Source organism: Aplidium turbinatum, chromosome 6, assembly GCF_918807975.1.
Source record: "Aplidium turbinatum chromosome 6, kaAplTurb1.1, whole genome shotgun sequence".
Classification (NCBI taxonomy): Eukaryota; Metazoa; Chordata; class Ascidiacea; order Aplousobranchia; family Polyclinidae; genus Aplidium; species Aplidium turbinatum.
In genome coordinates, this window is record NC_137477.1 from 1,305,196 (window position 1) to 1,358,605 (window position 53,410).

At 38.2% G+C, this 53,410-nt stretch overlaps 2 protein-coding genes and 1 non-coding gene across 3 annotated transcripts; all 3 read right to left on the reverse strand.

Annotated features, from left to right (window-relative positions):
• Positions 1–14,146: 14,146 nt before the first annotated feature.
• Positions 14,147–14,248, reverse strand: LOC145773084 (U6 spliceosomal RNA). The gene has a single exon (XR_014289495.1). It is a non-coding gene; the product is annotated as a U6 spliceosomal RNA (small nuclear RNA).
• A 6,762-nt stretch (positions 14,249–21,010) lies between these two features.
• Positions 21,011–24,187, reverse strand: LOC145772194 (HUWE1-associated protein modifying stress responses-like). Its single transcript, XM_082584042.1, has 7 exons — positions 23,928–24,187; positions 23,494–23,608; positions 23,180–23,254; positions 22,815–22,923; positions 22,536–22,669; positions 22,280–22,366; positions 21,011–22,086 (listed from the first exon to the last, which is right to left on the reverse strand). The coding sequence occupies exons 1-7, from the start codon at positions 24,027–24,029 to the stop codon at positions 21,971–21,973; spliced, it is 738 nt and encodes a 245-aa protein (XP_082440168.1). The 5' UTR covers positions 24,030–24,187; the 3' UTR covers positions 21,011–21,970.
• A 65-nt stretch (positions 24,188–24,252) lies between these two features.
• LOC145772193 (gamma-tubulin complex component 2-like) lies at positions 24,253–28,413 on the reverse strand. The gene has a single exon (XM_082584041.1). It carries the CDS (start codon positions 28,411–28,413, stop codon positions 25,678–25,680), a length of 2,736 nt encoding a protein of 911 aa, XP_082440167.1. The 3' UTR covers positions 24,253–25,677.
• Positions 28,414–53,410: the final 24,997 nt, after the last annotated feature.

Sequence of the window (53,410 nt, forward strand, 5' to 3'; positions counted from 1 at the left end):
AGAGGTATAGAAAAAGGTAGAAGCGACAAAACGCGGAGGTTATAGCGTGTATGATAGCAAAGCTGGACAATCAGTTTAAAATATGGCACGGTCGTAACATTTCAAAATTTTATAAATTTAGAATTTTTTTTACTCATTTTAATTGTTAAAGAAAAAAAACTCACTAGCCTTTTCTTCTCTTTGTTTTAACTTCATAAAAATTTTGTTAAGGTGTTACGACGACGCCACGGCTCGGTTACGACCGTGCCATATTTCAAACTGATTGTCCTGCTTTGGTATCATGCACGCTATAACCTCCGCGTTTTGTCGCTTCTACCTTTTTCTAGACCTCTGCTATGTTTGTCATATGCTGGTTTTTGTTGTGATGGTCACAACTAAATATGGCCACAAAAATGCGTAGCCTAACGATTGAGTCACTTCGGGTTAGAATTTAGTTTAAAAAAAAATCACCACTGGTGGTATCGAACTCACATCCTAGTGAGTGCGAGCCAGACAAAGATAGCACGCGCCACAGATTCACTTGGCACAAACAGTTTAATTTAGAACTCATAATATATTCACTTCTATTCATTTGTTCTTCTGTGTTTCGGCGCGCAGACACAGCAACAGCGCGCGTGCGCAGTAGGGTGGATAAAAAAAAACGAATTTTTTAGTTCAGCTTAGTGCATCTGCCAAAAAAGGGTCTGCTACTATTCGGCGAGTCCGATTCGGCGAGTCCGATTCGACTAGTCCGATTCGGCGAGTTCCCTATTCGACGAGAGCCCTTTTCGGCAAGTGCCCTATTCGGCGAGTTTTTGAATTTTTTGAAAGGAAATTATCGGGTACGTAGCCTAATTATAATTGCCGTTTTTACATCGTTTTAACATCGCTAAACGTTGAAATCGTGCAGAAAGCAATAAAAATAAAATGTTTGAACTATTAAATTAAAATTCGTCATGTCAGTTCAGTTGTTTTTATTTCTGACCATCATATGAAAAACAATACACGTCAACATAGCAAAGGTAGAAGCGACAAAACGCGAACGTTAAAACGTGCTTGAATTCGTCATGTCAGTTCAGTTGTTTTTCTTTCTGATCATGATATCAAAAACAATACACGTCAACATAGCAAAGGTGTAGAAAAAGGTAGAAGCGACAAAACGCGAACGTTAAAACGTGCTTGTGACCGAAGTAAATTATTCAGTTGAAAGAAATTTGGCACGGTCGCAACACTTTCAGAAAAATTTAAGATATGAAGGAAAAATAAAACAAAGAAAATGTTACAAAAAAAAAGAAAAAAAGATCATGTTTATGTCTATAAGTTAGTACTTTTGAATAGTTAAAATGATTAGTTTGGACCAACAAATGTGTGGCCTACAGCTTGGATTGAAAGAAAATTATCGGGTACCGTAGCCTAGTTATCCCAACCAGCAAAAAATTTTCCAAGAACACAGTTCATTTTTACATTGTAGTAACAGAATGAAAAGGCTAAACAAATGTGTGGCCTATCGTGTTAACGTCGCTAAACGTTGAAATCGTGTAGAAAAGGGAGCTTTTGCTGACTAGGATACTTTGAAACAGAGAAACATTCACAGAAGCCCTACGATTTGTTCCAAGAACCCATTTAGCATAACACTTCATTTGTACATTGATTCAACGTCTGAATACATTATCTTAAAAATGCAACGTATCGTAAGGCTTCTGTGAATGTTTCTCGGTTTCAACGTATCCTAGTCAGCAAAAGCACCCTTTTCTACACGATTTCAACGTTTAGCGACGTTAAAACGATAGGCCACACATTTGGTTAGCCTTTTCATTCTGTTACTACGATGTAAAAATGAGCTGTTAGGCTAACTGGGTTCTTGGAACAAATTTTTGCTGGTCGGGATAACTAGGCTACGGTAGCCTACCCGATAATTTCCTTTCAATCTAAGCTGTAGGACACACATTTGTTGATCCAAACTAATCATTTCAACCATAGGCGCCTAAGCCGTGGGGGCCAGGCCCCCACGCATATTTCCGCGTGGGAGCAACTTTTTATGCTGCATTGATACATAAAACAATAGATGAACTAGCGATCGCCAGCAGGAAAACATTTTTAAATGCAAACCGCAACAGCTTCGCAGTAAATAATCACTAGAACGAGTAGCGATGCTACAATCCCACCCCAGACAAAAAAAATCTGTCATTTTTACGTTGATTTAACGTCTGCAGACGTTGAATCAATGTAAAAATGACTGATTTTGCTGCCTGTGACATAGCAAAAATCTACCATTTTGCGTCGATTCAATGTCATCAGATGTTGAATGCACCCAAAAACAACATAATTTGCTACGTTGACGCAGCGTGCGTTTAACTTAATGCGCTTGCAAACAGCCTCGATTTCGCTTTCAAAAGTTGAAACCTCTGCAGAGAATTGTCGCGGCAGTGAATCGGTTGCTGTGAAAATGAACTTGAAGTCTCGGCCCGAGGTTACCACAAACCAACGTAACAAGGGCTGGTACAAACCGCACTGCCCACAGTCGCACAAGCGGCATAATCAACACAACAACGGCCTCGCGCAAACTGCATGGCGCACACACGTCCGTTGCCATAGAAACCCGATCAAAGGCGGGGAATATGCACATCTTTTGTTTCATCTGCAACACGAAAACGGGCGTATTACAGCGAATTGAAACTTGAAAGCTGGTCAGCCATAGGGTTGCCAAAGGTTAATATAAAAAAAAGCCCAAGCTTATGCAAAAAGTAGCCCAAAAGTAGCCCAATTTTTTTAGGGGTTCTAAAATAGAGCCCAAATTGGAGCCCAAGCAAAGAAATAGGCTATTATACAAAATTCTTCAAGAACGCTTGATCATCAGTCCCAAATTATAAGTGTTTTTCCAGTTCTTCACATCTTTCAGACAGATTGGCAACCATGCATTCACTCAACTGTTTGTTAAAATAACTACAAACAAGTACCGGTTCCACACCAAGCAACACAAAAAATGATTTAATTGCTTTTCGTGATGAGCTAACGCATCAAGAGTGTTCCCCTCAAGACCATCAACAGTTTTGATAACCACCTTGGTCAATTAACGTAGAAACTACTTTTTTTTTACTCATATAAATTGTTAAAAAAAATTTCACTAGCCTTTCTTTTCTCATCTTTCTACATTTGTAAAAACTTTATTAAGGTGTTGCGACCATGCCATAACTGATTGTCCTGCTTTGGCGTCATGCACGTTATAGCGTCCGTGTTTTGTTGCTTCTACCTTTTTCTAGACCCTTGCTATGTTTGAAATATATTGTTTTTTGTTGTGATCGTCAGAAATAAAAACAAGCTGAACTGATGTCCACTGCATTTTCATGATATTAAAGCCCATTGCCAGTATATTAAAGCCTAAACATGCACATTTTTGAAAATTAGCATTTTTATACGTACCAAATTGGTAACCCTGCCTGACCGAGGCCTCCAAAAACGCTACTCCTCAATGAAATAATTATGAATTAGGTAAAAATCTTAAACATGATACAATTTTTACATAAAAAGTTATATTATATTTGTAAAAAAAGTAGCCCAATTGGGCGCCAACCAAAAAAGCGCGCCCAACGCGAATTTTTGGCGCCTGGAGAAATCAAAAGTAGCCCAATTGGGCATAAAAGCGCCCAATCTGGCAACCCTAGTCAGCCATAAGTTGCGATATTGTAGTGAAAAGGGAGCAATGTCAAGTCGAAAACTTAATCAAACGTCTCTCTGTAACTATTTTTCAAGGGCTGTTTACGGATGTCAGCAACTTTTAAATTTATTAAAGGTGACGTGCTGTTGAATTGCTGTAAACATGAATGATTTGGCTTTCAACAGGTATATTTTCAAGCATATGATCAAGTTAGTATTTTCATTCCATTTACAGTATACCTTTTCGTCTCTTGTTTCATGCTAATAAATCTAGTTCGTTGCTAAACTTTATGTTGCGCTTAGCTTACAGAGTCGCAGTCCATCAACCGCTAGCCAACGCAGACGCATAGCATGTGTTTTGGTCGAGCTTTGTTTATAATAATTAACGGTAGGTCGAACGTAGCGATAACTCCGAGTGTGGCAATAAAAGCAATCCTAGTGTGGCGACATAATTACGTCATCCATCTGCGTGACATTTCGCTGAATTTACGTTGATTGATTGATTGAATCACTATCCTCGGACTGGGAAAGCTTATTGCAAAGCTTAATTCTGGCAGTTTCGCATACTTGTAGAGGCTTTGAATCACTGACCCAGGCCCGGTCACTGAGATTGACAGAGTGAAGTTTCCGATTGTTGAAGTCTTGTTGCCGGGGAACTATTCCATCCAAGTCGGCAGGAGTGGCCGAGTGGTTAGCGCGTTGGGCTCGCAGTCGAGACTCGAGAGCCTGCGTGTTCGACTCCAGCCACCCGCACTTGCTGTTGTTTCTCTGGGCAAGAAACTTTACGATAATTGCCTCTACCCAGTGATCAATTTCGAGTAATGGGTAGTACCAAATTTAAGCCATAAATAGAGTAGACAACCGGAAACAGACATTGCAGTCGGCTGCAGCGTGGGTCAGGTGTACGTCGGAAGGCGTACACCGATGCATAGCGCTCAAGTCCGCTTTCCCGCAATGCAGGATAAAGATAATAAAACAAAAAAACAAACAAAGATGCAGCTGAATGGAGAGCAGTCCTTAACGTGCGTTGCTCAAGCGCACACCCCGAGAGTCGAACCAGCGCCGCTTGATCTTGAAGCTTCTCCGTTCCAGAAGTGACGCGCTAACCAATTGAGCTATCGGGGCGGATGAAACTATTGCTGCTGATGAAACACGCTTTCGCTCCCACGGCCAAAAAAATAGTTAGGCGCCTATGATTTTAACTATTCAAAAGTACTAACTTATAGACATAAACATTATTTTTTTTGTAACATTTTCTTTGTTTTATTTTTCCTTCATATCTTAAATTTTTCTGAAGGTGATGCAACCTTGCCAAATTTCTTTCAACTCAATAACTAACTTCGGCTACAAGCACGTTTTAACGTTCGCGTTTTGTCGCTTTTACCTTTTTCTACACCTTTGCTATGTTGACATGAATTGTTTTTGATATCATGATCAGAAAGATAAACAACTGAACTGACATGACGAATTCAAGCACGTTTTAACGTTTGCGTTTTGTCGCTTCTACCTTTGCTATGTTGACGTGTATTGTTTTTAATATGATGGTCAAAAATAAAAATAACTGAACTGACATGACGAATTCAAGCACGTTTTAACGTTCGCGTTTTGTCGCTTCTACCTTTGCTATGTTGACGTGTATTGTTTTTGATATGATGGTCAAAAATAAAAATAACTGAACTGACATGACGAATTTTAATTTAATAGTTCAAACATTTTATTTTTATTCCTTTCTGCACGATTTCAACGTTTAGCGACGTTAAAACGATGTAAAAACGGCAATTGCAATTAGGCTACGGTACCCGATAATTTCCTTTTAAAAATTTCAAAAACTCGCCGAATAGGGCACTCGCCGAAAAAGGCTCTCGCCGAATCGGACTCGCCGAAACGGGCCATTTCGGCCAAAAGATGCAGTTTGGGCTATCTTTAACATTGGTACTTGAAAAAACATTTTTTGACCCCGTTTGACCCCTATCCAAGAGCGCTCTAGTGGCCGCCAAGGCAAAATTCCTTAAATTAGCCATAATACTTTTTCTAGTGGGTGTAGGCTAATGATTTTGGTGTCTAACCCCACTAAATCAAGTCTTAGGAAGTCACTTCTGCAGTCTAAAATGATGCATGGGCAGCCAAAATTGCATAATGACATTTTTGCTCTAAAAAAGGCATTTTATGGTCCGAAAGAAATGGCATTTTTAGATATTTCGGGCAGTTGAAGTCTAGTCCAATGAAGTGGTCGAGGTGATATGAGGTCCAATAGACTACAGAAGCATACGATAGTGCAGCTGCTACGATAGTGCTATCTATTGTACAGTAAGGCGATGTGAAAATCAAAAAATTTTGAAAAATCAAAAATCGAATTATCACACAGGGTGACTATTGCTATGTAGAGTATTTCTGTAAAATTTCACGCAAAAATATTCAGTAACCTTAAACATGTAGTCGATTTTGTCCTTGGCATTTGTTGCCAGCACAGAGTTGCCAGGTACAAATTTTTTGAAGAAAAAACTTTGTTTATTTTTTTTAAATTGTAAAAATTTCCAACTTTAACAACCACAACAACAATTACATATGATGTCACTGCTAGTTGCCCTTTTAGGTAAAGGCTGGCGGTGTACGGTAAGATATTAAACAATCACCTGGCAACCCTATTTTTGCTTGGTCAGCAAAAACTGATGATATTAAAGCCTTTTTCACTTCTATGGCAAGAGTAGGAATGCACTGTGCATAAGATAACACTTTGGTTTTGTTGTAGTAATATGTATTACATAATCACACAACGCACTGCATTAATATTCGATTGTTTTCGCCGATTTACATTTGTTTTTTGACAGATATAGTAACTGCAACTCTCCAATGGTAGCTTACACATCAACCAACCAACTTTATATGTGCTTGTAAAACGTGCACAAACGTATGAAGAATACAGCCAATGAACAAGAAACAATGGTGAATATCAAAACATTATAAGTCAGATTTCGTGTCTGCTTTCGGCAAGACCCTACGCGAAGCAATTCTCGCCCGAATGAAACCATCCAGTCGTTGAAGGCCAGCAACACTTCCACAGTCGTTAGTGACTTCCCAAATGAGACGCTGCACAGCCTGAGTATGGGCAGGAAAATGAGGGCATTCAAATTTTGTGTTTATCAAACCCTTTAGTTCATCTATGGTCAAGTGTGAAGCAAGGCTAGACTCAGTAAGCGTGGCATGGTCCCAATCAAAGAGCACAGTGAGTTGGCATCCAAATTTAATTTTGGTTGGGTAAAAATGCGGACAGAAACATCACAAGAGTTACTGCCTTTGCGAATATTTTCTAACATGTTCACAGAAACAGATCACAGAGCAGGATCATCACTGGATACCGGGGCATTGTCACATTCAGATGTACCAGGTGCAGCTGGTTCGAAAGGAGTCAATTTCTTCATCAATTGCTGCAGAAAACTGCTGTTTTTCTCCAGTTCTCTTCCTCTATCACTTGTGACTTCTTTGCTGCAGCAAAATCATCTCCTCGCTGTTGTTTGAGGCTCTTGAAAAACAAGTTTTTTGTGTGAATGATAAATGTAAAGAACACAAAATAATCCATGTAAATCAGTTCAGTTTGTTTTTATTTCTGACTGTCACAACGAAAAACAATATATGCCAAACATAACAGATAATACTCTTTCGGACAAATGGCAGTAAAAAACAGTGATACGGTAGTCAAGAAAAATCTTCTCGCCATAGCACGACTAGCTTTAGTGAAAGCACAAGCCTGCCTTTACAGACATAGAAATCAGAACATCTGAATCACTTTCCCACGAGGAAATGCTTTAGGAAAATGAAAAATCCTTAAACCACCTACTATCTAGAGTTGGTTGCACTACATCTGCAATGGTGAAGTGGGGTTGTAGAATGGGCAGTAACCCATTCTCCTTCTCATATGGCTCCATTCAACAAATGTTGTTAGAAGAGCCATGTCAATGACAACAACTGACCAACCCCAGTACACAGCATGGGACATGTCTATGCATGACCCTGTTATCAAAGAATATACTTATAAAGCCTTAGCCTACACTTCATAGAAAATTACTAGCCAAAAAAGTTTGTAACTATACCGTATGTAAGAACTTACCTTTTTGTTAACTCTCCTTTGAAGCGTTTGCGTTGTCCTTTTGTCAAGAAGCCCAATTTGGTATAACGGTGCTTCTACTCCACGATAACGTTGGGAGAGGAGAAACCTCAATTGTTTTAGGAATGCGATCTTCATTTGAAAAGAGAATAGTTAGCTTTTTTTCCAGCTTCCTGAAAAATTAATTCCTTGTGAGTGCTCTGTCTCTGTAAACGTGCAATTAATTATTTCAACACATTAAAGTTTTGAAGTGTCTGCTAGTTGGTTATTGTAGCCTACGTGTACTGTTCATTCATGCAAGCTACGGTATATGTTAGTATTTTTAACAACTACCCTTCATCCATACAAAGGTATACGAGTTGGTCTATATTTTATGTCACTACCAAGCTTAGTTAAAACCTGTCAGAGAAAAAGTTGCAGTAATAAAGTACTTGAGTATCACCTTTAACAAAGTAGGCTGCAGAATGCAAGAACATATCGTAGTGTTGGTAAATCAGCAGTGGGAAGCTCCTTGGAGGGTCCAATGACAGAAGAGCTTTCCAAGCTTCTTACTCTCTTTTTAGAACTTTTAGGCATGATTTAACAGTAAACAATGCTACTCACAACAAGGTTAGCTTTATGAACTAAAGATAATATGTGAAGAGATTATTGTATTTTTTGAAAAAAAACATAGCCCACTTACAGTACACAGAACTAAGAATTTAAGTGCTGAAAACTTAGTTGTCTGAGCCTTCCGTAATACTATGAACTTTATTAGTGTTATTCTCAAAGCTACATATAAAAAATGCAGAACCACAAACAGCAACTTCACCTGAATAAGCAGTTCTTATTCCAGAAGACCTGATAATTACAGACACTGCCTCTTAGGCCTACTTTACACAATTTGGAAAACCTAGCCTAAACTGACTTTGAACCGAAGCCTGAATGATTTAACAACCAAGTATAAAATCATAGCAAACATTTCGGCTGAACACAACTTCTTATCTGAATTTTGCAGCCTTATCTTCAATAATATATAATCAGCAATTCAGCATCTCAAGTTATAAATCTCTCAGCAGCAGACAGCAATCGCTCGCGCTCGCGTGTGTGCGGCACACAACGCGTTTTCCCTAACTAGCCATTCAGAGCGCGCCATCTGGATCACGTGGATTGATGCGTTGTGATAGTATGTTTTGTGGAATCACCTTGCAAGAATTAGAAAATACTAACCTTAAAACGCTTACATGTTTACGGATACTGGATTTTATTGCATAAAACTTCACAAAAATACTCTACACAACAGTAGTCACCCTGTGTGATAATTCGATTTTGTCCATTCAAATTTCACATCGCCTTATTGTACAGGGAATTAAAAGAATACGCTTGTCTATACGAGTTGTCTGTGAATTCACATTTTTTAGGCGTTGGAATAGCTAAAAATAAAACTCCAGTGAGCGGAAGTGGTCTAAAATTCTAATTTCGCACTGGAAATAGATCAAATACACATAGAAGTTAACAATAGGCTAGTAAGTTTGCTACATGAAAGCCTGGTATTGAACCTGTATATACAGTAACTGTAAACTTTTACTAACACATTTTGTCACAGAAAGCAATGTGGTCGACTAGTCTAATCTCTGCAAGAGGATATTAGTTTTTTCTCTTTCTCAAATTAGTTGTGTCTTTTCTGTTTGCTTCCACTGTTTGTAAAGTGTTTTGATAGTGTTCCTTGTTTCTGGCACTATGTAGGTAATCGGTGCTCAGTTCAACTCCATGTTCAGCCACATTGCAAACAGCTTTCTGGTACGAGTCTAATTCAGATCATTTCTCTACTGATAAAGGAAGAAAATCATCATATATATATATATCTCTAAAACGAAGAAAAAGAACCGAGAGTCCCTTGTGATAAAATCTGTCAGTTTTGATTCCAGATTGATTTCTGATGGAAAACGTGGTTTCCTGTAGCTAGCCAGTGCCAAACCGATCTGCTGGTGTAAAAACAGGATCTGTCGGTTTTACATGTATAAGTTCATCAGCCATCTGATGTTTTCCTCTTCCTGAACTTCAGAGCTGAACAGTGCCAGTGGTAGCCTACCATCTCAGCAGAGAGATACCAAAATTAACGTTTGAAGCTACATTCAGCAGCATCTGATATCAACTTATGCACTGCTCCATATCTGAGAATGTTCTTGTACATAGTCAAACAGTTCCAAGGAGCATCTACAGCAACACTACACCGAAACCAATATATATATAGTATACAGTAGATGAGTGAAATAAAGTTCATGAGATCTTTTAGTTTAGCCACTTGTGAAACTGATGTGATAGTTCCCTTAGGTAACTTAGCTTTTTGATTTTCCAGTAGCACCAATTAATAGGAATGAATCAATTTGGCTATCCATCTGGCCTTGTGTGTGGCCCCAGAACGGTAGAATTTCACATTTTGTAGACCAGGACTGATATAGCCTAAGCAATGCACAAGTTCATAAGTTATTTATAGTCGCCTCAAATGAACTTGTATTTGCTTTGTGCAAGTTGAGCAACGTCATCTTTGAGGTTCTGAATGAGATCGTGTGTTTTTACTGGAAAGCTGTTGATATCCAGTGTACTTAGAAGTTGGCCACTTTGGAATAGGATCCCAGTTCTTGCGGAGTCTCATGAAGATGCTCATTTCTGGTTATTTTGAAACCTCTAGCTTTAAATCTTTAAAGATATGTGACACAACGATTTCACCGATGTGATGTAAACAAGCTGACCAGAGAAGTTCCTTATCTTAAGAGCTACAGTAGAAGCAGTTTTTGTGGTTTTTTTTAGAGTATTTTTGTCATTTTTCTGCACTAAGAATCTTACTTTCTTTCCTTCTGACTCGTGCGAATGAAATAGAGTCAAATCCGGCTATTGTGGCTGTCCTGTCTGTCATCATTCATTTTAAGAAAGATAAGTCTGCAGGATTTGATATACTAAGCTCCTCAACAAAACACTAACATACTGATTTCGCCTGAACCCGTTGTCATGCATTTTGTGTCCATTACTGTAATGCTATGGATAATTGGATGCACAAATTAAAGGCAGCATTGTTGCAATTAACTTCATATGGTAGTTGTTTGCTTTTATATGTTTGCTTAACAGTGTATTAACAGCAAGTTGGCCGCTTCAATGCTTGCTTAACACGCTGGGGCATAAAGGACTCTGCTGCTTATCAGTGCGGTGCGATGGAGCAAACAGCTAACCACATCATCTTTGGGTGTTCCATCTATTTCCCTCCCAATGGAATAACAGGCCTCCGCACACTTAACAATCTGACGAAAAGTTGGCTCCAAGTCCTTCCATTTGGCTGACCACAAACTTTCTGCTTCATACGAACGACGAACGACAGCAATACCTTTAGAAGCATTATGAATTTGTTTTTCTTTGCCCTTTTTAAGAAAAAAAAACAATTTTTTCAAGCATTTTTGCTGAATAAAGGCTCTGATGTCATTTTGCTAGCCCATAGATGATTTTAGACTGCAGAAATGACTTCCCAAGACTTGATTTAGTGGGGATAGACACCAAAACCACAAGCATGCACCCACTAGAAAAAAATTATAGCCAATTTAAGGAATTTTGCCTCGGCGGTCACTAGAGAGCTCTTGGATAGGGGTCAAACTGGATCGAAAATTTCTTTTTTTAAGTATCTATACCAATGTAAAAGATAGCCCAAACTGCAACTTTTGGCAGATGCACTAAGCTGAACCTAAAACTTCGATTTTTTTTTTATCTACCCTAGTGCGCCGTAAAGATTAAAAAAAAAGGCATGAAACGGTTGTATTTATGGCGCCGTAAATGTAGCCACTTCCATATTTGAATATTTTACTGATTTTGTGGTACGTAGCGACCACTAAATTTTACCTCATTTTTAATGTCAGTTTAGTTTCCGCTTGGTTTGTCAATCTTATTAGGAATTGTAGACTAGTCCTAATATAATTAATTAGTCTGTAAGTCTGAAGCATAATATACAATACCGATACGCCTACGATATACCGTGGGCTCAGGGCCGTAACTAGGGGGGCGCAGGGGGGGTGAAGCCCCCCCAGCAAAAATGTTGGCACCCCCTGGAAAAAATTATGTTAATTAGCTCTGTTCGCTGACTTTTCAGTTTTATACTCAATTTTCTTGTGTTATTTAATTGTAAACATTGTGTGTTTAAGTATGTGGTAGAATGTTGTCTCTAAAACAAAGTTTGCCTAATTTTAAACGAAACTGCATTAAAAGAGCGAGTTTTGCCAATACCAAACATTGAAATATCTCAGCCAGGAATTAGCAACAAGAAAACATAGAGACTTAGCTTTATCACCGAAAAATGCCCTAGAAAACATGATCTTATCCTTGTGCTATGCCATCGGACAGCACCATTTTACAGGAATATTTATACCCACATGTTTGTTGACAATGCTTTCTGAATGCACCAAATTCAAAGTAATTTTTCAAAATTTTCTGGGGGAGGCCCCCCAGACCCGCCGCTGCTGGGTGTCGCCTTTGGCAAAGACGCCGTCGGTCTTTGCCCGTCGGCCGTCAACTCCCACCCCCTTTCAAAATTCCTGGCTACGCCACTGACTGGTTCTATGATAAACTAGTCTAATGTAAACGTTGTATTAGGCCTACGATTAATGTTCTTGCGTAAATATACCCACATTGTGTACAAACGTCGTTTTCGTACATGATACGGAAAGTAAAAGTTGGGCCCCCTCTAGAATACTTTTTGCCCCCCCTGCTGCTCCAAGCTAGTTACGGGCCTGCGTAGGCTACTACATTATTGTCTGCCCTGTTAGCTCAAGTCAGTGGTTAAGCGCTCGACTCAAGATCAAGTGGCACTGGTTCGACTCTCGGAGTGTGCCCTTGAGTAATGCATTTCAGGACTGCTCTTCAATCAACAGCACCTTGTAAATGAACTAATTACCCAGCAACATTTCAACAAAATTTTGGAAACTTCACTCAGCCAACCTCAGTAACCAGGCTTTGTGTCAAAGCTCTAGTATAAATATGGGAAACTACCAAGAATGGGTGCAACCTAGTTTGTACCCTGAACAGTTCGTACCCTCAGTTCGTACCCTGAAAAGATCGAGAGAAAAAATTAAAAAAGCCGAAGTCGCTGATCTCAGTTTAATAGCACAAGCCGAACTCGCTGATCGGAGTTTTCGCAAACAAACTTGAGGGCAAGGGTTAGCAGAAACTGCGAAAAAATGAAACTGCGGAAAAATATTTGCGGAAACTGCGATCAGCGAGGGTTAGAGCATAGATTACTTTTGTTTGTTTTATCTTTATCCTGCATTGCGGGAAAGCGGACTTGAGCGCTATGCATCGGTGTACGCCTTCCGACGTAGCCTACACCTGACCCACGCTGCAGCCGACGACAATGTCTGTTTCCGGTTGTCTACTCTACTTATGACTTAAATTTGGTACTACCCATTACTCGAAATCGATCACAGGGTAGAGGCAATTATCGTGAAGTTTCTTGCCCAGAGAAACAACAGCAAGTGCGGGTGGCTGGAGTCGAACATGCAGGCTCTCGACTGCGAGCCCAACGCGCTAACCACTCGGCCACTGCTGCGGAGTGGTTAGCGCGTTGGGCTACTCTTTGGTTAGGGTAAAGGTTAGCGGAAACTGCGGAAAAATGTTTGCTGAAACTGCGATCAGCGAGGGTTAGGGTTAGAGAGCATAGATTACTCGATTGTTAGAGATAGGAAAAGCGGAAACTGCGGAAAAATTTTTGCGGAAACTGCGATCAGCGAGGGTTGGGGTTAGAGCATAGATTATACTCTATTGGTTAGGGTAAGGGTTAGCGGAAACTGCGGTTAGCGGAAACTACGGAAAAATGTTTGCGGAAACTGCGATCAGCGAAGGTTAGGGTTAGAGCAGGGGTCACCAAATGGCGGGCCGCATGCGACCCGCCACGCTGTATCACTGCGGCCCGCGGAAGGTATTAGCGTACAAGTATAACCAAAAATACTTTTCTTGAGGGAGTTAAAGAGCACGAAGGCAAAAAATACTTTCCGGGAAGCATATTTTCGCATTGCATACGATTCCACCGACCTACCAATCAGATTATAGTTCTAGGTGGGGGTTGCTTAAAGTTATTCCAATGCGATGTCCAGCCACACTTTCCGAGTGGTTGATTAAAACGTCTGTTTTCAAATTTCGAAATTGTCTGTGAGCATAGGGTTGCTTATTTTAAGTTTGCAAATGTCATGTAGCCTAAACACTAGTGCGAGTTTCACCGTTATTGTGTTTCACGAGCAGTGTTCTCTTTATGCAAGTTTTTGTTGGCAAAATGGGTCGGTGTACCAACTCAATTTATAATAAATTGGCAATATATTACATAAATATTTAGAGACTTTTTCTGATTAAATGATGAAAATATTTAGCTTAGTAGGCCTACTACAAAACGTTTTTTTTTTAAGAAATATGGAACGCTTCACGATTTTGCGTGTCATCCTTGCGCAGGAGCCATGCTAATCTGTATCGTTCCAATTATAGTATATGTACTGCCGAAGCAAGTACTGCAAAATGTTGTTAATCAACAAATTCTTGCCACGCTGATGAGTACCGTAAGTGACAGTTGTCTATAATAAAAGAAAGACGGTTTTATAGATTCTCACAAAAAGGATGAAAAACCAACTCATTGCTTTTTTAGAGGGAAGACTGTTCATAAATTACGATTTGTTTCGGTGATTTCCACAAGCGTTTGTTTCATGGTAGGGGAAGACCGGGACCTGTGCACAGGGGTGACCTGCAAACCACCCCCGTAATTTTTTTTATACAAATATTCAGTGCCAAATGTGGATATTGTTGGCTTTGACACGCTTCGTTAAGTTTTCCTAGGAAGTAACGTCATTTTTTGAGCTGATTTGTGGACAGGAGACCTCATTGCTGATTTTGACATAATTTTGTAAATTTTTGAGGTCTTACAACATGTTTTCTAGTTTTTTAACTTGAGTGATGTCTTGGCTTTCAGTGATAAGTGGTTAATGTACGATAAATTAGTATTGTTTTTTAGCAATGTTGAGTGAGACTAAAAGTTCAGGTTTTAGGCTGGGAGCAAAAAAGTTATCGGTCATGTGGTGCGTGACCTGTGAACCTCCCTGTTGGAGCGACCTGCAAGCCACCTTGCTCTGGGTCAACAACACGATCCAAAGAAATTAATTGATAGGCTACCTGTTGACTTCTCTGTGTACAATTTTGAATAAACAAGTATGAAGTACAGTCATGTTTGTCCAATTTGGGAATTGCGAATTAAACTTGGTGCACGGACTATTTTGTGCTGATAGTAAGATCATCTGTGAGACCAGGGAGATCAATCAGAGAGATTTTCCGATGGGTAGGCACTTTAACATTACCCACTGGTCGAAGAGGTACGCAATCATGCGTGACATGTTCAATCAATATTTGTGTTTTAGTCACAATTTCGACTTGTTAAAGTGGCTACCATTAAGATCCTTCTTGCACTCAGTTCAGTTGCAGAAGAAAAAATAGTATTAGCAGAGGGTGGGAATCGAACCCACGAAATCGAAATTACTATACTTCTCTGCCCTAACCATTAAGCAACGGTGGTTGTGGTGAAGCATTCAGTTAAATTTCTTTGTATCAAAATTTTTCAATCAGAATATCACGTCACGAGTCACATGACTGAAATCAGCTGAAACGCGAATGAACATGTCACGGATGATTGCGTACCTCTTCGACCAGTGGGTAATGTTAAAGTGCCTACCTTTCCGATGAACGCATACATTCAGTGTTTCCCATTTGACATTTCTTGCAGCAGCATGACAACAGCACAACACTGTTAAATAAATGGAAAATCGAAAATACTGCATGTTTTTTTCAAGCGGCTTAGAGGACCGTCCACATATGGTCGTAGGACCCTCACTTGCGGGTCCTATGAACCACTTTGAAGGACGCTACATTTTGCGCTCTGGGGACTTCCGCTTCCACCGGAACATGCTTAAAATCCATGAAAGTATGGAGACTGTAGGTAGGAAAAGATACGTAAACTTTGAGACGAATCTTAGACACAAAACAAAAAATATATGAGATTTTGTAAAAATCGGCTCGTAGGTCCCGCCCTTCCCCTACCTGGTGTGATGATGTCTAGTTTAGCGTTAGTGGTGCCTTCAACATTTAGTTGCAGAATGGTCACTCTTTGACCTACAACAGCTGGTGCTGTTTGCCCTGACAAGGGCGCTGTGCTTGGTCTGGGAGTGCCATTCTGATGATTGTTCTTCCGCATAACTTTGTAGCAACAGTTGTAGGCTAGCAAGTTTAGCTTCCCAAAGTTGGTACTTGCGGGGGCGGCCACGTGGAGGTACTTGCTTTTGTCGGCAGAGAGTGCTGCTTGTGAGTGTGGTGAAATGCAGACGGCAGCACACATTATCAAGGATTGCCGGCTATACAGAACTCCTCATGGTATGGAAGGCCTAGTTTCCATCGATGACGACACCAGGCAGTGGTTAACCAACGGATGCCCTCTGACATATAGCCAGGGTTGGAAGTAACGACTAGTTGTCACTATTTGATAGCGTTATTCGTTGCTTTCTGAATATCGAATGCTTATAGGGGAAGGTGGGGTAAAGTGGAATACCTAAGGGTTAATTCAGTACAGTTCACTGATTTTGCCAAAAAATTTAACTTTTTTTATTTGAGCGTTAACTCTAACATATTTCGACAATTTTTAAAGTGCACTATTGATGACTGCCAGCTTTTTTATATACATTTTTCTAATTTTAAAATTACCTCCAAAAGTCCACTTTACCCCGCATATGAGGGGTAAACTGGACCGTTCTAAGTTTTGAGCAAATTCCGTAATTTTTTTCCACGCAATCAAATTATTTACAACTAGCATCATTAGCGAAGAAATTATGAAACTTCAAAACTGCAGCTCATAAGTCCATTACGAATCAAACTTTGAAGAACCATTTTAAAAACACAGTTCACATAAAGTTGCCATCCTCTTCATTGCAACCAGCGCAGGCTTCATGCGCCCACCGCAAACATATGGAGCACTGGATCCACCCATCATTCTCTGATGATTTTGAATACATTTCGTTGCAGTAAAAACATTCAGCATCAGTGTTACTTCCACTTTCATTGGTAGTGTCTTGCTTCTGATGCGTTGGTGATCCGGAAAGCTGGTCTGGAAGCTGCTCTGCCACCACTGGTCCACTTTACCCCAGCTCTACATTACTACTAATTTAACTGTTGACCAAATATAGGCTAGTCAGCAACATGAGTGAATCTACGTAATGCGTACGTGATATAGTGAGGCTCATTTTTATCATTCAAAACAACTTCTACGTTATGTACATAAGATACAGTTTAAGTTACCATACATCCCTTTCAATAGATCAGATGGTGCAAAAAGTAATTTCCGTGCTTTTTTGTGTCTTCTAAACCCATGAAACCTTGAAGAATCGCGTGTGCATCTACTTTTCGTCATGCTTTACTAAACTTAATGGTATCCGCACAGTAGTGAAACTTTAATAGAAAAAAAAGGCGGGGTTCCACTTTACCCCGTTGGTCCGCTTTACCCCACCTTCCCCTACCCATTCCTTTTAAAAATAAATATCGAATGCGCGTTATTCACTGCTTTTTTATGCAAGCAACGAAATCATTATTCGTTTTTCACTAATCGATATTTAGGAGAACTGCTGAATCATCTTTTGTTGTTCACTTACTTTATCGTCAAAACGAATTCACGAGATTTAATTTTCCGATTAGGCTACTATCCGACCTAGTTCCCTTCCGGTTTTCGAACTTTAAAGGATTAAGAAAAATTTTGCGGCAACACAGTTCAGAAAAACCATGCCAGTGAGAGTCGTTAACAGTGTTGCCAACTTTGCGGTTTTCCCGCAAATTTGGGCTTGTTTTTTTCGAGTTTTCGTATTTTTTTGAGTTTGCTGGTTACTTTTTTTTGGGCTTGTTTTTTGGCCAGTCAATTTTTAGTAGCCTAATTGCTATTCATTGCTTTTTTTAAGTATCGATAGCGGAAAGTCATTGCTTTTTTGGGCACTATCGAATAATGAAATAGTCATTGCTTTTTGACTAACGACTTCCAACCCTGCATATAGCGACAACACGAGAGAAGAGAAGAGAAGATGGTACCTGGTTTCTTTTTCCCTGTTATTGGAGCCTATTTTTCGCTGATATGTTTGCAGGTCACTATTGTTGCCTGTATTGCGATGTGTCAAACATTTCCTTGTTTATTGAAACTGTTAATTGCAAGATATCTTTTGCGAAGCGAAGTAACAACACCACTCTTGCTTGGCGATGAATATTCTGATGAAACCGCTCGCCTCGCTATAAGTGCACAAAACAAGTGGCCTCTATTTATTAGGCATTGTTAAAAAAGTCAAAAGTGTTGTAAAAGGAGCTTGGCCTGGCAGTAGCGTTGTTCGATTAATTTTGTTGCTACGGTATTCTAACATAAATATGAACAACATGTAACGCTGGATACTGGGTACAAAATGCGTTCTTTTCTAGCATAAGAGTCAACCTACCTAACATTTTTATTAGTGCGGCCCGCCACAGCTCTCCTAAGTGCCAAAGTGGCCCGCATGCAAAAAAGGTTGGTGACCCCTGGGTTAGAGTAGGCTATAGATTAGTGTTTGGTTAGGGTTAGCGGAAACTGCGGGAAAATGTTTGCGGAAACTGCGATGAGCGAGGGTTTAGGGTAAGGGTTAGCCTACGGTTAGCGGAAACTGCGATCAGCGACTTCGGCTTTGTGCTATATTTCTCTCGATCTTTTCAAGAGGGAAATTTTAAAATGTTTGCGGAAACTGCAATCAGCGACTTCCGCTTTTTTTTAATTTTTTCTCTCGATTTTTTTTAGGGTACGAATTGAGGGTACGAACTGTTTAGGGTACGAACTAGGTTGCATCCTGAAACTCCCTAAATTGCTCATTTTCCTAAGTTTGTCCCTAAGTTGGCCTAAAATTTCCAATCTAGGGACAAATTCCCTAAAAATAAGAACACTGCTACGCTACGACGTCGGTGCACGGTGCACCTTTCATCATTCTTTTTACTTAAATTTCACACATCACACTTTTCATTTTTCTCATCTTCGCCAAAGTTACATATGACGTCATGGATTTGTATCGACCTAAAAACAAAATAGAGTGTATGAATTTATTTTTTGGAGTTTAATCTTTATCCTCGGACTGAAAAATCTTAATCCTGGCAGTTTCGCGCACTTGTAGAGGATTTAGAACCACTGATGCAGGCCTGGTCACCTGTCACCGAGTTCGACAGAGTGAAGCTTTCGACCGTTGTTGAAGAATTGTTGCTAGGAAATACTGCATCCACTATAGGTGCTGCTGACTGTAGAGCAGTCCTGAGATGTGTTGCTCAAGCGCATACTCCGAGAGTCCAGTTTTGAATTTTTATCCTGGACTGACAAACCTTTACTTACGGTAAGAGGTTATCCAAGGCAGTTTCGCACACTTGTAGAAGCATTTTGACACTGGGCGGTTATCGAGATCGACAGAGTGAAGGTTTCATAATTGTTTAAGTCTTGTTGTCTTTTGATATATTCATCCATTATGTAGCGCTGAATGCAAAACAGTTTCGAAATGCGTCGTTCAAGCGCGAACCCCAAGAGCCGAATCAGAGCCGCTTAATCTTGAGTCGTGCGCTTAAACAACTGATCTCTTCAACCAAATGCATCTCAAAGAGAGAGAGATATATATATAGGCTACAGTATGTTTATTGGCAGCTGCGAAAAAAAATATACAATAAATCGAAACACAATGTAGCCTACATAGTAAAACTGTTGAAATGTTTAGGCTACAATTAAAAAAGAAAATGATGAAAGCATCACAACAGCGGGAGGCTGCGAAGTGACCATTCAAGGTCTTCAAGTCAAGCAGCCACCCCTTAACTCATCAATGATAATTATAATTGGGTAATTGAGAAAAAAAAATAATAATAAATAAATAACAGTGAATTAGCTGTCCAAGATGATAAGAAATTAAAAATATTCGGGTAGGCCAACGTAGCCTATGTTACAATTGCAAGTCTGATTAGTAATTTAGCATTTGCCTAATATGTGTCAATAATTTTTTTTGTACATTCTTTTAAAAGTTGTGAAGGAGGATTTGCGAATTTTATCTGGTATCTTATTTCAAATTTTTGCGCCAGAGTATTTTATTGAGCGTTGTAGTTTTGTGGTTGTGTATCGATAATAATAGTAATCTAGGTTGGTCGAGTTTCGAGTAGTAAAGTTGTGAATTTTGTTGCATTTTTTAAAGTACGGTAGTTTTGAAAAGTGCCGGGTAATGAGTTAAAACTAAACTGGTGCATAAATTTAGCAATATCAAAGTTGTACAGATCTTTTAACTTTAGGATATTGAGTTGTTTATGAAAGGGTGTGACTTGATCAGCCCATTTGCCTTTCGCAACAGCTTTGACTGCCTTATTTTGCAAAACACCAAGCTTTCCAATATGTGTTTTGTATGACGACCCCCAAATTGTCAGGTCCCAAAAAGGATAACAACTTTCTCTGGTGATGAGATAGGCTGCATTTCACCGAGTTCCATCATTTTCCTACGACTTATAGTCCGCTCCGATGGTAAAGCGTCCGACGAATTACGGTACGAAAAAACTTCAAGCGGCGCTGGTTCCACTCATTTCCGTTCTTTTCATTTTCGAGCCAGCAATGAAAAATTATTATTGAAAAGGATAGCAATTTTAGCCCAATAATTGTCGTTTAAAATCACGAATCGATGCAAGTGAACCATTCTCCACACGTTCGCCTTGACTAAATTATTTGTCATTTACTTCACATCGCAATCAGTGAGTGAAGTTTTTGTTTTGCAGCAGTGATCTTGCTCAGGTTGAGGTGAAAACTTTCACATCACGTTAGGCTATTTGATTTTAAGATTGAATTGGAATGAAGCCTTTATTCTCGGTCTGACAAAGCCTATGATAGTTTTTTTCTGGTAGTTTCATATAGGCCTACTTGTAGAGACTTTAAACCACTGTCGCAATGCCGGAAACGAGTTTGGCAAAGTATAGTCTCCGACTGTTAAACTGTTGCTGTTTATAAAATTGTTTCATCGTTGCTTAAGCGAAACCAGCGCTGCCTGATCTTGCGGCTTCCTTGTGCACAGAGTTGGGCCGCTTATCCAATTGAGCTATTGAGACAACAGTATGTAGCACAGCACGCGATACGGGGCAACACAACATTTCGTGCGTTGTTTGATGCCTCAGAATTTTGCATTGAATTTTTGTATTAAAAACCAGATGCGGGCAGCAATTGAAAAAAAAAAAAAACGGCGTAACAAATCATTCAGCGTGGAACTGGAACGCCATGCGGAGCCAGAATTCTGCGGGTTTGGAACCATATCATCGGCTCAGGAAGATGAAAGCCCTAAAATCTTCATCAACCTCTCCGGTGAGAGAGCAGTGGAAGAATTGTTGACTTTCAAACATCAAATGACATTTCACAAACGAAACACTTTTTTAAATGCTAATGTTGGGTTCAATTATAAGGATAATGTGTGGTGCTCTCAAACATACAGTTTCAGCGCAGCCAAGAACAAATCTATTAGAAAATGTTGAATGGGTTGAGACTGTACGGCCAACGTATCAATCGGTAAAGATGAATCCAGCACCTGATCCATGAGAAGATAAGGTTCTCATTGTAGGCTACTTTCATCAATCGGTGGTCGATCTCTTCCACACAAAAGACCAACAAGCGATCGCGTGCAGTGTCACAGAATCGCGATCATTTCAAACGTTAACTCTGAAGAATATGTCGAGCAACAAAACTGGGTTGATGGAGATAAAATTTGAGAAGTTGAGAATATATTTCATATTTGTTTTCACACACCTTCGCAATATCACCGTAATGTTACATTAGAATAACGTCATATCTACGGTGCACACGGAACTCGGCAGTTGTCCATGGAACATAAAAAGTGCAAACATTATTTCAACAAAACTTGTCATAATTCATCTAGCCTACAACTTTGACATTTTTAACATAAAATATATATTTTTTTTATATAAATGGAAACACGAGTGGTTCCGATAGATGGCGTCAAAGGGCAATGCGTCGCTTCAAATCGATTTCTGTTGAATAATCACAGAAAACTTCCGTTCAAACCTCATTTCAACATTAAATATGAAAAAAGGACATTGTTTTCCAATATATCTGCAAAGACGCCAAGACGAATGATGGAAGATGATTGCTATGGCAACACTGGGCCGCAATCCAGGAAGAAATCTCTACCTCCTCCTCTTTGGAGAGGAAGGGTTGTGAGAGGAAGCGTGTCGTTTGAGAGAAGAAGATGGAACTGAATCGCCTCGTCGCATCATTTCATCCGGGAGGAAGCTGGGAAGATCTGAGGAATCATCAAGATGACGTCAGACGCAATTGCTGCATCACAATGGTGATGGTTTTTTCATCATAACCACAATGGTGATGGTTTTTCATCATAATCATGACCACATCGTCCTCACGATTCATGTTTTAATAGAATTTAAAAAAATTCTTAAAATCACAGGAACTAACGCCCTCTGCTGGACATTACTCACTTTGCTGGAAGTTTCTAGCAGGAGGTGTCGCCCTCTGTGGAGCCGCATCTCCCCCCAAGCTGGTCCCATCCACTGGACCACTCAGACCTGAAATACATCATAACAATACATCAACCACGCCTCACCTCAATTTCTTAGTGGCTTGCTGCGACTCCAGTAGAGCTTTACATTTTGAAGATTACAGAATCAGATGATTCAACCTTGACACGGAGTGTTGGAAAGCGCGAATGAAAACTAATGATTGGCAATAACTCACCGCTCATTGGTGCACACTCATGGAAAGACGACCGCCGGTGGTCGGGGGAGTCAGGACCGCGAGCCGACGAGGGGCTCCTTGATAGACGACGGGGAGGGGAACGCCCACAGAGATAGCCAATCAAATCCTCCCGCCTGTGAGACAGAACGACGACATTAATGCAATCGTGGGAAGAAACAACTTCAATATATCGACATCGACGAAGCAAGGCTCAAAACGCGACTACAATCCTTTGAAGTTGTTGTCGATAAATCAGATGAAACTTCAAGTTACAAGTACCTGAGGTGTCTCTTTCTCTTCTTGGCCCAGGAGAGTAGTTCCTTGTTTCGTCTGTGGTACCCGCATTGCACTGCAAGTTCCGAGACGCTTCTGGTGCCGTCCACGCTCGCTGTAGATCAGACGATTGTTAGAACAAGGTTCTAGGCACAAGTGCATCGTCGTTCAACTTCGTAGCGTCACAAACGTACGACAATGCTGGACGAGGCTTGACAAAATCGTAGTTATAACATCTAACGTTGACTGTTGTCGGTGTCCGTTGAGCAAGCAAGAGGAAACCAGCCTTTAAGAAGGTTCCTAAATGCAATCTATGCAAACACAACGTAGCATTGTTGCCAGACAGACACGTCACAATCGACGCACATCACCTCTATACAGGTTGGTGGCTATCTCAGCGGCGGTCTGGAAGGCGACCCACATCTCTTCGTTGTCGTGATCTCGGCCTGCGGAAAAGACAACAACCTTTCTACATCAGCACCACGCCAAGACATCAATCACAACAACTTTAATTAAAAATAGAAGCGGCGATTATGAGCCATGCTGAAGGTGTAATGATGAAAAGTAAGACCCCTATACAAGTAACCACATAGACTGTTGGATCATAGCGCAGTAAACGACCATTCGATCACAAACTTTTGACGTATTGCATCCAACGTAACCTGACACGTAGGACTTAGGCTACCTCTGCACAACTGCGCAATGGCGGAGGCCGTGCTCTGGAAGGAAAGCCACAACTTCTGTTCCACGTTCTGCCGCTCAGCTGAAAACAATGCCTCAGCTGAAGATTCACTTTCAACCTGAAAAGGTTATTTTCGTTTATTTCAGGCATCGGGAAATGAAATACTTCTTATTAAATTAACCAGACAAGCATTGCTAACTAGTAAAGTTTGAGATCAATACATCTGACACCCAGCGCCCTATATACAGGTCGCCATATATGACACTGGAGCCACAGTCGTGGGCGCAATTACGACATCAACAAGTTGTCAAGAAACTCGCACTTTTGTTGCAAGGATCATTTTGCCTCAGAACCACCCTGGTGTGGGGTGAGCTAGGGTTGCTGGTTCAGGGTAACCAACAACCAGTGAGGCATGACGCGATAAGAAGCTGCCCCACCTCTTGGACGCATAGATCTTCCCAGCTGCCTCCCCGTTTCGTGGGGTCCTGTGCATCCTTGCCGGGTGGGGCTTCCCTTCGTCGGTTGCTGGAGTCGTCCATTGTTTGCCGAATCTCATCAATCGTGGAGAAACATTACACTTCCGACCATTTGAGTCAAGTGCGGTTGGCGCACACAGAATTCGCAGCGGTTCAATTACAACAGCAAGTGACACAATCAGCCTACACTTTGTAACGACAGAACATAAATTTCTAAGATTTAACCAAAACCTACAAAAATTTCGAATAATAATATTATTGCTAAACATTTATCTCATAGATCAAAAGCATGCCGAGCAACGATAAACTGGTGATCAGCTATTCTGCAAGTAAACGTTATGACTAGCACACTACAAACTTTGAAATCTGTGTCCACAAGCACTTACGATAGTATGAAGAAATTTGGTTGGTGTGCGAACTTACTATATCATTTTATTGCTTATTACTTAGCCGTACAGTAAGCATTAGTCAAGTTACAGACCCTTACCAAAGATACATCAACTGGTGAAAGTGTTCATAAAACTTGTCTCAGTTTTAGTGTAAATAAAACCAAAAACGGGTCTCCTTTAAAAACAAAAGTTAAGGATAAGAGAAAATTTAAAGAATCTGATCCAAGGTAATATCACGAGAATTCAGACATCAAATTTAAAAAAAAGTGAATAGCGAAATTTATGACAATGACAGAAGTAGACATTAAACAGTTTGCAAACAGTTCAAAAATAAAAATCTATTCTATCAAACAAAGGTTACACGCTAGACACACTAAAATGAAAGTATTTTGGTTGGTCCATGGTCACGAACAAGGGGAGTTATTACAAAAGTAACCAGCAAAAACTTTTTCTAATACTTTGAATAAAAAATACCATAAAGATTCAGAACCTAGCTACACCTGCTGTGCAACTTTTTTTTTTAAGTTTACAACCTGATCGAGAAAAGAATGTTTTATGACGCAATGACGCGATAAATGATTGTTTGAAGGTAGCGATGTTGAAAGATAACACTTACATTGCTGGAACAGTAAAATGAAATCTCGAACTCTTCATACATACTAGGCGTCACATCACAAAACATGTTCAAATGACCAAGGGCGGAGTTAAGGAGGTTCATACGATACGTTCATAAGCACCTTATGATTCCCTATGTGAAAAACAACTCATTTCAACCAAATAGTGTCAGCAAAGTAGTTTTCTCAATGAAGTTTCTTCTTCTTTCGGTTGCGACTAGATCAAATTTCAGGGCAGGTGGTGGAAAGCCAGGTGAGTGTAGCTTCGTCCAGCGTTGCTATGCGTTCCATTTGGTGCCTTGTAGATGGGACATTTGAGAATGACATGGTCAGCAGTTTGTTCCTCCGCGCCGCATTCACAGGCCGATGAGGGAGCCAGACCCGACTTGTGCATGTTGGAATGGAAGCGACCGACTCCGGTTCGGAGACTCATGTTGTCAACCTTCTCGTGGTGAGTCCTGGTAACTGCACAAAACAGGCTAATGACAACAAACAGAGACACATCAGGGCGTCTCTGGGGTGGTAAAAAGATAAACCCTCGGCCCCAGAGAACGAAGAAAGAATAAACGGTAATGCCAATTGACAAGTTAGTTGTTTTCAAACTGATCTTAGATCATGCATGAATGCGATGGCACAGCTTTACACTTGAGAACCGCAGCAAGAAAAGTCAGTTGACAAATCTACAGAAATGTTACATTTGTAGATTCCTTATATCTGTGAAGGGAACATCGGCATTTTATGATGACGTGCAATAAGTTCCGTCGCTGTTTCAATGTCAAAATTTTTTGAATCAGTTTCTGAGTTGGTCATTCGGGAGCGATAAAAGCCATTATAGTCAAGCTTATGAAGGATGTTGAACAAACAATGCTGGCCTTGCTCTCGACTGATAAACGTCACTCGGTTAAGCAGCGTCATCAAAGTATTAGAAAAGTTTTTCTCAAATGTTTGCACGGTGTTGATATGCTCAGTAGAATTTGCAAGGTCATTTAAATGGATCCTCGATTCTCTAACTGCAGTCTCTATTCGCTCAGACTCTGACATCTTTTCTTGTAATGTGGGAGGACCAGACAAAGTTGAATGCTCAAGAGATTCTTTCAGCATTGGGTCATCGACTTGCCTGTTAAGTCCCCTCATGAAATTGCTGAACGATACACACAACATAAGGAGCTTACTCAATATCTTCAACATATCTGTGTTTGTGAGAAGACAGTCCTGTAGACATTGCCTCAGAAAGTCTGTGTGATAGTCCAACACCTCATCCACATTGCTGGCTAGCTTCAAATTGCTTTCCAATGTAATCCAGTTTGGTTCAAGCACTTCAAACATCATATAATATTCAAAATTTTGAATAAAATGCAACATCTTTTGCAAAATCGTCATAGCTTGGACAAACCAATGCTTTGAATCCAGAAAGTCTCGTTTCAAACTTTTAAACTGGAGCCAGACTGCACAAAGGTGCCGCTCGACATGCTTGCAGTAAAACAAATGACGAAATAGCATTTGATACTTTGTCAGTGCCTTGCGTGAGATAACAAGGGATAGTGGCCAAGGTACGGTGTAGTCGAGAGCAAACGATTCCAGGCCACTGAGATTGAGTTCAGTTGGATCCAATGATTTAACAAAGGTTTCTTCAACTGTGTCTATGGTTAATATTCGCACCAACTGGGTAATAAGATCATAGTTTAACAGAACAACTTTGAGATTATCTTTGTAGGGGTCATGTTCAGACATGCTTGTTCGCAAGGCAAGTTCTAGCAGGGCTTCCAATCTGTTTGGAATGATATCAACCATGGGCATTCTCATCTCATTCTCAGTCAGGTCCATAAAATGCAACAGGAAGTCACCGTCATTAAGAAGAAAGTAACTTTTCACTGATCGTAGTCGTGCTGCCAAGTTGTGTTCTTGCATAAGCAAATCCAGCAGCAGCTGACTGGCATAACTATGCGCATCTTCAATCTGCTGAACATATTCACGCTGTGTATGGCTGTACACTATCTCTCTTGCTCCTGGACAACAAACCTTCTGACCACATTCGTGTACCACATTGAGGTACTTTCCAGTGCTCAGAATTTTATCTGCCATCTGTTCCAAGTAAACAGGAATGCGTTCTCGACAGAGAGTGTACCGGGATTCCCAGTACTGGTCATTGTATTCCTTGAGAAGTTTTTCTTTGCTGAACTTTTCACGTTCTTCCACAAGAAATTCTCCGTAGTTGTCCAATATCTCACCTTTATAAATCCACTTTTCAAGCATTTCCAAATATGGTACATTAGCAAGTTCAGCAAGATAAGTGTATACCTTTTCCGCTTTCTTGTCACCTACGCTTGATAAGATGCGCTCATGGAGCAGGGATAACACGGAACCACCAACGCAATTCCCACGATCTATGTCAGTGGCTACAGAAGATAGAACGCGTAGCTGTTGCACAACAGGTTGAAGTACAAAAATTAGCCGTTGAAGAGATAAAATACCTTGACGTCTTTGGTCATCCAATTGAGCGAGACTGATTTGATATTCCCGGATGATGTTTTTCATGGCATAACATAAAGCATGGTTGACTTGCCCATATTCAAATGCACTTCTCTCTTCAATGAAGTTGACAATGATAGAGTAGCAACTGGCTATGGGAACAATTTTGTGAATCATTTCTGTTAAAGAAATGTCAAGTGAAGGGTCTATGATAAACTTTCGTGGAGAATGCTTGTCTTCACCTTGTCGTACAAGAATGTAGACTCCTTCAACCCCAGAAAGAATTGCCAACAAATCTTTCACGATTTCTTGTTCTTGGTGCTGTGATGAAAAGTTACCAATAGGATTAGTGGGTAGTTGAGTTCTGGTGTCAAACAAAAAATCGTATGTGAGATTTGGTCTCCGCATTGCACCAGACAGCCACTCAGGTTGTACTGGAATTGAAAAGTTTGACTTTCTGGCCTGGTATCGCTCTTGAAGCATCTTGCGATGAGTATCTGCAGTTGTGTTGCTGTTTGTTAGTGTTGCTTCCTCAAGACTAGTTCGAAGCTCAAGCAATTGCTGAGGTGTAAGCTTGGTGCCAGATGGAGGAAGACTGACAAGAGATGATCCAAGTCCACCTGGAGGATGCTGAGGGATCATTTTACGAGCATCGCCACGATTCGAGGCACACTTTGTTAATGTTTCTTGAAGTACAGGATCATCAATGATGCTTGATAGAAGGTGGACCAGTGGTCCGCTATTTCGAACATTCTTTGACTTGAGTTCTTCAAATTTATTTATAAACTCTTGTGGTTTGCTTGCATTCTCAGATATGTGCAGTGAGGCAGAATGAGTGTCAACCTGGGTTGTTATAAACGGCGTTCGATTCTTAAGAAGATGATCTGTGCATTCAGCAGCACTGGGTCCACCTTCTATGCGAAGAAGATGAATCAGCTGATTTGCGCAATGGTGCACTCTAAATTCATCACTCATTTTGTTTATAACATATCAATCCTGTAAAATTTAAAAAATGTAATCGATGGTATTTCAATCAAAAAGTTGAAAACCCCAATGGAGCAAAAAAACATTATTTCTGTTTTTATTTTCTAAATCACAAAATGAGCACGACTAATAGTATATCCATAAATTAACTTCCAACTTCCATACCAATTGTGACTTCAAAGTTTATCATATATATGCAATAATTGCAATAGCTTTTTGCACAATAGCTTTTTTCACATTTTTGCACAATTTTCAACCACATATCAAAAACCCTACTAAAATTTGGCAAGACGCATGAGATCGATCAAACTGGAACATCATTGTACATCGAGGGCTGTATCAGCCATGATACCTACAGAGAGAGAGCAATAGCTTACTTTGAATTACAGTGCTATAAAAAAAATCATGGCTTCTTGTGACACCTTTGTCTAAAAACTGGCCTTTTTGTTGAAATGTACTTCGCATGCATGTCAATTACAATATAACAAGCCTTAAAACTCGTAATTTTTTTTCAGCAGCCATTGTGGCCTACCGGGAGCTCCTTCTCGGCGGTCCAATCTGCGCGCTTGGAGGCCAAAATACAACTTACGATAGCACAAGTAAATAAAATTCAACTTGCTACAACGATAAAATGATCAGTTTGATCACTTAGCGTTGTTGAAGTCTGGGCGACATCCTGCAACGACGTTCGTCTAGTACTGCTCTATAATCATGCAAAAATCGCAAACCTGCGAGTTGTGGTTTCGTGTCACATTAATTAACGTTATTATTCGCGCACAATGAGTGCAAGTCACGCGTTGACCAAGTCACGACCAAGTCACGTCGACCAAGTCACGTGCATGTAGAGCTGGTGATCGCAGCTGGATATATTCCATTACAATAGCAAATGTTTCCGCACAATACAACAGTGGTGATTATAACGCAATGACCTAATTCTGCGTCACTCTTTGATACTAGCCTACATATTTTCAACAGTTACGTAATCCACGCTCATTCTACTGCAAAATTAAATAATTGGCTAGAAGAAACCGGCGGCCAAACTTAGCCGACTGAGAAGGTAGCATAAGCGGTCATTCAAGCACTACTTAGCAGCCATGGACACCGGCTGCTTTAAGACTGGATATAAAAAAAAACTACACTAGCATTCACTTCTAACTGCTATAGTGCTCACTATGGCGTTTTTGTACCGGTACTGGTAACCTAAAAATCAAAAACTTTATTTTTGCAAAAAAGTAACCAAAAAGTAACTTTATTCAACGAAAACAAGCGAAAGAAAAAGCAGCAATTTAACATAAAAAAACATTTAAATTAGCTTCAATTTGTGCTCAAATTATAGTTGCACATTCAAATTACACATGTAATATGTAATGTTTTACATTCTCTTGCAGAAAGTTTCTGTCAATCAAACACTTTAGCTGTTGTAGGGAAAACAAGTGGTTAAATATAGTTGACACAATTTGTTTCATCGAAAAAATTACTTTACGAGTTTTCGGGAATACACGTGATACGAACAAGCATGGGCTCATGCAAACCTAAAATCCATACCAGATATATTAACCCTATTTCCTGTGGGGGGGGGTCGGTGGGGACTTGGTACTTTTTAAAGCAATATCATTAAAGAACTACGCGATCCACAGCTTTGAAATTTCTTGACTTTTCCTAAAAATTATTCAAGTATTTATTCCGCTTTAAATGACGTTGCTATTGTCTATAGTTTTAGAGATATGGCATGATTTTCATAACATACTCTGATATTTTAGCTAGCTACTAGCTAGCCCTTTTGTTTTCAAATTATATGGATTAATAGGATTACTGAGCGCCGCCGTGCGTGGAACTGCGACGCAGATATCTCATGATTTGGTTTTGTTGTAAAGCTTTCAACCGTAATGATTCCGCTTTTTGTTTGCAAACTTGAGTTTTGAGTTGCTTTGATTAATCTATTAATTACATCTGAGTTGCTTTGAAATTATCAGAGAGTATCCGATAAGCTATGCTGAAAAAAATGTAATTTTACGTTGTTTTCTATGGCGAATACATTTTGTTTCTAACTTATAACAAGAAGCAGTAGAAAAGTTCTTGACAAAACTCTGTTTATCTCATAAAACAAACAGACTGATGTGGTAAGTTTCTTGATTTCTTGTCAGAAAGCAAGGAGTGCGTTCTTGACCCGCCAATAAACTTTTGCATGTACCTGTACACTGTACAGTGTACACTTATATTCACATGAATATTTATGGATGTTGTGAAAATGTTTTATGAAAACGAGAGATTGAAGGATACTGAAAAGAACTTGACACAGACTATCTAAACTGCTTGGCTTTTGTGGAAAAAACACACGCAGCTAAATTATTGTGCTTTGACAAACATTGTGCATGTTGTATCATCACTGAATCTTTACCTAAATGGTAATTTTGCAGTTGCTTGAGAGATTACAAAATTATTTTTTTATATGAGGATTGAAAAGTTTTGATATATCTCAGCAGAAACACTATTAGGACCAACTCAATAATTTCAAACTTTTCGTTCAAATGTTGGTCTTCAAAAGCTTATTTTCACAAAACGGTGTAGGCCTATATCTTTTTCTCCATAAATTTGGACGTTTGTGTCATTTGGAGCAAAGTTGTTTGTTGGGTTGAAAGAATCTGAAATCAATGCCTCGTTTTTGTAAAGTATCGTAACGTAATCTATCAGTCAGAGCTTTTGTGCCTTTTTGTTTTCGAATACATTTCCGTGACAAAAGGTTGGCTTTTGTAATAACGCCATCAACCAGAGAGTTGTATTCTCTGACTGCATCTCAAACGCTATACGATACTCAGAAATTTTTCTAAAGCAATGTCACACAAAATGCATATCTGACAAAATAAGGAAAATATGTTGAATTGAATTATATTTTATACGGATCGTTTTCCTTATCCTTGAAAAAAAGAAAGAACGATTTTTATCGTTTGGCATAAATGTATATTGTATATTGAGGTTCACCTTGGTTTGCATAACGAAAATCACCCCAAAGAATTGCTTGAAGTGATTTTCGCAGCTATTTGATCCTTCGCGATGATATCAATTATAGTTTCTATCAGATGAAACCTGTTCAAATTATTTTTTTTAAAAACTATGGTTCATTCAAGAATATAACACTTTGTAAATATAGCCTACTTCATTTTTGTGTTTCTACTTCGATTTTTTCACAAGCAAGACCTTACACAAAACAAGTTATTTGCAACGTGAGTTGATTGACCATAGTAGCCTAAATGGACCAGAAAGCTGTGGCCAAAACTTGATTACTTTTTATCAAAATATTTGCACATTGGAAACAGCAATCACTTTGTTTCAAATCAGCAAATCACTTTTTGTCATTGGTTCAACGTCTGCAGACGTCTAAACTAATAGATACGACGAAATTGGTTTTCTGGGTCTTTGGTTCGGAAAAACATCATTATGATGTATTGTGACGTGGTCTATCAGCCAGCAGTAGTTTATGCGTCTTTTGTTTTTGGATGTGTGTCAATTACAAAAGATGGCTTTTGCAGTAACGCCATCAACCGCAAACTGCATCTAAAATGCTATTTCAAAATTTGAACAGAAAGAAATCTTCTAATGCGTAATAAATAACTTGACACAAAATGCATGTCCAACAATTAGAAAAAAAATGTAGAAAACGTTAGTTTGCAAATCTAGTTAACAACATGAAAAAAAACACTTCAATCATTTTGACACAAACGTGCATTTTTAAAATATCAACAACCTTCAATTTTGCCCAAAGAAAAAGTCAACACTTTAGTGATTTTTTGTTTTTTTACGACAATAGCACTCGGCCTGAAAAACATTTTTTTTCTATTTTTCATATCGTTATGTCACGACTTTGAGTTTGTTACGCAGAACGGGAGTTCCATTTGGCAAACGACCTCTTCTATAGCGTACCAACACAATTGGACTAAACGATTATTATCACTACATTTTGTCACAACTGTTTGCAAAATTGTTTCATTCAAAGTGATCATTGTTGGTAAGTACTGAAACATATCCCTTTGGAATGCGTCGTGACATAGTTTATCAGTCAGGAGTTTTAGATGCTCTTTGTTTTTGGAGTGCATGATGGCCTAAAATGGAACAAGCTCCTATCGAAGCAAGTCACCACCTTTGGATAGGTTGTTGTTCAAATACCACGTGACACCATTAGGCTACCTTACTTTTCTGTATTCAATCACTACCCAGACAGCAAATCAGACACTTTTTACATCGATTCAACCTCTTTAGACGTTGAAATAATGTTAAAAACGAATAAATAGCTTCCTGAGATGTGCTGTGAAATGCAAAGTGTTTCTTGATCATACATAACCAAATTCGACAGTGTGAATGTGAAAAAAAAATTGTTTGATTTAGTTCCAATATCAAGTAATGACAGTACGTTAGAAAAAGTGTAGACTATAAACATGTGGCTCAAAAAGAACTTGAAATAGTTTTTTTGCGGTGATTATGTCTCATTCTCTGCAAATGTTGAAACAAAGCAAATTTTTTTTGCAATGCCTCCGGCAAAACAACAAGCAAACGCAAGTCGGACGCCAATTACGATTTCATTGAAGCGTGGACGACGTCTCCGCGTAAGAGATTAAAATCTACACAATGGAATTAACCCGTCACACTCAATTATAAGTTAATTAGGAAGCAATTTCTCAAGTCAAATAAAAAAATATGACCAACCATCAAATTATTTGATTTTTCAAGTTGCGCTGTTGAACAAATTGCAAAAGAGTTTCGATGTTATGTTGTCAGATAAATTATCTACACCATGTGAAAATTTGATTGATCTATCTTGCGTAGATTTTGAGTTACACGAGCTCAAAGTGATAGTGTCAAACCGACCCCCCGTCCGCAAGTCAACTGGCCAAAATACGTCACAGAAAAAAGGGTTAAAAGGAAGTGGCTACAATTACGTAAATGCAGCCGTTCCATGCCTTTTTTTAATCTTTACGTCGCTTTTACTGTGCATGTGCGCTGGTGCGTACTTTATTCTTTCTCGAAAGAACAAATGAAAAAAGTGCATATATAACTTCTAAATTCAACCGCTTTTGCCAAGTGCATCTGTGGCGCATGCATTGCATATCCTTGGAAGTAGGAGCCAGACAAAGATAGCACGCGCCACAGATGCACTTGGCAAAAGCAGTTGAATTTAGAAGTTATATATGCACTTTTTTTTCATTTGTTCTTTCGAAAATACACACCAGCGCGCATGCGCAGTAAAAGCGACGTAAAGATTAAAAAAAAGGCATGGAACGGCTGTATTTACGGCGCCGTAAATGTAACCACTTCCATATTAAAAGGCTTGACAATAGGCCTATATAGAATGTAAATTCATCTGTATCAGGGTTCGATCTTAGCGGTAGTCCGCTAGCCAATGGCTAGTGAAAATTTGCGCGGACTAGTAGAAATTTTGCAGTACTAGTCCGATTGGCTAGAGAAAATATTTGCCGGTAAAAAGTTTTGGTTTACAAAATGGCAATCGGCGACGTCACTCTGAAATACTGCAAACCAGTCTCCGTGCTGACTGACATATTTTAGTCAGTCAGCACGGAGAAGTCAGCATCCCAGCAAGCAGAAGTTAGCAAAATTAACGTTTTTTTGTTGATATATCGTGATCAAATGCTGATTCAACGTTACTACAAAGTGTCTAACGCTTAGTGTTAGCTGGGTAGTTATCGCTATTGAGGCTTCTTTGGATTGCTACCTAGTCGTAGTTGAAGAGCTCGTGTGCCTCCGTGACCTAGAAGGTGTTTTTGTGCGTATTGTTGCTCTCTTGTGCGTACTGAAATCTGAAAGCCTTTAGTTAGTTTCAGTCTAAGCCAAAACACTTATCTTAATACGTCATCAGACAAGTGAAAAGTCAGTAGACTGGTCGGACTAGTGAAAAATCGTGCGGGCTAGCGAAAACGGGGAGCAACTAGTGGGCTAGTAAAAAAAAAGTTAAGATTGACCCCTGTCTACAATAGCGATGAAAGATAAATAAAGGAATTTGGCAAAAAGGTATGTAGTGTACATGCAAACAAGTTTAAATCGCCCTTGTTGCAAGTGTTAATAACTTAACAAAATTGTACAGTATGCACGTTTTTGTTTTTTTGTAAAACTGAGAAAAAACTGTAGTTGAGCTATGTGTGTATTTTTGGATGCAACCTAGTTCGTACCATGAACAGTTCGTACCGTCAGTTCGTACCTTGAAAAAATCGAGAAAAAAAAACAAAAAAAGCCGAAGTCGCTGATCGCAGTTTTTGCAATCGCTTTAAAATTTTCCCCCTGAAAAGATCGAGAGAAAAAATAGCTCAAAACCGAAGTCCGCCGATCGCAGTTTCCGCAAACATTTTTCCGCAGTTTCCGCTAACCCTAACCATAGAGTAATCTATGCTCTAACCCTAACTGATCGCAGTTTCCACAAAAATTTTTCCGCAGTTTCCGTTACCCCTTACCCTATTACTAATTTCTAACCGTAGAGTAATCTATGCTCTAACCCTAACCCTCGCTGATCGCAGTTTCCACAAACATTTTTCTGCAGTTTCCGCTTTTACCTTAACCATAGAGTACCGTAATCTTTGCTCTAACCCTCGCTGACCGCAGTTTCCGCAAACATTTTTCCGCAGTTTCCGCTAACTGCAGTTTCCGCTTACCCCAACTCTAACCATAGAGTAATCTATGCTCTAACCCTAACCCTCGCTGATTGCAGTTTCCGCAAACATTTTTCCGCAGTTTCCGTTACCCCTTACCCTATTACTAATTTCTAACCGTAGAGTAATCTATGCTCTAACCCTAACCCTCGCTGATCGCAGTTTCCACAAACATTTTTCTGCAGTTTCCGCTTTTACCTTAACCATAGAGTACCGTAATCTTTGCTCTAACCCTCGCTGACCGCAGTTTCCGCAAACATTTTTCCGCAGTTTCCGCTAACTGCAGTTTCCGCTTACCCCAACTCTAACCATAGAGTAATCTATGCTCTAACCCTAACCCTCGCTGACCACAGTTTCCGCAAACATTTTTGCGCAGTTTCCGCTTACCCTAACTCTAACCATAGAGAAATCTATGCTCTAACCCTAACCCTCGCTGATCGCAGTTTCCACAAACATTTTCCCGCAGTTTCGCAATTTCCGCTAACCACAGTTTCCGCTAACCCTCGAGTTTGTTTCAAATTGTTTGGGGAAACTCCGATCAGCGACTTCGGCTTTGTGCTATTAAACTGCGATCAGCGACTTCGGTTTTTTTTAATTTTTTCTCTCGATCTTTTCAGGGTACGAACTGACTGTACGAATGGTTCAAGGTACGAACTAGGTTGCACCCTGTATTTTTTATATACTTAATCGTATCTTTGCTTTTTTTTTACTTTTTCTAAATTCGTGCGGTCACACTGAGCCGGTTTCCTATAATTTTGCTTTGCTGAATGTTTTATTTATACAGACAAAATCGGTTAATCGAATCACCTATTTGCCAGACGTTTTGATATGATTATACGATTGATTCGTTTAACCAATTTACTAAAAAAAAGGCTTATTGTGAATGGGCATAATTGTTGAGAAGATGTCTGTGCTGACTAGGCTGCAATGCACATTACAACTGATGCTTCCTACAACTGTTTACAATTTTGGTTAAACTTTAAAGAGTTTACTAGTTCTGTGTTACATAACACTACGCTGTATGTTCCAGCCAGCAAAACTGGTCCTTTTTACATTAATTTATCATCTGCAGACGTTGAAACAATGTAAAAAAGACCAGCTTTGCTGACTTGGCTGAGCAGGTATGATCAAAGCATTTTTCTGCAAACTGCGGCAATTGGACTTCTTTTAATCTCACCGATCTCTGTGACGTCACAACGCAAACTTTGACGTTGACGTTTTTGATTCAAGCGTGCTATTTTTAGCTCGTACCAGCTGTGTAGTTTTGAGTATGGAATGTGGCCTACGAAAATAGTGGTATGGTAGAAAAACACGGCTCACACACATTGTTTTGAAATCGCAAAGAATTTTTTTTCAAGTCTTTTGCGCTGTCTGGTAAAATAATTAATTTGCAATGTTCTTCAACTGAACGAAACTGCACAAATGAAATTATGCACTGCATTTCACAACAGTAGGCTACTTTTTTTCAGTACGGTAACTTAAAAAAAATTCTCCAAAGTTTTCGGGTAAAAACTTTTGGACATGCTTTCCAACACTTCCCTCTTAAGCTGAAATAATTTGTCCATGTCTATTCCTTGGAAGGCCAGTCGCCGACGGATGACATCAAAAGCATTTAAACTTGGCAGTGGCTATTTGACCGGCTCCGGTCTTTGAATCTGAAACACTATTTGACCGGTCATGACGTCACTACACTACACTTTTTTCTTTTTCTCTTTTAAAGCAAAAGACGATAAGCGCGTTAAGTTTTAAATTCAACACGTTTTATTCAACTGAGTCCGTGGCGCATACGTAACGTCTCGGGCTGTCATTCTATAGGGAATGAGTTCGATACTATCCGGAAGCGTTCTTTTTTTTTTTAACTAAATTTTGACCCAAAGTGCATTTTTGTGGTCAATTTTTAATTTGAGTAGCCTACAGCCCATTTTTTTAAATCTTTTCAAATGTGAGTAATAAAGTTAAGTTTTTTTAATTTGTGAATAAAAGAATAACAGTTAACCTCTCAAGTACATGTAGCTCCACACAGAGTGAAATTTACATGCCTTTTGACTCCTTTTTATTTCTTTAAAAGTAATATCTAAAAAGACATTATTGGACAACACTAAAAGGCGGAAGGCTGAAATAAGCCGGGCGTGGAATGGCGTATTGTCCGCAGAAGTAGCGATTTAATGCCGATGTAGAAAAGGCGGAAGTACGATCTTGGCGTCCATATTGTTTAACATAGCGATAACTTTATCATGAAAGAATGAAATGTTGCAACAATTGCATTTTGCTTCTAAAAAATAAAAAGGATGGTGCAATATTTCAAATGCAGTCCTCAATGACAATTTTGTGAATATACTTTATGACAAAAAGCAAATATATGAGATTTCATAATTGTATACATATTTTTATTTGGTTGAGTTTATTGCTTACTCAAAAGCTTGCCTAATGTGACGCATTTGGAAGTGTTGTTTTGTCATAATAAATTAAAATCGTTGTTTAACTCTACTTGTACTTTACTATCGTTTCAACTTTATAAAATATCTTCTCTCTGGCTATGACAACCATTCTTTTGTACTGTACACTGTAACATTGCACATGCCAAATTTGTGTTTTCACCGTTGCATTTAGTGCATGCTTGCGTCAACAGTATAAAAAAAAATTGAATCGAACTGCCACAAAGAAAAGAAATGTAATTATGCATTTTCTCTCCGCTCAAATTTGGAAACAATACCGCACTTCAAATAAAATACAATTAAAACAACCAAAGCTATCATTGACGTCACAATTGCTTCCAAATCATACTTTTAATAATAATTATGGTATTACCAGAATCAAACAATTTAATCACCTCACAATTGCTTTTAAACAATATCTTTCAATGATATTTCAACATAAGAAATACTTCACTGTTGACTTGTGGCTAAAATTCGCAATTTCGCATTTTTCCTATAGGCCTATTAAAGAATTCCTTCAAATCATCATCAACAGTATCATAGCCGATGCGGCCTTTGATGAACTAGATGCTCAGTTCGTAAATTTCTCCAGTGTTCCCTTTGTCGCGCAGTGTCCCAAAGTGTTCTTGGTTGGCTGATTGATGTATTGAAATTGGATATAAATGTTGTTCTTTGTCTGCCACGAGCACGTTTCCCGAGAAGGCGGCCGCTAAGACAGAGATTTTCGAAATCTTCCTTTCTGATAATGTGACCGAGAAATTTGAGTTGCCTTTGAGTTATGTTGTTCAATAGTTCCTTCAAATATTCGAAATTTACTCCAATAACTGTGGAATTAAAACAATTAAAATATTTAATAGCATCACAATTGCTTCTAAATAATATTTTTCAATGATAATTCAACGTAAGAAAATGTTCGGTATTGAGTTGTGGCTAAAAATCGCATTTCCGTCTTTTTCTTATTTCAATGGATTCCTTTGAATTTCTAAAATTTACTCAAATAACCGTGGAATTAAAACAGTCAAAGTATTTAATGACCTCACAATTGCTTCTAAACAATATCTTTCAATGATATTTCAACATAAGAAAATGTTCGGTATTGAGTTGTGGCTAAAAATCGCACTTCCGCCTTTTTCGTGTTTCAATGAATTCTCTTTAAACTTTCGAAATTTACTCCAATAACTCTAGAATTAAAACAGTCAAAGTATTTAATGACCTCACAATTGCTCTAAACAATATCTTTCAATGATATTTCAACATAAAAAAATGTTCGGTATTGAGTTGTGGCTAAAAATCGCACTTCCGCCTTTTTCCTGTTTAAATAAATTCCTTTCAATTTGTAAAATTTACTCCAATAACTGTGGAATTAAAACAATTAAAATATTTAATAACCTCACAATTGCTTCTAAACAATATCTTTCAATGATATTTCAACAAAAGAAAATGTTCGGTATTGAGTTGTGGCTAAAAATCGCACTTCCGCCTTTTTCCTGTTTCAATGAATTCCTTTAAATTTCTAAAATTTACTCAAATAACCGTTGAATTAAAACAGTCAAAGTATTTAATGACCTCACAATTGCTTCTAAACAATATCTTTCAATGATATTTCAACATAAGAAAATGTTCGGTATTGAGTTGTGGCTAAAAATCGCACTTCCGCCTTTTTCCTGTTTCAATGAATTCTCTTTAAACTTTCGAAATTTACTCCAATAACTCTAGAATTAAAACAATCAAAGTATTTAATGACATCACAATTGCTTCTAAACAATATCTTTCAATGATATTTCAACATAAGAAAATGTTCGGTATTGCGTTGTGGCTAAAAATCGCACTTCCGCCTTTTTCCTGTGTAAATAAATTCCTTTAAATTTTCGAAATTTACTCCAATAACTGTGGAATTAAAACAATCAAAATATTTAATAACCTCACAATTGCTTCTAAACAATATCTTTCAATGATATTTCAACATAAAAAAATGTTCAGTATTGCGTTGTGGCTAAAAATCGCACTTCCGCCTCTTTCCTGTTTAAATAAATTCCTTTAAATTTTCGAAATTTACTCCAATAACTGTGGAATTAAAACAAATAAAATATTTAATAACCTCACAATTGCTTCTAAACAATATCTTTCAATGATATTTCAACATAAGAAAATGTTTGGTATTGAGTTATAGCTAAAAATAGCACTTCCGCCTTTTTCATGTTTCAATGAATTCTCTTTTAACTTTCGAAATTTACTCCAATAACTCTAGAATTAAAACAGTCAAAGTATTTAATGACCTCACAAATGCTTCTAAATAATATCTTTCAATGATATTTCAACATAAAAAAATGTTCGGTATTGAGTTGTGGCTAAAAATCGCACTTCCGCCTTTTTCCTGTTTAAATAAATTCCTTTAAATTTTCGAAATTTACTCCAATAACTGTGGAATTAAAACAATTAAAATATTTAATAACATCACAATTGCTTCTAAATAATATCTTTCAATGATATTTCAACATAAAAAAATGTTCGGTATTGCGTTGTGGCTGAAAATCGCACTTCCGCCTTTTTCCTGTTTAAATAAATTCCTTTAAATTTTCGAAATTTACTCCAATAACTGTGGAATTAAAACAATTAAAATATTTAATAACCTCACAATTGCTTCTAAACAATATCTTTCAATGATATTTCAACATAAAAAAATGTTCGGTATTGCGTTGTGGCTAAAAATCGCACTTCCGCCTTTTTCCTGTTTAAATAAATTCCTTTAAATTTTCGAAATTTACTCCAATAACTGTGGAATTAAAACAATTAAAATATTTAATAGCATCACAATTGCTTCTAAACAATATCTTTCAATGATATTTCAACATAAAAAAATGTTCGGTATTGAGTTGTGGCTAAAAATCGCACTTCCGCCTTTTTCCTGTTTAAATAAATTCCTTTAAATTTTCGAAATTTGCTCCAATAACTGTGGAATTAAAACAATTAAAATATTTAATGACCTCACAATTGCTTCTAAACAATATTTTTCAATGATATTTCAACATAAAAGTAGGTTCAGTGGTGAGTTGTTGTTAAAAATTGCATTTCCGCCTTTTTCCGGTTTAAACAAATTCCTTTAAATTTTCGAAATTTACTCCAACAACCGTGGAATTAAAACAGTCAAAGTATTTAATGACCTGTCTGCACTGTCTAACTACCAAAGGATCAGCCAACAGTCTCAATATTATATTAGAAATCGATTTCATGAGAGGCCGCAGCCCTCACATCGTCAGTCTATAGTATGAAACAAGTTACGGTTCGTGCAAAGATAACAAAAATATACGCACTATGACGTAACAAGAATAAAACAAAGGCGTGAATGCCACGGGAATGCATAGTAGTGGAGTCAACACTAGGTCAAAAGTAAATAAATAATTGGTAGAAAATAGACGAACTATTTCACTGCAGGTAAAATCATGGATTGAATATTGATGGTGGCTTTGATCTTGTGAAGCCATTTGTCCTCACAAGCATCAAGCCGGTCTAAACTAGGTTGTTCAAGAAAAGTAACACTGAAACAGTTGGACAGAGGCGGCTTATTGCTCAGATCATGGAAATTGGCGAAATGCTTAAGTAAAGCTGCACTGTCATTATTTTTAGAGAGGTCAAATTTATTCCAGATATTACGATGGCCTGTCCAACGAACAGAAAATTTATTCACAGTTTGGCCGACGTACTGTTCCTTACATACGTTACAAGTTGCTACATAAATACCATAGTTACTACAATCTAATTGTTGCTTGAGTTTAAAAACTTTATGGGGGGTGTTCAAAACATTAGTATGTTGGATCATTGAAATATTGTGTGAGCCGAAATTCCCACAAAGGGCGCAGTGTCGGCAGGGTCTAGAAGACCCGCATAGTTCCGACTGTACTGTATCTTTCGACAACTTTTTATAATTGGTCAGCTGATTACCAATGGTTTTAGGTCTGGCATACGTAACCATGGCATTCGGTTTTAATTGTTTTTCTTTTTCTGTAAGTTTCAACAATTTGGGGAATGCTGTAGCTAATGCAATGCGGTTCTTTTTATTATTTTCAAGTTTTTTGGTGTTGAATCTATCTTTCCAGTTCGAAGCAAGTGCAATTACATCGGATGTCATGTCTTCAGGGAAGTCGGATCTGAGTGCTCTATCTTTTAGACGCTGAAGGCTAGATAGGAAGTCCTCGTCGCATTCGTTCAGATGGCGTAGCCTCAAGGCTTCGCTGTAAACGATTGACTTGAAAGTCGTCAATGGATGATGCGAGGTGCCATTGATGAAGCAGCGATCTAGCGCAGTACTTTTGACAAAATCTTTTGTCACAAACTTGAACTTTGTATTATGACTGATGCAATGGTTGACATCCAGAAATTCCACTGTGTCTGAGTCTTGCGTAGTGTCGGTTTGCCGGAATGTAAGATCTAAATCAAATTTTGCGAAGCTTTCTCTCAGTGCGGATTTAATTGAGTTTGTAGTAGTTGTACCAATTGATATCCAAATAATGTCATCGATGAATCTTTTAAATACAAAAGCTTCTTGCAGGATAGTTTTTGAAGCTTGAAGGATGTAATGTACGGTGATGTTCGCCAGGGAAACGCAATGATTGTCACCTGTGACAATCCCATCAATTTGGGTGAAGAAGTTTTCCCCATACTGGGTTACAACATTATTCATGCAAAATTCATTTAACTGAATAATTGTTTTTCTAGCTTCTGCAGGATAGGTAGTCTGCGTTGCAAGTGCGTTTTTCAAGGCTTCATTGACTACACTGCGTTTAAGTGACGGATACAGCGCTTTGACATCTGCTGCAACAATGTAGAGTGTTGACGTTTTTAAACAATCTTCAATGGTGCCTACTGTTTTGGTTTGCCAAGCCATCAGTTCTTTTATGTACGGTAGTGTTTACTGTCTCGGCAGTATTCGTTCGAATTGAAGACCATTGAAGATTGTTTAAAAATATTTTTGTTATCTTTGCACGAACCGTAACTTGTTTCATACTATAGACTGACGATGTGAGGGCTGCGGCCTCTCATGAAATCGATTTCTAATATAATATTGAGACTGTTGGCTGATCCTTTGGTAGTTAGACAGTGCAGACAGGTCATTAAATACTTTGACTGTTTTAATTCCACGGTTGTTGGAGTAAATTTCGAAAATTTAAAGGAATTTGTTTAAACCGGAAAAAGGCGGAAATGCAATTTTTAACAACAACTCACCACTGAACCTACTTTTATGTTGAAATATCATTGAAAAATATTGTTTAGAAGCAATTGTGAGGTCATTAAATATTTTAATTGTTTTAATTCCACAGTTATTGGAGCAAATTTCGAAAATTTAAAGAAATTTATTTAAACAGGAAAAAGGCGGAAGTGCGATTTTTAGCCACAACTCAATACCGAACATTTTTTTATGTTGAAATATCATTGAAAGATATTGTTTAGAAGCAATTGTGAGGTTATTAAATATTTTAATTGTTTTAATTCCACAGTTATTGGAGTAAATTTCGAAAATTTAAAGGAATTTATTTAAACAGGAAAAAGGCGGAAGTGCGATTTTTAGCCACAACGCAATACCGAACATTTTTTTATGTTGAAATATCATTGAAAGATATTGTTTAGAAGCAATTGTGAGGTTATTAAATATTTTAATTGTTTTAATTCTACAGTTATTGGAGTAAATTTCGAAAATTTAAAGGAATTTATTTAAACAGGAAAAAGGCGGAAGTGCGATTTTTAGCCACAACTCAATACCGAACATTTTTTTATGTTGAAATATCATTGAAAGATATTGTTTAGAAGCAATTGTGAGGTTATTAAATATTTTAATTGTTTTAATTCCACAGTTATTGGAGTAAATTTCGAAAATTTAAAGGAATTTATTTACACAGGAAAAAGGCGGAAGTGCGATTTTTAGCCACAACTCAATACCGAACATTTTTTTATGTTGAAATATCATTGAAAGATATTATTTAGAAGCAATTGTGAGGTCATTAAATACTTTGATTGTTTTAATTCTAGAGTTATTGGAGTAAATTTTGAAAGTTTGAAGAGAATTCATTGAAACAGGAAAAAGGCGGAAATGCGATTTTTAGCCACAACTCAATACCGAACATTTTCTTATGTTGAAATATCATTGAAAGATATTGTTTAGAAGCAATTGTGAGGTCATTAAATACTTTGACTGTTTTAATTCAACGGTTATTTGAGTAAATTTTAGAAATTTAAAGGAATTCATTGAAACAGGAAAAAGGCGGAAGTGCGATTTTTAGCCACAACTCAATACCGAACATTTTCTTTTGTTGAAATATCATTGAAAGATATTGTTTAGAAACAATTGTGAGGTTATTAAATATTTTAATTGTTTTAATTCCACAGTTATTTGAGTAAATTTTACAAATTTAAAGGAATTTATTTAAACAGGAAAAAGGCGGAAGTGCGATTTTTAGCCACAACTCAATACCGAACATTTTTTTATGTTGAAATATCATTGAAAGATATTATTTAGAGCAATTGTGAGGTCATTAAATACTTTGACTGTTTTAATTCTAGAGTTATTGGAGTAAATTTTGAAAGTTTAAAGAGAATTCATTGAAACACGAAAAAGGCGGAAGTGCGATTTTTAGCCACAACTCAATACCGAACATTTTTTTATGTTGAAATATCATTGAAAGATATTGTTTAGAAGCAATTGTGAGGTCATTAAATACTTTGACTGTTTTAATTCCACGGTTATTTGAGTAAATTTTAGAAATTCAAAGGAATCCATTGAAATAAGAAAAAGGCGGAAATGCGATTTTTAGCCACAACTCAATACCGAACATTTTCTTACGTTGATATATCATTGAAAAATATTATTTAGAAGCAATTGTGATGCTATTAAATATTTTAATTGTTTTAATTCCACGGTTATTGGAGTAAATTTCGAATATTTGAAGGAATTCTTTAATAGGCCTATAGGAAAAATGCGAAATTGCGAATTTTAGCCACAAGTCAACAGTGAAGTATTTCTTATGTTGAAATATCATTGAAAGATATTGTTTGAAAGCAATTGTGAGGTGATTAAATTGTTTGATTCTGGTAATACCATAATTATTATTAAAAGTATGATTTGGAAGCAATTGTGACGTCAATGATAGCTTTGGTTGTTTTAATTGTATTTTATTTGAAGTGCGGTATTGTTTCCAAATTTGAGCGGAGAGAAAATGCATAATTACATTTCTTTTCTTTGTGGCAGTTCGATTCAATTTTTTTTTATACTGTTGACGCAAGCATGCACTAAATGCAATGGTGAAAACACAAATTTGGCATGTGCAGTGTTACAGTGTACAGTACAAAGAATGGTTGTCATAGCCAGAGAGAAGATATTTTATAAAGTTGAAACGATAGTAAAGTACAAGTAGAGTTAAACAACGATTTTAATTTATTATGACAAAACAACACTTCCAAATGCGTCACATTAGGCAAGCTTTTGAGTAAGCAATAAACTCAACCAAATAAAAATATGTATACAATTATGAAATCTCATATATTTGCTTTTTGTCATAAAGTATATTCACAAAATTGTCATTGAGGACTGCATTTGAAATATTGCACCATCCTTTTTATTTTTTAGAAGCAAAATGCAATTGTTGCAACATTTCATTCTTTCATGATAAAGTTATCGCTATGTTAAACAATATGGACGCCAAGATCGTACTTCCGCCTTTTCTACATCGGCATTAAATCGCTACTTCTGCGGACAATACGCCATTCCACGCCCGGCTTATTTCCGCCTTCCGCATTTCCGCCTTTTAGTGTTGTCCGACATTATTGACCCAAAAAGAATGTCTAAAAAGACATTATGAAAAGCAACTACGGACAAAGGCCAGTGTTTCGATCTCCCGACCTCTTCAGCGTAGCATAGTAAAGTGAAAGTGGAAAGTTGTCTTGAAGGGTTGGTTGAGATGATGATTTGAAACTTGACTGATTGTATAGGTCTATTAGAAAGTTATCTCACACACAGAAAGCAATACACAATAATTAATGGTATGGCATCAGGTCTGCGCAGTATAACATGTGGTGTTCCACAGGGTTCCACTCTTGGACCGTTGTTATTCATTATTTACATAAACGATCTTCCTTCCATTTCTTCTTTCCAAGTGAGCCTTTTTGCGGATGACACCAATTTAACTATGTCCAACAAAAATCTTTCTTCTCTAGAACAAAACGTCAATACAGAATTGATCAAAATTGACAACTGGATGAAAATGAACAAGCTCTCCATTAACTACAACAAAACTGAGTACATGATACTAACTAAACAAAAGCTCGATGTAAGGATGCACGTTACGATAAACGGAATTAAATTGCAAAGAAAAAAGTGTATTAAATATCTTGGTGTATTAATTGATGACTCTCTCAACTGGAAATGTCACATTCAAAATGTTTGTAAAAAACTTGCTAGAGGCTCCTGGGCCATTCTTCAACTTAGAAATTATGTGGATACTAACACACTGAAGACTGTGTATTACAGTCTTATATATTCTCATCTTCAATACTGCATATCCAGCTGGGGTGGAGCTTGTGACAATGCGCTGGATCATTTATTTAAGCTGCATAAAAGAGTTGTTAGAACCATGACATTCAGCAACTATACAGCTCACACATTGCAACTCTTCCAAAAACTACAGCTGTTAAATATACAAGAAATTTATAAACTGGAGATAGCAAAATACATGCACAGAGTCCATTTAAATTTATTACCAGAAACGGAATGTAATATCTTCCACAGACTATCTGAATGCCACTCACACAATACGCGCCAATCATCCAGCAGTAACTATTTTGTTTCAAGGGTGAGTACTGAATTAGGTAAAAGGCAGATGTTAATAAGGGGTCCTAAAGTGTGGCATGAGGTCCCAGGTGATCTCAAAAGTCTTTCTCCAACTTCTTTTAAAAGAAACTTTAAAAACTACCTTCTTGATTTAAACGACACTGTTGAATAATAACTGTTTTGTCTATATAATTACATTATTCTATTCTATTTGCTCATCTCTTTGGTATATATATATATGTTGCTTTTTATCTTTTTTTACTGATTAAAATTGTCGATTAATATCTCTTAAACTCCACTCACAATTAATTCATTCAGCAGCATGGTAAACCTGCTTAGTTTGTTGGAAGTGGCTACGTTTACGGCGCCGTAAATACAGCCGTTTTTAATCTTTACGTCGCTTTTACTGCGCATGCGCGTAGGTGCGTATTTTTTCTTTTTTCACCTTCTCTTTGAAAGAAAAAGTGAATATATAACTTCTAAATTCAACCGCCTTTGCCAAGCGAGTCAGTGGCGCGTGCGATTTTTGTCTGACTCTTACTCCCAAGGACGTGAGTTCGATACCACCAGGAGGTGATTCTTTTTTTAAACTAAATTCCAACCCGAAGTGACTCAATCGTTAGGCTACGCATTTTTGTGGCCGTTCAGTTTAGTTTGTTTTTAGTTCTGACCATCACAACGAAAAAACAGTATATGATTAACACAGCAGAGGTCTAGAAAAAGGTAGAAGCGACAAAGAACGGACGTTAGGCCTATAGGCTAGCGTGCATGATACCGAAACAGGACAATCAGTTTAAATATGGCACGGCCGTAACACCTTAATAAAATTTTTTATAAATTTAGAACGAAGAGGAAAAAAAGCTAGTGATTTTTTCTAAATTCATAAAATTTTTGGGTGTTACGACCGTGCCATATTTTAAACTGATTGTCCTGCTTTGCTATCATGCACGCTATAACCAGTGGCGTAGCCAGAAAAAAAATTTGGGGGGGCCAAATATTTAATGAATTGAAGAGAACGACAACGAATTACTGCGGGACTATCTAACGACACTCGCACGAGAGTCTCCAATGTGGCTGATTTTAAAGAAGTTGGCCACTCCCTAGAATTCTTTTTAGCAACGAAAAACAACGCTCGACATGATTGTGTTGACGATGACGGCGAGGTAATAAAATAAGTAATTCAATGATGTGAAGGACATTACTAAAAGAAGCATAATTTTTGCAAAATATGATCAAAAAATGTTTTCCCCTTGGATGTCAACTAACCTAGTTCTCCTTTTTAACAACGATTCAATGTCCGACAACATCGAATCGACATAAAAACGACAATATTGCCAGCCGATGTAAATTAGCACTTCGGATTAATAGCACTTTCACTTAATTAATTAGCACTTCGGTTTTCGCTGACCTAATTTTGCGTCACTCTTTGATACTACATATTTTCGACAGTTAATCCATGTTGTTAAAGGGGTATTAAAGGAAAAACCTGACTTGGCGATTTTCCACGTTCTTTGTGTTTAACATGCTACCATAAAACGATTTTCAATAAAATTTTGCCCCATTGCGGTCTGACCACCATTGTGCGCGTGCTTTTGTCAGAGCTTTCAAAACGAGATTGGCCTGAGCAACGAAGCGTGCGACTGTAAAGAACGTCATAAAGTCTACGTCATAAAGTCTAGCAATCAACCGATCATGCAATAATTGTTACTGCGGGCGATTTGACTGTAGGCTATGTATGTATTTACATCAAAACAGCACATTTTAACATCAAAACAGCAGACAGTTTGCTCAAAACATCAGATTGGTAACGTGGCTTTTGTTATTGCTGGACTTTATGACGTATTCTTGAGCTGTGTTTGCACGTTTTGGTCATTTAAAAAAAAATGAAAATAAATGAAACACTGGACTTTGGGCCTTGCCAGCGCCATTGAAAACAAATTTTTTTGGGTAATTGTTTTTGAAATGTATTCTTGAATGTTCAGTTTACTCATTTTAATGCTTAATTCCGGTTTGAAATTTTCCTTTAGTATGCCTTTAAAGAAGCTTGGCCAGCAGTAGCGTTGTTCGACTAATTTTGTTGCTGCGATATTCTAAGATTGAAACGATTGCGGTAGGCTACTCAAAACTTACTCTGAGCCACTATGTCCATTTAGAACACAAAGCAAAGGTTTCCGTTGGTAGCCTACTAATATATGTAATAAATTTGAAGTGTTCTTTTCATTGACAAAACACAATGACGAAAAGTTTTTGGATTAGGCTACCGTAACCTACTTTGCTTTTGTTTTCAAGTAAATTATTAGAAATTAGGCTAAAGGCTCTGTAAATTTATGTCGGAACAAAATCATGTTTAATTCATAGAAACTACGCATAGGCTATATGCTTTAAAGCAGTGGTTTCCAACCTGGGGTTCGCGGACCCCTTGGGGGTCCGTGAGAAAGCATTTGGGGGTCCGTGATTACCTTGATGAATTTTGGAGAAAAAAAATATACTTTGTTCTAAGTTATATGCACGGATAGAGCACCAGCTATGCTTGGGAACAAACTCGGATTTGCTGCTTTAGTAAAAAACGAAGCTCCTCTCATGGTTGTTACCCATTGCTTCTTGCACGAAAGGGGCCATGGCCCCCCCCCCAATGTTTCAAAGTTTGGATTCCGAAGTTGAATCCTTTGTTGAAAATATAATATAATGTTTGTATCAAAAGAGAGTGCTCAACTAGCTCCTAATATAATTTGTATACATTTATATTGTTTTCTTAGACATCTGATTATTAACAACTCCCAGGACTTGTTTTAGACACACAGAAAGACACCAATAAATTTTGCAAATCGTAAATCGCGCAAAGTTTACCCGATTTACGCTTCTTTTAACTAATTTGTGGAAGCAATTTCAGAATCGCTTACTCTGTTGGGTTTTTGTGCAGTTTTTGTGTAGCTGAGTTTTTTGTGTTCTCTAATTTTAGCCGCAGTTTTTGCCCGTTCGTGTGTAACAGCTACCTTTAATAAGTTAATAGCTGTTTATCTGCTAATAAATTTCATACAAATTGTTGTGTTGAAAATGAATTCTTAGTTCCGCCCGTGAACTCACACCCATAGATGAGAAGTATAAAATAAATGATAACTTTAATGTACAGACGATACCACCCAGTATATCGTGGACGCGTGAAAATAGCAAGACAGTCCGACCCTCGTGTCGTTATCTTCTATCGTTGATCACGGTCTTTCGAAATTTTGTCGGGCGATCCTTATAACTAGTAAATCGATTCTCAACAGAATTGGTACGTTCATGTACTGTAGTTAACTAATGTAACATTAAAATTATGAATTTCGCTAAGAACAGACTTCATATATAGTACGAAAAGAGAAGAGAAATGATTCGAATGATAGCGTCATACTCAAAAAGATACAAGCTGCCTTTGCCGGTGCAAACTTCTAACTACGTTGGTTCAACGTCAAGATACACAGAGTAGACAAAATGTAAGATTTTGCTGACGCTCAAATAAACCGCTAAACGAAGCAGCATTCACAATAACAACACATTGGGCATTATGTAGCGGGTTTAGCATCAAAACAAACCAGTCAGTTGAGGTCAGTTGCCTAAAAAACGCTGTTTATGGCACAAATTATCAACAGGGGTTATATCAATCAGTGGGGACATTCTCTTTAAATGCTCGAAACAAAGGAAATAATTTGTTTTTCTTATTATGACCCGAAGTTACTTAGACATCAACTTCCGATTTCGAAACTAAAAAACAATGATGTAATAAGGGTGCGAACAGTGAACGTAACACAAATATTACCCTAAAAGTGTTTCCAGAAAGCGCTATAATCCATTATTTGAGTGTAATTTTGCAAAATTTTTCCGGGAGAGCATGCCCCCGGACCCCCCTAGAGCGTGCCTTCGGCACGCTCTAACCCCCCAACAGCTTTATTGCTTCCCTTGCTTAAGCCACCAGGATACGCCATTGCACAGGTGGCGATGTCTTAAATCAAACACTTTGTCGTTCTCTTCAATTCATTAAATATTTGCCCGCCCCCAAGTTTTTTTCTGTCTATACCGTACGCCACTGGTTATAGCATGCATGATAGCAAAGCAGGATAATCAGTTTAAAATATGGCACGGTCGTAACACCCAAAAATTTTATGAATTTAGAAAAAGTCGCCAGCCTTTTTTTCCTCTTCGTTCTAAATTTATAAAAATTTTATTAAGGTGTTACGGCCGTGCCATAAAATGATTGATTGATGATTGATTGGTGTTAAACTGATTGTCCTGTTTCGGTATCATGCACGCTAGCCTATAGGCCTAACGTCCGTTCTTTGTCGCTTCTACCTTTTTCTAGACCTCTGCTGTGTTAATCATATACTGTTTTTTCGTTGTGATGGTCAGAACTAAAAACAAACTAAACTGAACGGCCACAAAAATGCGTAGCCTAACGATTGAGTCACTTCGGGTTAGAATTTAGTTTAAAAAAAGAATCACCTTTTGGTGGTATCGAACTCACGTCGTTGGGAGTAAGAGTCATACAAAAATCGCACGCGCCACTGACTCCCTTGGCAAAGGCGGTTGAATTTAGAAGTTATATATTCACTTTTTCTTTCAAAGAGAAGGTGAAAAAAGAAAAAATACGCACCAGCGCGCATGCGCAGTAAAAGCGACGTAAAGATTAAAAAAAAGGCATGGAACGGCTGTATTTACGGCGCCGTAAACGTAGCCACTTCCTAGTTTGTTTGCTTTTTTTTTTTTTCTTTTTTGCATAATGAAAACATGTGTATCTGTATCACCAAATGCTTGATTTTTTGTATATGTGTTTGTGTATTTACTGTATACGTATATGTTATTTAGGCCTACATCACCTAGCTTGAGGTGGCTGCTGACTAGATGACCGTTTGGTCTTTTCGCAGTCTCCTCGTCATATGACACACAACCAATTATTGTATACTTTGTATTCTTTTCATGTTTGTGTTTGTGACAAATAAATGAACTGACTGACTGACTGACTGACTGTGCGACAATGAGACTGGATTTAATTTTTAACTTCGGACTTCAGCGAAACGTAATCTTACAGCCTATTAGAAGGTGTGATTTTTTCAGAGAATTTGTGCTAAGAAATGAAAGGAATTTGTTAAAATTAAAGACTAGAAAAAACTTTTTTAATTCGTTTTGAAACTTTTTTATTCACTTGTTGATTCATTCATACAATAGGGGTTGTGACAAATTTGTGGCAGTGGCACCTGCCGCGGCACCTGCCACCAGTTTGCGTGGCACCTGCCACAAATTTGCGCGGCACCTGCCACAGTTTGCGTGGCACCTGCCACAATTTGCGCGGCACCTGCCACCAGTTTGCGTGGCACCTGCCACAATTTGCGCGGCACCTGCCACCGGTTTGCGTGGCACCTGCCACAGTTTGCGCGGCACCTGCCACCAGTTTGCGTGGCATCTGCCACAATTTATGCGACACCTGCCACCAATTTGGGCGACACCTGCCACTAGTTCGTGCGACACCTGCCACCCATTTGCCCAACTGCCACCACCACTTTGCGCGACTGCCGGCCACCAGAGATGTACCGGTACATGGATTCAAGGCCTATGAGAGGAGGTATGGCATACCGTACCCTTGAGGGCCCAGGCCTGTGATTGTTGGGGGGCCCGAAATTGTGATTTTTCCGTCTACGCGCAGAAATGTTTGGTTAAGACCATCATAAACGACTAAATTCAAGCATAAAAGTTGCTATTCTTTAGTCCCTGGGGGGGGGGACGTAATGCAGCAAAAGGGTCCGGAAAGGTAATTGAGTGTTTTGTGCACAAATTAGGGGCCCGAAGTGGTGATTTAATGCTTTACGTGCAAAAATGTTCTGTTAAAAGCACCCTAAATTAAATCATAAAAGTTGGTTACATGCTCCTGTCCGGGGGGGGGGGGGGGCATAGTGTAGCAAGGCTCAGCATAGAATCAAAGTTAGCTAGACAAGTTCACTTTGACAAAGTTATTAAAGTTTTTGCAGGAAAAAAGGCAAGAAAAATCTGTTTTTCTCAATAGCTCAAATGGATTCAGTGATGTACAAAATACGGTGCTCTTGTAGAATCCGGAATTCGCCTTTCTGGTCAATATGACGTCACAAAACGGACGCAACTATTATTGGCAGGGTGAAAAAAAGGAAAGTAAAAAGCGGCGGAATGGAGGTGATAAGGCGGAATGGATATGGCTTTTTTGACAATTTACTATGTTTTCACAATAAAAACATTATACCAACGTCGAGAGTTCGATACAAGGCCCTAGGATGGCATAAAACTTATCAATTTGCATAAATTCAACTAAAAATTTATCTAATTAAAGTTTAACATCAAAAATATGAAACCTTTGCCACTATGTGCTGTAGCTTTCTCATACTGCTCGGATTTTAATAATTTTACCATTGTTGGAAAGCACGATCATACATCTACCTGAATCAATTGGCTACAAATCCAAAACAAGTACTATTTTTATCTTGTGATGACATAAACTTCACCAACTTGTACTAATTCTCATAAGCCACCGTTTGTTTGTTGTAATCATAAGCCACCCCCTGTTTGCTGTAATCGATAAATAGTCCTTCCACTAAAAGTGCTGTAGCTTTCTCATTTGTGGTCGGATTTTAACAATTTTGCCATCGTTGGAAAGTACAATTATATATCTACCCGAATCAATTAAACACAAACACAAAGTAAGTACCGTACTAGCTTTATCTTGTGATAAGTTAAACTTCACCAACTTGTACCGATTCTCAGCAATTTAATTTTTACAATAAACTTGTAGGGACCCGCGATGTAATTTCCATCGTTTTTAACTTTCTACAAAATATAATCCTCCCATAACATTTACGTTTCTAAAAAACTCACTTGTTGTGCACAAATATAATTTTGATAAATCATTTTCTACTTAAATAACCTTCCACTCGCAGCTTTCCCAAGTGATTCTGTTCAATGGCAATTCGTCGCTTTCAATCTTCTCCGCTTTAACAAACGGTTCACCTCTGCGACGGAATCTCACCAGGAGTTCACCCCAGTTCGTAAACATGTTGTTGGAATTTGCCAATTTTAAATTATGTAATTGCTTG

Coding starts and splice junctions, on each gene's coding strand:
- LOC145772193 (XM_082584041.1), bottom strand. CDS start 28,413: ATGAGTGATGAATTTAGAGTGCACCATTGCGCAAATCAGCTGATTCAT.
- LOC145772194 (XM_082584042.1), bottom strand. CDS start 24,029: ATGGACGACTCCAGCAACCGACGAAGGGAAGCCCCACCCGGCAAGGAT. Junction 22,670..22,814: donor AAGAGAAAGAGACACCTCAG/GTACTTGTAACT, acceptor TCTGTCTCACAG/GCGGGAGGATTTGATTGGCT. Junction 22,367..22,535: donor TGAGTGTGCACCAATGAGCG/GTGAGTTATTGC, acceptor GATGTATTTCAG/GTCTGAGTGGTCCAGTGGAT.